The sequence below is a fragment of the Lonchura striata genome, chromosome 2, assembly GCF_046129695.1.
Source record: "Lonchura striata isolate bLonStr1 chromosome 2, bLonStr1.mat, whole genome shotgun sequence".
NCBI lineage: Eukaryota > Metazoa > Chordata > Aves > Passeriformes > Estrildidae > Lonchura > Lonchura striata.
In genome coordinates, this window is record NC_134604.1 from 96,215,624 (window position 1) to 96,287,712 (window position 72,089).

At 35.9% G+C, this 72,089-nt stretch overlaps 1 protein-coding gene across 2 annotated transcripts; it reads right to left on the reverse strand.

Annotated features, from left to right (window-relative positions):
- Positions 1 to 13,560: 13,560 nt before the first annotated feature.
- PNPLA4 (patatin like domain 4, phospholipase and triacylglycerol lipase) lies at positions 13,561 to 33,238 on the reverse strand. 2 transcript variants are annotated; one of them, XM_021540947.2, is made up of 9 exons: positions 33,041 to 33,238; positions 31,737 to 32,023; positions 30,896 to 31,022; positions 25,233 to 25,417; positions 21,292 to 21,386; positions 20,988 to 21,123; positions 17,649 to 17,714; positions 16,284 to 16,436; positions 13,561 to 14,400 (listed from the first exon to the last, which is right to left on the reverse strand). In XM_021540947.2, the coding sequence occupies exons 2-9, from the start codon at positions 31,893 to 31,895 to the stop codon at positions 14,269 to 14,271; spliced, it is 1,053 nt and encodes a 350-aa protein (XP_021396622.1). In that variant the 5' UTR covers positions 31,896 to 32,023; positions 33,041 to 33,238; the 3' UTR covers positions 13,561 to 14,268. The 2 variants fall into 2 exon arrangements, with proteins under 2 accessions (XP_021396622.1, XP_021396625.1); XM_021540950.2 differs by lacking the exons at positions 31,737 to 32,023; positions 33,041 to 33,238 and having other exon boundaries at positions 25,328 to 25,417; positions 30,896 to 30,920.
- Positions 33,239 to 72,089: the final 38,851 nt, after the last annotated feature.

The window sequence follows — 72,089 nt, forward strand, 5'->3', positions numbered from 1 at the left end:
TGGGGAACAAAACTGATGCACATGTAATACTTTTGCACTTGCTAACTGAAGCAGCAAAGACAAAAATAAGTTACCTTGTGTGCAGGTATGATATATGTTAAAGACATACTGGTACAGCCAGCAAAATTAACAAGCTTTTTTATAGAAACCACATGTCCAAAGTCTCATATTTATATTATATATTCAGGATTTTATAAAACTAATTATGTCTCTATATATTATGATAAATGGAAAGAAGAAAATAACTGAAAAATATGGGCTGAAAATCATAGACTTAATAGCCAAGCCATTTTTTTGAATGACATAGCAAAATAAAGAGATATATTTCACTGCATTACCGAGACTGCAAACTACCAGAAAAAGAAGTTTGATTCTTGCACCTATATTTTTAGCCATTTGTCAGCTGGGAGATTTGGTACTTTTGGTGATAGTATAATACAAAGCCTGTTATTTAAAGTCTGTGAAGTTTTAAACTAAAATAAGTAATTAAGTAAATAGATTAAGAAGTTAACTAGTTAGTAAGAAATTAAGGGGGAGCCCTGGATGGTAGCTTCTACTAACATTGCATTTCAGAACCAGCACATTTATAAGAAGGCTAATGCAACTTACTCAAAGTGAAAATACATTAATAAAACTGACTGAGAAAATGTCAAGCAGATAAATTGCAATTAATTCTAACTCTAAAATATATAGAAATGTTCAGTCTACATCAAGGTATTTTAGGTATTCAGTTAGGACTTTTGGTTTACCTTTTAAATTCTCCACACAACATTCTGTATTTTGCATTCATTTGGGTAGTTATGCTAAGTGTGGATAAAGAAGGAGAAACTGCGCACCAAATTCAAGCAAAATAAAGTCAGAACCAAAGTAGCATTGACTCTCCCTAAATATTTTCCTTCAATAGTATGAAATATAATTATTCAACCCAAAATATAAATATATGCATCTAAATACAAATCTATAGATATAAATAAACATAGATAATATACGTGTCAAAATGAAAATGTTTTGTAATATCTAATTTCTGAAACTTTTTCAAATGTCTCCATCTTTTTTCAGGCCAGGCACTATCACTATTTTTTTCAGTGAGGCCCTGTGCTTACATGCTCTGGCATTGTAAGCAGCATGCAGGCCCTGGGGTACATGCCCAGAGCTTCCTGGGGAGCAGCTCCTTTCCTGCATTATCCTGTTTTATTCTCACTCCTGAACTGAGGTCATCTGCAGGACCGAGGCTGGCCTTCAGCTACACAGAAAGCGAGAGGTGACAAAACAGTGAAATCATCCCACAAAACTAAATATGGAGGTAATACATCCTCCAGACCTAGAGGCGGGTAACAATAACCCAGCCGGGGTTTTATTGTCCCTGGGAGTGCCCATTCAGTTTTGTTGATGGTTTTGAAACAAGTCAGGATTACCACACTAAACCTGAGCACAGGGTAAGGTCCAGCAGTGAGCGGGAAAGTTGTTGATTCGTGGCTTTGATCTCTGTGGAGACACAAAAAGTCACACACACTGATTCACTTTGACATTAAAATAAAGCAGTAATATCTCTCTCTGGTTTCTTTAGTTCCTCCACAATCAGAATTTACCCTGAAGTGCCTTACTGAGCAAACAGCAGCCTCACAGGAAACCCCCATTATGCAAATTATGCAGCAGAGGTACAAATCTTTGAGGGCATCTGTGTCTGAAACTGTTCTTGCTAAAAAGGAGAAACAGAAGATTAATTTGCTATGGTGTTTGCCACAAAATATTACAGCTTATAACTGATAACTGAACATCTTCAATAAAAAAGATAAAAGAGCTAATAGATAAAGTAGAGAAGATATTATATAGGTGTTAAGAAAAATAACAATTCCCTTATAATAGTATTTTGCCACATGGCACAATGAAAACCTTTGTGATATTACTCATTATGATGAAGTATCCACAAAACCAATGCTGCCACTTAGGAAAAGAGCCATTCTTCTTCCCGGCTTTTTAAAAGAGCCTGTCCTGCCAACCATAAAAACAATTAACTTAGTGGAAAGATCAAAGGAAGGCTGCCTCATTTAAGGCCCATGAATATTGTGGTTTCTTTGGTTAGCTGTGTGTTATTTTTGAGGTTTCCCAGACCGGTCTATTTGCTTTCTGTTTACATTTGTTGCCACTGGGAACCATGTACCTCTCATATCACAACTGCTATCAGTAATAAAACAACAAACCTGGGGGCAGGCTGTCAACTAAATAAGACAGGACTCAGAAAATTCTGGGGCAGTTGTGGTGATGATCAAGAATACAAGAACTATTAATATAAAATTAACAAATAATCCTTGATGTTATTTATAACTAACGACAATAACATTACACCAAAAAAGGTGACGGACAGAGGATAAAGAGGTGAACTGAAATTATGGGAAGTGCACATTTCTTCAAAAGGCAACTTTCTGGAATTTTTTGCCACCTTCTGAGTAGCTCTGGCAAGTCACCCTCATAACATTCCTTGCACGGAAAAGGAGAAGCTTAAGAAGAAGAATTCTTAAGACATGCCAAATTCTGACCAATTGACCCTGCTGTTCTTTGAAAGCCAAATTCTAAAAGCCGGATAAATCTTTAATGAAAAATAAGACTCCATACCTGACTGTATTTGAAAAATTTGTTAATGCTTTTCCAGTTTTATTATTGCAGAGAAAGATGGAAAACATAAAAATACACTTCAAAACATTAAACCTACCCGTATTACACTGCAGACACATGACACAAACATTTAAAACTCTATTTGCTACCTCTTTCTTCAGCAGTGGGTTCTGGAAATTTCAACATTTCTCATCACCCTCCATCATGTAAAACATACTTTACATTCCCCTCACTTTCCTTCTAATTCTCCTTTCCTAACATTTTTCTTTCTTCTTTTCTCTACCTCTGCCTCCTCTCCCTCTCACCCTCATCTTCTCCTACTTCCTTTGCCTTTACCTCCATAGACAAATACACAAAGACAAGATCAGAAAAGTAAAGTTGGAATTTATCACATAGATAATCTTTTGCACTTTAATTAAACTACTTTTGCAGCATACATGCATCTGCAATGAAGTCTAAAATTAAAGAATCTCAGGCAAAAAACATCTTTTAACATTACAGAATACAATCACGTGGCAGGAAAAATGTTCAAGATTTTGTCATTCAGAAGTCACTAAATCCATCTGTATTCACAATGCCTCTGAACCATTTTTTTTAATATAAAAATCACAGTGCCTCCTTGACACTTTGACATACCTCCCATCAAATTATGCTGGGGCTTATACTACTTGACTAGAAATCAATAGTCTCATCCTGAGACTACCTGTAGTGGTTATCATTCTGCTGAAAGAGATTTTTAGATGTATACTTAAAGAAAACTACTATGAATAGTATCTGCAAATAGACTTCTAAATGCATAAACCAAACAGAAAGATAGTTTGGTGAATCACTTGTTATTTATCATATATTTTCATTAAAAGACCCTTCCACACTGAACAAACAACAGAGCTAAATAAGCTTTATTTTATGTCAACAAGCCTGTACTAATGCTGACAGGTGCTGATCTGAGCTCTGGTTATTAGGATGTGGCGGCTGGGTCAGATAACATCTGCCATCATTTAGGGATGTCCCCTGAGAGTGACCTTACTGATGTGTCACGAGGGCCAATTGCTGCTGTTTAAACAACACTTAAAAGTTCAGCAAATGGAGGCAGAACATGAATGAACAAATCCTTCAGCTACTGCACCTGCTGCAGAAAACTTGGCTATTAACGTGGCTGTCTCTATAAAGTAAAAGTTCCTAAAATTCCTCACATTTGTCATGTGAGAAGTATATTTAATTCAAGTTTCAAATACAAAAATTTAACTGTTTCATTTACCACTACAGTAACAAATTAAAGTACCATGACTGTAAAATAACAACTTTTAAGGATTTCCTGTAAAAGTACAACCTTTTCTCTTACATTCAGTGCTCTGTCTTAAAACATGGACATCTACTTTTTTACTATTTCCTCTTTATTGCTATAAGTAAATGGACATTTACTAAATAGAGTTCCTGCAGCACTCAGCAATGTTGTTTCAGGAGCTTAAACATTACAATTTAACTGTAATGTTAACAGATTTTAACTTCCCACATATAATATGCTATAATTGCTAATTTAAGAGTCTCCTCCCAGCCCACAAAAATAAAACCACCAAAACCCAAACAAAACAGTACAATAACTAAAAAAAAAAAAAAAAAGAAGAAGCCTACATAAAACCAAAACCAACAAACAAAAAACCCTCAGAAATTTTACAGTAGCTAAAAGACTCAGTGACAGTGTTGGGGCTGCTGGAGAACTGGCTTTTGTGCAAAGCCAGACTTAGCCTGCTTCTACCTGAATACCTTTACAACTTTGTTCAAGTAGAGGTTACCTATAATCTTCAGATGTCTTTGTAACACTAAAATGACAACATACCAAGAACATGAAAATGTTTCTCTCTGACATTGTATAATTAAATGAGAGGATGCAGTTGCTGGTCTGACACTCCTTAGGAATCAACAGAATGAAAATAGAAAAATAAAAATCACCCCTCCCACTTTACAAAAGGCAAATAGAGACTCAAAAGTTTAAATGGTTCAGTAAATATTATGTACTTAGTGCTTGTACTTGTACTTAGACATTTGCTTATGAGGAAATATTTGTATATACCCTCCACAGCTAATTATCAACATTTCTACAATACTAAACTTATTAAATGAACAAGAAAAAAGTTAGACGTTTCAGTAAGTATAAGCCTCTAGATCTAATTCAATATACATGGTAAATAAAACAAATTAAACAATGCAATGTGCTTATCACAATCTAAATATGGTATAGGTGACAGAACTGTCTCAAAATGTGAAATTGCATGTCATTAATGCTAGGTTTGTTTATGTTTTCAAAAATAAGTATAATTTAAAAGCTAATGATGTAAGAGACCACAATAAAAGAACTATGTGTGATTCCATTATTTTTCTCACGTTTGATTGCTCAGACGGGACATAATGATCATATAAAAAGTACAAAATGCAATTGAAACAGAGGGGAAAGATGAGGGAAACATAAATTATAGGTTGTCTACATTCATCTTTTCCAATCTCCTCAATCATCCTTCACATGATTGCCTTCCTTTCTATTGAATAGATAACTCTATTATTAAATGCTATTGAAGAGAATGTCAATAATGCTCAAACTTCCTTTTCAAAAGCAGGATTTGAAAACAGAAGAATCTTTGCCTTATCTTCTGAAGCATACAGAATAAAACCAGATGCTGACAGTGATTTTCTACTTGTGGAAAATGTATGTGTGCTCCTCATAGAACAGAGAGGTATCATAACAGACCTATAAAAACTTCATCATTACTTCTTAATTCCAGATTCACCTGCTGTGACTGCCCTCAAAGATACAAAAATTGTATCAACTGTGATTCTGAAACTATTAACCTGCTCTAAAAGTAGGCAATATCACGTAACACACTTTTGGATATTCAGATTTCTGGTGGATGGAAACCTCACCAGACTAGCAGTAGAAAGCATTCATTTTCCTCTGGATTTTTGCTAGTCTTAAAAAAACAAATAAACAAAACAATCAAAGGAAAGAAACCCCAACTAACAAAAATGCCCTACAGTAAGAGTGCAAATGAAAATGACAAGTTTTAGCTCTCCAGTCACTATCAGTGGTTTAACACACAGCATTTTCACTGTTTCAGTTGGACAGTGTAACACATAAAAGAACTGCAGTTCAATCTCATGTGTGTATAAGAATTTGAATTACCACTCTTGCAATCCCATCTGTTTCTCTGAAAGCTGCTGGCTTCTCCACAGGGATAGAAAGCAGTCATTTAGTTGTCTCACTGTTAACACCTGTGATTGTTGCTGGCTGAGAACCAATATGCTGGGATGCTGAAAAAGCCATATTAACTTTAAGGTCCTTACTCTTAGATGATCATTAATTTCTGGATGAAGGTAAAAGGTGGCAGAATTGTAACCTAGATAAAGTTATTAAAGTAAGAGACAAAGCCAGGCTGGGGATTGGATCTAGTTGATCTCTAAGGTCCCTTCCAACCCTAACCATTCTATGATTCTATAATATAAGCCTCTGTATATCACCCTGCCAATATGAAAAATATTGTTAGGAATCAGAGTCTTTATTCTCATATAGTAAAGCAATCCTCATCAGGTGATTTAATTTGTGCATCTGTGAAGAACATTAATGACTTTTACATGAATCATTCTATCTGGGAGCTGCACATAAGTGCATTTGGGTTTTTGCATTTATCTTTAGGATGATCTCTTCCTCTTTTTTAAAATTTAACATTTCCTTCCTCTATCTCCCTCTTTGGGTTCTTTATTTCCATGCATGAAATATACTTTTTGTAGAGATAGAAGCCCATGGCTTGATATACAAGGGGTAGAATATCCAAATACTAGAATAATGTGAGGGGACTTTGAAGGGCACAAACACAGGACTTTCCAAGAGTGGTTGTCTTGTTATATATTCATCCATCTACACTGACATAAGCCCTAGAAAAACTATCAGTACTTCAAGGAACAGAGTCATATTTCAGACTTATATCCTGCACCTCAAGTATTTTTTGAAGTTAATGGCAATTAAAAAAAAATATTAAAACTTTTTGGGAATGCTAGGCAATGAAATTGCTTTCTATTGAAAGGGGCAAATGATCATATTCTGTCAAAGGATTGCTCCAAAGAGAGTGAATATGTCTCAAGGTGAAATCGATAAACAGAAAAGATCTCATAGTATTCTTATTCTTCCTGCCAACAGATGAAGAATATGTACATTAGGCTTGATAAGTGTTTATTTTTGATATGAGAAAGCACCTGTTGACTTGGCAGTGAGCTACTTCTGAAAAGGCTTTGTCTTTTCTGTTTCAAAGTTTCAAAAGACAGTTCTGATAAAAATTTCTTTTATATCTCATATAAGGACTGACTTATACCTCACTTGGTCTTTTCTCTGACCAGAGGGACCATGAAGTGTATGAGTATCTGCTCCAGTTTTCACTGTGGTGGCAGCATTCATGAGACTGTGAGACTGTTGTAAGGACTGTCACAGTAAAGTTTCTGCAATTTGAAAGGGTAAATTGAACTTCCATATCCAAGGACCTCCATTTTAAATGCAGACAAGACCCAAGGGAAAAAAGATGGAGAAAAAACAACAAAGGAAGAGTGTTTTGACTCTATAATAGCTTGATTTGTACTGTGTTCTGATGCTTTGTGAAATGCAAAATTTCACCTTGGTATGCTGAGGTGAGACTGTAGCTTTTATTTCTTAAACAAATGCTGTAAAACATCAGGAAAAAACATGTCCATCACAGATTTTTTGAGACAGTTCAGAGCTGACCACACACACTGAGAATACTCTTAACCCATATCAAGAACTGAGTCTCTAAATGCAATCTTAGAGATTCATATATGATTAGTGAAACTATGGAATTATGAGCTTCAGATGTCTCCAGGATCAGAATGTTGAACTACTATGCCAGTTTCGATAAAAATATTTTGATTCATGCATCCTAGTAGAATTTAGCACCACTAGCCAGGTTGAGTGGTTTTTTAGATTTAACAACTCTTTTGGATCTGTCTGTGCTGGATTCAAGAAAACAATCCCAAGAAGAGTGTCATCTTGATATATTGTAGATTCCTATGAGCTGGTCAGCTGAAGTGTCTCATAGATTCCCTTACACGCAGTGGCAGCATCTCCATTGACTGTGGTGGCTGTTCAAATACACTGTACACACACACAGAGCAAAATGAAGGAGTTTTAGTCTAAGCTTGGTCCGTGCCTACTCAGACAATATGGAAGGATATGGAAGTGTGCTTCATCTAGAGGGAAAAGCATGTAGACATGTCCACAGAGAGAAATGAACTGGTGACAGGTTCTACAAGGTATCATATTCCTTATCTCCAACTATTCTGATTAAACCAGCAGCTAAGATTCCACCCAGTAATGTAACGGTCAGTTTTCTTACTTGCATAACATTTATTTTTAAAATTCAATCAAGGTATTTTCTTCCAAAAGAAAATCAAGGTATTTTATTCCAACCCCCCCTACCATAGGCAGGGACACCTTTCACTAGACCAGTCTGCTCAGAGCTCTATCCAATTCAGCCATAAACACTTCTAGGGATGGAGCACCTTATGAAGGGAACATTGCATAAATTTGGTTTGCAGATTTCAAATTAATAAGGGCATTTTTAGTTTACAGTGGTTAGTAAAGAGATGTATACACATGATAAATAGTCTAGTGTTGATGGTATACCCTCTCTTGGCTATAAAAATTAGAAACTGCTAAATAATTAAAATAAGCTTGTAAATTTGGTCAAGTAAGACTACATGCTCTTCATCTGTGTTTTCATCCATTTCCTCTCACAGTTGGAATGTAGGTAACCATTAGAGTATTTGCTTTTCCCTTATGAATTTCATTTATACTCCTGTATTTTCCTGTTTTTCCATTGAAAAGGATTGTGTAGTGACTTCAATTTCTTACTAGGACAGCAAGTGTGTTGTTATGGAGACACCCAGCAAGAGCTTACATCTTTGTCTTTAACTGGGGAACCTGCAGGTTTGCTCTGAAGTTTTCAAGAACAGTCCCTGGTCATAAAGCAGCTTTGGAGTTAGGTAGGTTCTCTGTCTGTGTTATTGCTGCAGCTCTCTCTCACCTTGTACATCTGAGCAGAGAAAACACAGAGAAATCCTGAGGCCACACACACTCAGGAGTAACAAACCACATCCTCAGTTGTCAGACAGTGCTGGATCCACGTCTGTGTCATTTTTGCCTCATCTTTCTCAAATGTCTCCAGCCTCACCAGAGCAGAGGTCTGCTGTTTTTCACCGTTAGGAAGATTTTACTGTGTTTTTGCCTGCTTTGTTGGACTCTACAATGAATAAACAATAAACTGAATGCAAGTTATGCTATTTGTTTAACATATGCTAAGGAGATGCCTATTTTAAGTTGTTCTATATTGTAAAGTAGCTGTTTTGGAGTAGTTGTCAAACTATAAGGCAGTTTTATTTCATAAAGCCACATTATTCACCTCCACTTTTAAAGGCTTCATAAAATGTTTGATTACTTCTCACAGACAAATACCTCCAAATGAGGATTGGTAAAGGATATTATGTCTGAGACTGACTCATTCCTCACATCTTATTATCCTTTTTCACTGCATCAGTTGGAAATTAGTACAGCATTTATTTTCTCATCTCTTGGTGATACTGTTATCAAAATAAATTATGCATGTGTTTTTCATTTAGCCACTACATAACCATGCCATTCCTCCAGACTGCAACCACAAAGCAGAGGCAGACACTCAGTTACATTCTCAACGATCACATAAGTCTTAGCATAGGAGAATAATGCTGATAATGGAGGGGTCTATTCATTACATACATCCATGTTTTTATCCAGTCCTGTGAAAGGACAATAATCAGGTGGAATTAAGCCTTTTTAGTTTGTATTGACATTTTTTATGAGTCTATATCTAAATCTGCTTTCAGCAGAAAATTAAAACTATACTTTTCAGGTAATCACACTCAGATTTCTAAATTTCCTGGAATTACAGTTGAAGCCGGAATAAGAAACCACACAAGGACTGACATGATATGTTAGAATGTCTTTAATATCATCATACATCCAATTCTTATTTTCAGCATTGTGAGATGGTCCTGAGATAGATCTATGCACTGATCCCCTGATCCTTAGGTATCTCAAAGTTATGCATTTATTTTAAAGATTTTTAATGTCATTGCTCATTTCCTAACATGTTGGAAGTTTCAAATCTTAAAATCTTGTCTGTCAGATGTTTAATGCACAGGGAAAATATAAAATATTTAAAGATTAATATCACTTCAGTGCTTGAGAGTAAAAGTAGTTTTTATTCAAGGGCATTTTAATAGTTTCTTTTCTATGCCATAAAAGAGGTTTTTGATATTTCATCTTATTTAAACTCTTCTGTATTACAAATCTGTCACCATGTTTTCTCAGCCACAAGTTTCACTTGCATAGCAATGTACAAAAGTAATCTGATTTCTCTTCCTGAAAGTGCTTATGTCACATGCTTATCACTCCTATGGGGCACATTTCTTCTCAAATATCTTTAATGAATAGAAAAAAAGTTAAGCACAAGTTTGTCTGTAAGTATGAACACAGATCCTGGTGAGCCAAACCTCAAGGCTGTGGCAGAATTTCAGCTCATTATTAATTTTCTCTGGTATTTTAGAAAGGTAATACCTACTTTCTGCCTTGTATACCAATAACAAAGAAACTTCAAGCAATTAAAATAGAAAATTTTAATTGTTTACGTAGTCACAACTGTAGGCAAGCCTTTCTGTTTTCTGAATATTCAGCCAATAAAACAATATTTATTTACAGTCTGCAATTTTACTCAGTAGTATAGTTCAATACTATTGCAATTACATATTATTAAGACCATGTTAAACTTTATCAACCAAATTAATTGAATCAAGCTACTAAGATAAACACTGAGAATATAAAATAGCTTCTTTGCTATATCATTATTAAATTAATTCTCAAGAAAAACAAAACAAAAAAAAACCCCACCCTGCTTGTTCTGATACTGTCTAGCTGTTTAAATGCACATGTGAATCCCAGACTAGCATCATTAATTTATTAATGCTTGTCTTTGATCAGTTTTCTCTTCTTTCCTATTCAAGTCAGTATCTTAAAGGACTTTCATCACTGTTTTTCAAAACATTATAGATAAAAGTAGAGTGTTATCTGAGGATTTACTGTCTAATAACAGGAAATTTGCTGGTTTGCACTTCCTTTTGTTTCTCTGTTTAACCTGATTAGTTTAAGATATGATGAATAAAAGGCATATCCAATTAGATATTTTTATATTCAAATGTTGGTAAAAATATTTGTTTATCTGCTGATAACAAAATTAGGTAACAAAATTAGATTTTTTTCCCCCTGGGATGTACCTTTGAATGAATGTAAATTGAAAGAATGTAATTCTTTAAGACATAAGTGCAAATTATTGTTAAGAGTATACGATCAGTGATAGAAGATCGGTTTAAGAAAACACGTCTGAAAGTTACCACTGAAGAGACATCCTTAAATAGCATCTACTGGAAAGCTAGAGGGTTTTATTGTAGCCTTAATTTTATTTAAGGAATGTGCAATATTCCCGTACCACATAAGAAAGCTGTCACTCTGAAAAGATACATTCCAAATAGAAAACCGGTTGACAGGGAATTCTCAATAGGACTCTGTGGAGGAATATTCTTGAATATATAAACAAGATGGAGGGAAAAAAATATAAATTAGATTTTTAACCCTGAATAAAGGGTTTTTTATTGAATCCAGCTTTAAATCACAACAGTTGCAAGAAATTTTGGTGGTTTTTTTCTTTTTTACAAATAGTATCAGAAAGTTATCCTATATGATGTATAAGTATCACCTTAACAAAAAGGGGGATTGGGTACTAAAGGGCTATAGAGGAGATGCAAAGCCATTTTAGTGCTGAGAAGCTGAGGACAAAGTTCAGAATACAAATTAAGGCACATCCATTTGTGGTGACAGTGACTCACTGCAGCAGCTGACCATTCAGTGCGTTGACTCTATATCTCTCAAAGCCTTCAGATGAAAACTGGATATTCCCATGGAAGTTATCTCTTAGCTAAACCCAGACATTTAAATCTGTCGGCAGTGAGGCTGGCTAACAAGTTTTAATTAAGCTGAGGAGGAACATTTTTTGGATGAAATTTAGTAGCCTATATATAGAAGATACTACAAGAGGATTAACTAACCAGGTGGGCTCCTGTAAATCCAGCAGGTGTATATTAGGAGGTAAAATACATTGCCCTCTTTCCCATTGTATAGTTTTTGGCAGCTAATGTTCCCATGTCCTGGGCTGCAGGATGATAATTAGACATTCAGCATCATTTCAGCTAAGAGAAATAATGTTTTCTCTGAATCATTCCTGTAGCACATTTGACTTCTCTAATTGGATCAACACTAGATAAATTAAAGTCATTATGTGGTGTTTAAGGTGTAAATGTAACACTGAGGAAAAGCATCAGAAACTAGGTGTCTATTGCAAACTTTGTTGTGTTACATCATAGGCACTGCTCCCAACCTTAGAGGATTCTAGCTTTTTTTTTTTTTTTTTTTTTTTTTGAGATGGGCATTTTTTTTTAGAAAATTGCTATATGAAAACAATCCTATTCCTAGTCATCTGAAGAAAGTTCTCAGAATGGAAAAAATTATCCCAGTGGAATTAAATCTGAAACTATTTTAGAAGTTTATATGTTGCAATGTCTAAGATGTCTGACATAGGGAAATAGTTACAGTGAACGAAACCACAAGAACCTCTCCTTAAAAACAAGATTAAAGACATGTTTTTAGCAGAGTTTGAATTTACTTTTCAGGTACTTTCTGAAAGCTGTGTTATCAGTAGTTTTGGGTAAGGTTTTAAAATCTCTGCATTAGCAATCCCAAGAAAATGATGCAATTTGCTATATTAATTATGACAATTTAATTCACTCACTTTGCTGATAAGTAGGGATTTTTTATCTTTATATTAGCCCAGCATTCACCAAACCCTAACTGATTGAGGAAGGGAATACTAATTTAATAATCAAGGATGAAAATGTCATTTGCTCAGTTTTACTCTCTAAATTCTTCAAAATGCTGTTTTATGGAGGAAAGCAAAAACATAGGGGGGAAAAAGTATTGAAATATTAAAGATTAACTAGAAATTAAAAGTGCATCTGAAAAAAAATTATATTATATCTTAATTAAAAAGTAGAAAATGTGGATTTTCATAGCATTATCTACTACTGCAATTCATGTTGGAAGCTATCCTCTGTACAAGTGGGAATACAAGGGGGCGAGGCACAGGTTACAAAGGTAACTTCTTTCAGTTTTACATGCAAAAATGCTATCCTTAGGTCTGGAAGTCATGCAAGCTATCCTGTATATCACTACTGTATACAGAACCTCACGCATTTAGAAACAAATGCTGTTGCAAAATGAATGTAAAGTGCTTCACATCAGCCTTTTGTATTTCTTTCATTATCAATAACAGTAATAAAATAGGTCAATCCCTGTACATGATTCCTAACTACATATTAATATAAATCTGGTAGATACTTGCTGAATAGGCTTCCAAAAAGCTATAAAAGACTTTTCTTAGCCACAGGCTTTTCAATTTTTCAAAATTCTAAAATTTCGTACATGCTTTTAGAAATGTTTTTAGAAATTCTAAAATTTCATACATGCTTGATTTAACCTCCAATTTTAACTTTTTTTTTTTAACTTATTAATAAATCAACTTAAGTCCCACAATTAAAAAAGCAAACACTCTTTGCTTTTACATAAACAGTTGCGGATTGGAAATCCTGAATTTAAGGTAGTCAATACCACATGAATGTTAAAATAATAAGGTACGTGATTCTGAGTTCATTACCCACTGACTTTCATCAACTATTCCCCAGCAGACTAATAGTAGATAATCAGACCATTACAGCATTCCAAGACACTTGTAAATAAACTCTTGACAGAAGTTTCAAGAAAATATATTTATTCAGTTTTGGCAGAGGAAGAGAAAACATAATAAATATGACAAATTTTACACCCTTCTTTATAAGTTATTTTTATATCACATTTCTACTAAAAAATTCAGGTAGTATTTAAAATTTTAAAATAAGACACTCACTGAAGAAAGAACTTTTAACATGAAAAAAATACATTAGAGTGCAAATGTTTTATCTTATTGTGTCTAGTACTTAATTTTCAAGTCCTTTAGAACAGTGCAAGTTACGTTTTAGTTCAGTAACACTGTGAGTGTCCAATTAATATGTAGAACTAATACACAGAATTCTGTTACGTGAATAATACAGATGGTATTTTTTCATTATATAACATCAATTCTCCTCTCAACACTGAAAAAGACCTTTCCAAATTCCTGTAATTATGACACTTTTTACAAGCTTTTTACAAATCACACACTCAAGTCCCCAGCTGCAGCAAAATGAATCTAAGTGGAACCTCTTCAAAACAAGACATCCACCAAGCACGTCCAGTTCCTGTTCTAACATGTTTATACAGCTCCGTGGAGTGCAACTGATACTTTCTCAGCAGAAGCACACACAAGTCCATTGGGATGTTTATTTTCAGGAACAGGAACTGGAGCAGCAATCCCTGAGATTCTCTAGGATGCCTGTAGGTGTGTTTTGACATCCCTTATGTTTTGCTAATTTTCTATGAGCTGTCTACTCAAACCAGTTTTCTTTCAATAAAAATCGTACAGCATCGTCAAAGCCATTTTGGTACAACGATTCCATTTTCTCCTGGTCTGGTGGGAACAAAGCTTGATTAAGCCTTACTAGGTTGGCCAGAGACAGCTGCAACAGAGCAAGAAGCTGTAAATTAGTTTATTAATGCAACTCATCTAGATGTGATTGTTCTGTCATCTGTTTCATGGAGCATATGTAAAGCAAAAAGACTGGCATGGCTGTGTCTCCATCAGGAATTAACCACGTCCAGGGTCACTGCTGAGTGCCAGGACAAACTGGCACCAACAGTCCACACGCACGGAGTTAAACTCACAGCATCCAAGGCAGGCTGTCTGCCTGTAAAACTGTCCAAAGTTTCTGAAACACTTTAGCTTTGGAAATACTCCCAAAACTGTCTTGCAGAGTGGTAGCTGGCACATGTTAAACTTGTGCAAGGAAATATTTTGACAACTTACTAGTGCAAACAACCACATTCTTGGGAACATTCCCAGGAAATGTTTAACATATCAGTATAAACGTAGCTTCTACTACCAACAAATTAAAAACTACTCAGCATCTTAAGTGGTCACTCTGATCATGTAAAAGGATTTTTTAGCTTTATTCTTGAATAGAAATTTTATTAAATTGCTTACAACAAACTAAAAACATAATTATATTTAATAAAGTCCTGAACAATTTCTTTTAATTAATACTGAGCCACATTATAATAAACAATTTTACAAAACACGATCAGAATCATCTTCATTATTTGAAGTAAGCAATTATTCTAATTCTGACACTAGGAGATGGAGAGACAGAAAACTATTCAGATTCGCATATAGATAAATGAAGATGTACAACTCTTCAATTTATGTTCAATTTATGCAGATTAAAATATTGCCAAAATAAAATTATTCTTAGTCATCATTTTTACAGCCCTAAAAGCAGAGGTGCTTCAATCTTAAATAGTTTTAAATGTTGCCTGGGATTCTGCACAAGTCTTCACATGACCCCAAAAGTAATGTAATTGTTCAATTAATTTTCTGTCTCTAAACTAAAGTAATCACCAGCTCATTTTTCATCCTCTAGATACAAAACACAACCAAGAAATACACAATGATTACATATATTTCCAAGATACATGAAATCAATAATTTCATATTTTATGAACTTTACCAAGTACTACCATGCTTAATATCGCTCTGTGAAATATTATAAAGATTCAAAAACTGGCCCAATTGAGAAAGGCATTACATAACAGTAATTTTAGTAAATTTACGGAAACATTAAAAACTGCCTAGAAAGAAAGTTCTAAACTAATTATTATTGTTAATCTTTCTTTCTAATGGAATATTGTGGACCACTAGGTCTATCATTATTCAATATTTTCTTTCAGCATGTTGAAGAAAGCTAAACTGTTGTTAAAGTTTATGAGACAATGGTTGAAAAGACAGAAATGGAAATGATGAAAAGGAGGCAATAAAAATCAGTCTCATATTTCAAGATACCAAAATGTTTCTGCAACTTATAACAAAGCCTCTGGAAAAGCGCTGTAGTCACAAATGTTCACAAGTTCTCTTGTGTAATCCAGTGACAAGTATATACCATTTTAAATATACAAGTTAAACTTGTATTTTAAATTCAGTTAGAACAATTGATTTCAGTAAGTATGAGGAAATGCTCTGCAGCTGTCCTCTCTGAGGTTATCCACTTTATTTTTTTCTATAAACTTCTTGCATAGTCAAAGATACCTGATGCTTAAAGTGAACCTAGTATTATTTACACTGACCAGCCTGATATAATTTTCCCAATTTTGTACTCGATCAGTGCTTTTCAAGCTTTCTTCTTTCTTCTACATTCTCCTTTCCCTATGTTTAAGAAATGGTTTAACCTCCATTTGAAAAACAGAAAATGCCAAAAGCTGATATATGAGCACAAAATAGACACTTAAATATGAACATAACTGCAGAAGTACTTTTTAGTGTTTTTAAGTTAATAAACAAGCAACTTACCATCATATCTTGCTTTGCTAATTTAATATACAGGTCCACACGCCCTTTATCTTGTGGACAGATATCTAATCGACCACTGAAAGGGGAAATTGTCACCGTTCTTCCAACAGGCAAGATAGGAAGGCCATTGGTAAGCCCACCATCAACCCACTTCTACAGGAAAACAGAAATATTTTCAAAGTAACACCAGTACAGTATGATCACAATGCAATACTTTACCCTTATTGACCCTGCCTCCTTCACTCTCAAGAAAACTTACAAGTTTCCCGCTAAGAATACAATGAAAAACTTCAGTATGTGTCAAATATCAAAGAACTGCCAATGTAAACACAGAGATTTGAATCAATGAGCATTTAACATAATGTACAAATTTGCATTTAAAAATAGTGCTTATAAGACGTTTTAATTAATTAAAAAATCAAATGCTGCATATGTAATTTTTCTCAATGCATACATGTAAAGACAAGACTGTTAATGCTACACATAATGTATCAGATATTCACTAGATAATGTATGCTCCTCTAGAACATTATTCTGATTGACAATAGGAGCTCTACAGTCTGTATGTGCAGGTATTCTGACTGCAGAAGCTAAATCACAAATGACTCTCCTGTTATTTTTCTTCCAGAGCCTCATTTCTTCTTACACTACACAAGACAGCAGTAGCTGAAAAGTGGAAGGTAAAGGTGGGAAGGAGCTGAACAACTATGACATAAGAGGGAGCAGAACTAAACCTGCTGCAGGACTTGAGCATAGTGAAGAATGAGATCTAGGTGCCAAATTCCATTCCAATACAAACAGGACAACTGTGATATTTCTTGCTAATGTATTTATACTTTCCCATTTCTTTCTGTGTTACAGGCATAGCCTAAAATTCAACACAGGTCTGCTGGCTAAATGGATTCACTAACAACATACATGAGGTCTGTTGACCAGATGCATCACACTGATCAGCTGATATGTATTGCTGTATCTATAATTCTAAAGCTGACAAGCTTTCTGATATAATAACTACCTAGCCAGCACCAAATACATAAGATTTTGTGTGGCTTTTTGGCAGGGGGTCTGTAAAAGTTATAAAGGTTCTAGAGGCATCATCTGCATGACTGGGGAACGGAAGTATCATGTATTTCTCATAAGGAAGAAATGGCCATTTTTATGCTTTTAAAATTATTCTTAAAGTGTTAATATATTTATGTAAGACAAAAAAGTTGTAGGAGGTAGATTGAGTAAAGGTAATTGTAAAAAGGTTTTCTTATAAGAAATACAAAATATAGAACTGAAGTTGCTTTTCCTTAAGATGAAATAGTTACACCATAAATGAAAAACATACAAAAAGAAAGTTCGTTGTTAATGAAAAATTACCTGTCCTTTAAATTCCACTGGCTTAATTCCTGCATACACTGGTATAAAACTACTTGCTAGCAGGACCTAGAGAGAGGAAAGCAGAAAGAATAGAGAAAAAAAATCAAAAAAGGCAACAAAGTAATTTAGAACCAATACATATTTCCATACATATCTACCAGTCATATTACCAGTACTAGTTTTACATAAATCCACTGTCATCTCTAAATGTCTTCTTGGTTTGCTATGTCAAAATGTGATTAAAATTATTCAAAAGGGTTTGGTTATTTATGACTTGACAGTGACAACACTCAAAACAAAATATCAAAAATTAACTCAATGATTAACATGATTCAAGAGTATGAACTTAGTTTTGCACATTGTGAAGTAAATCTATGGTTTCCAAGAAATTAAATATGCCTATAATGAAAAAAAGCAATTTATTGTCCAAGAAGAAGCTGACCAATGAAAAAAAGCAATTTATTGTCCAAGAAGAAGCTGACCAAGTCACTCTGTTAGCATATTAATATAGTGTTTACTTTTCTAATAATCAGATTTTCAAAGTTTCAAAAATACCATGAACATCCTGAAAATTCACATATACATACCTTTACCAATGTTTGTATTTGTACATTCAAGTATTAACAAACTACTATTTCCCCTACTATAAGGCTTCATTGCTTGTCTATAGCCATTCTTTATTTTTATTTTAATTTTTTTTAGACCAGGACACATCTGTCATGTACAACTGTTCACACACATATACCTTTCTATCCATTCATAGCAACACCTGTGAGAGAGACAGTGTGGGTATCTCTATACCCGTGTATCCATGCTTATACATATATAAGCAACCAGCATACAGCATTTCCAGGAGAAAAGCTAAATGCATACACAAAGTGCAGTATGTCAGAATTTTTCATACAGCTGAATAGGGTGGATATGCACACGCTTGTGTGGTGCATGGACAACCAATCTGGGGAACAGAAGCAGGCCACAAACTGCTGCATACACTGTGTGAAAGATGAACAGGTGCAGAAAAAAATCATAATTCATAGAGACTATGAAAACAGAGAAAAATGACTGAGTGTTTTTGGCTGGAATTACATTTACTTTAAAAAAAAACTTAAGCTATTTTAGTATTAAGCCCTTCTGTTTCCCCAACAAGTTTTAATGAAGACTGTATATGAAGTCTTCAACTTCCACTTTGAGAACTGTTTTCCTGCTTATTTCTCTTCCTAGTGATGTAGAGGTTTGTCTGAGCTCAGATAAAAAGGCTCTCTGTTTTCTAAAGTGAAACTGCAGCTATTTCTCTACCAAACAGGCCTTTCACTCACAAAAGCCTAAAATACTATTCCCAAGTTCCCAACATCAACTTCTTCTCCAGCCCTGCACCTTTTCTGCTCTCTTCCTCAACTCCATCTCATTGACTTTGGTCCTTATAAACTAAGAGAAATGAAGAAAAAAGATTTAGTGAATGGAATCAAACCCAGATGACTCCTGCAAAGTTTGAGTTCTTTTCAAGAGGACTGAAGAAAGCAGTTGCTCTTATAAAATCACTGAGATCTCCTGAGTGAGGAGAGGCAGGACAAGTTTGATAAACAAACACTTTCAATATTTCCTACCACTAACAGACCAGTTTGAACTTCTAGGCACTACCTTACTTTCCCAAATTAAATATAGCAGTGTTCTGTGTCTTGCTCCCTCACAAACATACAAATCGTGCCTCTCTCTTCCCTCACCTCCAGTCTGAGAACTTCAGGTCTACAAATGCTGATACAAGATGATTGTCTTCACACATGGCAAGACTAGTTGAAAAAGGGGAGATTATTACCTGCCTTTCCAAGTCCACAGGGAATAGCAAAAAAGATAAAAGCTTAACATTGTAGCAACACACATCCAGTTCAGCCATTATGATGAACTTTGGAACTGTAAGGCTTGGTTGTTAAGCACTGAAGTTGAAAGATTTCTGGCATGGGGTACAGACATTATGCTGTTCATAAAATAATCTGCCCAGCAGAACCTTTATCCATACCTTGGATGTAGGTCATGCCTAGGCATGATACAATAACATAACAAGCTCTACCCTCCCTGCTCCTGTGGCAGCCACCAGCACTCAGAGAGCTGTACTCATCATACAGGTAGAGCTGAAGGCATGCACAAAACCAGCTATTAGGAGCACAACTGAAAGATCAGACAATATGAATATATCCCAGTGAGAAGTTGTGTAATTTTATTACTATTATTCCAAACCAATTGACTGCTACCATAGAGAACGAAAGAACAGAACAGCAATGGCTAATCAATTCAAAAACTATTGAAATACTAGTAAAATGTACATATTTCCAAGGTCATCCTGATGCTTCTCACTGTCTCCAGGTTAGAAGAGTTCACTGCAAAAACACATAAATAAAAATCTCCACGCTTGCTACCACTGCATACTACAGATAGAAATAACAGTGCATAACTTGAGATAAATTCTTCACATAGTTATATTTGCATGACAAAGTCCTGTAAAATTTGAGGACTGTCCATGTAGAATATAATAGGGTCAAAATTTTTGAAAATGTACTTTAAAGACAAACTCCCAATACACACTTTGATGTTTTCTTAACAAGTGTCATTTTTTAAAGTGGTAACTATAAAGAATTTGCTCTAAGTATCCACAAGGATAGAGAAAGATGGAGTTCCTTCTTACACTATTTCCTCCTTTATTCTGATATATCTTAAAATGTCTTCCACTAAGATACAATCTATTACTAGAAAGAACACCTGCTTCACATGCATCTGAATTGCTCCTACCATCTCTTATCAGCTTATGCATACAATCCTGATCTAAATTTAAAATGTGGCATTCAGATGAAGAGAAGGACAGTGAAAGATATACTTTTCCAGCTACAGTTAAAACGCAGCTTATATACAGTATTTAGCATTACACTGTAACTAGTATCCACAAGCACTCATAGGAATTGTTCAATTTTTTTTTTTAAACTTCATTTACTTTATTTTGTGATGCAAAAATGATATCAGTGAAGTAAGAGATGCAAACATTTTTACAACATTTTGAGATTCTCTACTGTGTTCTCTTATACTGCAACAATTAGTTTGCCTACAAGGTAGAACTTGAATAACCAGTGAAGGAAACGCACACAAACGCCTCATAAATTTTAGCAAAATTTGTGAAGCTATAGGATCAAATTTTGCTTTAAACTTTGTTTATATTACAGCTATAGCACCACTGGGAGTAGACATGGTTACCTGAATAAACCAGTGATTTTACTGTACAATTAATAATATACTCTTAAGCCTTGAAGGAACCCCAGAGTTTTTATTTACAACTGACATATTGAACATGATTACCTTAATGAGGTCCTCCCTGGAGGCAAAATTTGAAACCAAGTGATTTTCCCCACTCTTGGAGTTAGTGACTGACACATAGAGCCGGTTCTCAGCTATCTCATGAACATCAGAAGGAAGAATAGACTCTATGCCCTCCCTAGAGGAAAGAAAATGCTCAGCATTACTCACCACTATTATTTAAAAACCTTGCAAATGCATTAGGGGTGAGCACCCCATAGCACAGCAAAAATATGCACCCTCTCCATTTGCATTTGGAGAGCTTTCTAATGCAAAAATGATCTTACAGAAGCATTAAGATAGGTACCTAAGTGTTTTCATAAAATCATAACCAGGTGTTACAGCACCAAAGTTCAATCTTCTGACTTCCTCTGCAAATCCATACGCAAAGTGCTTACATTTCTGGAAATGAAAAGCATTAACCATTAAGGATGTTTAAGTAATGAGAAGCATGCTCAACTGCAGTACCTAAAATATATTAAAGGCTAAAACTTTAATATAAGATTTATTAGATCAAACTGAAGGATTTTCCCATATGTGCTTGGTTTGTAACAAGACATGCATAACAAAATGTTGATACTTTCCTAAGGATTAATTTGTAAGAAAAAAAAAAAAAATCCCTAATGAGAAAAAAAAACCAAACTCTTAGGATACCACTCCAACAACCAAGCAAAGTTAAAGGTTATTTATTTTTCTATATACTATCACTGCTAAATAATCAGTTCCCCAGATCATGAAATTACAAGAACAATCATTAAGTTCAAAATCTAAAGCCACCTCTTATTTTAAGGTCTACTTCAGAACTTAAACCAGACACAAGTACCTTAAGATGCTTATAAGCAGTAAGAAAAATAAAAATTACAACAATTTCTTCTCACTAAAGCAAAAAAACAAGCTACTGGCAAACACAAATAATTAATAAAATTATATGGAAATATTTAATTAATGGAAAACTCTGATGGGTGACATAGGAAGAAAATACACATCAGAAAAGCAGGTAACAGATTCCTGCACAGAGAATCTTTTACACAAGCTGAAATGCCCAGCATTAATGACTGCAAAAAAATAGCTTGAAGTGTGAGTCACAAGAACTCGAAAGGGACAGTAAAGGAATTGGTATAATTTATTTTTCAGCCATAACATTCTGAAACAATAAATTATGATCCGAAGTCCTTAAGACTCGCTATTCAATATTTGTAATCCCTTTTCTTCCTTTCATACAGGCTTTTCTAATGATTTTAGGGACTTCAGAAAAAAGCTAAATTCAATCTTATGCAACCTTCTGAAGTTGGTACTTTATAAATTCACCCACATTACCTGAATAAAAGATAGTTTGGGTTTCCTGGATTATTAGGTCTGTGCATAAAGAACAAATAGGTTGCTAGTAACAGAATCAGTGACTGAGTGACTGAGTAAAGGAAAGGAAAAAAAAAAATGAGAGACATGAATGTATCCCACTGATGTGGGGAACAGAATCCATGGAAAGGAAACTAAGGAAGGAGGTAGGGTGAAGATTAACATATCAGAGCCAGCTAACTGAAGGAGTAAAACTTCCTCACATCACACATATGACAAAACACTCATCTAAGCAAAAGACAGAAATGTAGTTCTTGCACCCAACTTTATATGACCTTTGAATAAATGTATCAAAAAGTTCACTAAAAGATTCATACCTCTTAAAGAAATAATTATTTGTGCTACTTAGTTTCACATTGGTTAGATTTGCACCTTTACCCCACGAGATACCTGACACTGCCAGCTCGAAGCAAATTAAAATACATAAGGCACATTCAGACACTTCTATAAATGCAGAAGAAATTCACAAAACCCTACATAGAAGCACCTAAGGACGACTTTCTCTGTATGTAGATGATTAAAGTTATGTGGAACTAAGAGTACCAAGCTAGGGAAATGACAGAAAACTACTTTCCATATTACAAATACTAAGAATGGACTGTACCTAGACTCTCAATTTCTGTTCTCAAAAGGGACTTCTTACAGCTATGAATTGTTTTAGGATCTGAGTGCTAGAGGCTTTAAACAATACATCTACATTTTAAATAATGACTGAGGCCATGTTTAGAAATTGTAACTGCTTCTGTTGAGTTAAGCAAACTTGATATCAAATATGATCAAGGTAATTTTAAAATAAATAGTTATTTACCTATAACTAAATAAGCCTACTTAGAATTCTCAAGTCCCACACCTTTACAAACAGTGACAAAAATCCAATATATGACAGAAAAACATTTGGAAACTGTCTTAGAACAGCAACAGTCAAAACAATAAATCTTCAATGTTACTTTCTCTCCAAGATAAAGACAGGTTGCATTACAGCTTTGAGAGTAGGAGATGCAGAAAATCCTAATTATGGCCTACCTAATATTGCCATCTCTGGGGGAAGGGGTGTGGGGTAGGGGGCAGAAGAAGAAAAAAAAAAAATTGACTGATTAGGAGATACATTTGTGGATATAAAATATTTCAAACTAGAAACATAGTAAATATAATAATATAATTATTCTGATATGAAAAGTTAATTCTATTCAGTACAGAACACTGCCTTTACCTAAATTCCATGAGAAATAGAATTATTCCCACTGACAAAAGAACTCCCAATTTTCGATTTAAACACTGTAACAGAATAACTAAAAAGTACACAAAAAATGAAAGGACTAGAAAGTTTGTGAAGCTTTCTTTAGCTTGTAATAATATGACAAATACAACAGACTCAATGTAATATAGACCTAGCTTCCACAAACAAAAACTAAAAACTGTTCTAATAGTTTTACTTAGAAAGATCTTTGTAAGGTGGACCAAGCTGAGAACAAGGGCTCATACCCAGGGTCTGCAATAAGCAGAAAAATTTCCCTGGGCTAACAAAGGGCTGCCATGCTCACCACAGAGGAAATTAAAGTCAGAGGTACACATTATACCAGGCAAACGTGAAACTGAACTACCAGTCAGAGGTGACAGAAGGAGAGTAATGCCTGCACAGAATACAATGAGGTTCTCTCCACAACAGAGTGGAACTTGCTTAATACCAAGTCATATAAAGAATGCTTGCACGGGAGTGGGATGGGAGAAAGAAGCCAGGGAGAAACCAACTGCTGAAAGCAACAGAAGTATAGTTAATGCTGCAAGCTGAGCTCATATCTCAGAAGAAACAAACAAACAGAAAAATCAGTAGCAAAGTGGGATTTGGCTGGGACTATTTAAATTTCATTAAATGAAATTAAATGAGCAAGGCCTAGAGGAATTATCAAATGCCCACTTGGAACAAAACCTAAGTGTAACTTAGATGAAAAATCTAACAGCCACAATATTATCCACAATAATTTTCCCACAATAATTAAAAATGGTAAAGAAATACTAACATTTTTGGCAGTGCCTGGTACTCTACATTTATTAAGGTGAAGTCACTACAGACAGTTCAGAAGGGCAAAGCAGCCTTAACCTATGGGGAAAACCAAGCAAACAGACACAAAAAAAAAAAATCCCCTAATGCTCTCCAAGCAAATAGACACAAAAAACCCCCTAATGCTCTCCATGGAATCTGTAACATTTTAATCACTGAACAGAACCTTGGTGTCTTTGCAAGACACTATATGCATTGCGAAAAGAGAGTGACATCTTTGGAGATGAAACAACCCAGACATATCTCAGAACAGAATGCTGTAAGGGTTAATCCTACTGGCTGCTCTTAAGGCATGGGCTGCACTGAGTCTAAAGGAGATGCAAAAGCTTTTAATGCTGCTGAGTGGAGCAGAGGCAGAAAGAAAAGATCTGAGCAGGTGGGAGCTGTTTATGAAGACACACTCCATCTACCATTTTCACCTCCTTTCAGAAAAGGTTAGAAGGGTAGTGCTATGCACTTGCTTAACAAAGCCTATCTCTAACCAACAGAACAATGATTCACTTAGCAATGTACCATCATTTAGTACGCATTTTGGTATATTAAAGTACACCTATTGTCTACAAATTAAGATTCACACACATGAGATTTTTATTTACAAATCTTAAAATGTAAGGTTCATATGAAATATTTTTATCATTAACATTTTTGCTCATGAGTTACAGATATGGTTAATGAAAACATGATACAAGAGTCCTGTTGCTAGCAAGTAACAAGAAAAAAAAAAAAACAAAACAAGACACAAAACAGTTTAATAAACTCAATGGAAGATGATTATATTAAAAAATGTCCCTTGAAAATTATCATAGCCTATACCTACGAGTTTTTGAAATTACCTCTATATTTTCTGGCACTGCTAACAAGACAGCGGCAGCCAGAGATCCCGCAGAAGCTCCCGCAAAAGCTTTCACATCTCTCAGTAACTTCTTACCATGCTTGTGAAAAGCAGCTGCTGCCCCCAAGTGGTAAATGCCCAGAAAGCCACAAGCTGCAAAGGACAGGTTGATGTGTCTCATTTGGGCTGTGGAAATAGCATGTCTCAGTCAGTCTTTTGCAATTTGTCTTACAGTACACATTTATCTTTTTTTGCATAACACACTCTAACTATATAAGAAATGCAAGTTATTTGAGAACAGTAAAAACTTTTGATTACTAAATACATCAAACAATCAGCAGCTAGTTTAGTATCTCCAAAACTGAAAACAACTCTAAAATAATCCTTAGTACAAATTCCTTTTTAAATAAATCAAAAAATATATATTTTATATATAACATAACTAAATATTTTTATCTGATTTGTCAAAGAGTAGCTACACAAAAGTGATGAAAGAATACTTTGGAAAAACATTGGTAGCCACCTTTATCAAAAAATCAAATTGATTATAAAACTGCTGGTTAGTGTATCATCATGTAGTGACAGGACTAGGAAAATGGATTCAAACTGAGAGAAAGTTAAGATTGGATATTAGGAATGAATTCTTTACTGTGAGGGTGGTGAGGCACTGGAACAGGCTGCCCAGAGATGCTGTGGATCTCTGGCAGTGTTCAGGGCCAGGCTGGATGGAGCTCTGAGCAGCCTGGAATCGTAGGAGGTGTGCCTGCCCATGGCAGGGGAGCTGGAACGAGATGATCTTTACGGTTCCTCACAGCCCAGGGCATTCTGTGGTCCTCTGATCATACTCCCCCTTACACAAGCAGAGCCTTGAATCCATTATAATTCTCTAAGAGAGGACTTTTTTCTGTCATCTTTGAAACTTGTTTGCTTACTAGAATTATTAATAGACAAATTTTTAAAGTAATTTCTAGTTAATTACTAAGAAAAATGAAATGCATATTTTTGCTACTATTAAAATAACAAGGAATAATAAAAAAAAACAAAATGTAGGAAAACACACACACACACTCCAAAGGTGTCTAGGGTAGAAATTTAAAATTAACAAAAAACTCCACAAATGGAAAGCATAAATTCAGATTATTAGAGGTAGTTAATTAAATACCCAAAACAGAATACTGTGCAATTTATTAGCTTTTCTGTTTCTGCAAGTAACTTCATCATGAAAGCAAGTTATTCTGCAGATTGTATTTTACAGATGTAAGAGATATTGTACACATAATCTTAGTATTGAATTAAAAATAACCCCCTACTGTACTTGGGTTCATGTCAGTATGAATGGGAATATAAGACAGAAACTGTTTTATCAGTCCTGATGAAGAGAGGCAAACACATACAGCACCATATTTTTGTTAAAGATACCTCTTCATCTCTGAAATGGGAAGGTCAGGAAAGATGAGGATAAGAAACAGCTTTCAAAACCATTAGATAAGAAGACATGCTAAACCCAACTGCTTTACCCACAGCATGATTAAAATCAGACCTTATGATCTGACCAGGTTTGCTATTTTACTGAGAGAGCATCTCATAGTGCCAGGAAATATTTGGTGCACCAGTCAGTCTGCTAAAACACATAGTTTATCAACTGGAAATGTTTCCATACCTACTTGTAAGTAGGAATATTTGCAACAAATCTAATACACTTGTCCTGATAGCAAGCACTAGAGGTTGGCTCTTGCTGTGCCAATAGGAAAGACATTTAGAAAGAAGAAAGTCATAAATTGATTTACTATTTTTGCAGAAAAGATCTTTTAATTTAATGAAAAGTCCCATGTACTTAATAGAAGGTAAAAAAGATTACTCAAAATGCTACTGGAAAACAACAAACAACTCTACTTTGGTTGGTTTTTTTAATAGAGTGGAAGAAAACTATAACAGTCTTTGAAGTATGATGCCATGATACACTTCCTTGCAGGATAGTTAAACTCTTGGGAGTTTATCCAGATGCTGCAGCTGTCTCCATACCTTCTGCAAATTAGGAGCAAAGATGCATTTACATCACAGGCCGCTTTGACAAAAAGGTGAAGCTGGTTAAAGGAACTGCATTCTTACATAAGTATGGAAGAATCAACTCCCAGTTCTGTGTGAAATAGATCTCAAAATCAAGACACTACTAATATGAAGCATTCTATGAAATAAAGATTATGTTTACATAGCTGACTGGTCAAAAAGTATGCAAAGTACAAGTTCACAAATCCAAAGAATTACATCTAAGGAACATATGAAATGTAACTAAGAAATGCAAGTGTAAGATAATAAGGCTATATAAATCAAAATAAGTATATGGATGCTTATGTACATGTAAACACACCTTTGAAACTTCTACAAGGCTCTTACTCCAAAAAGTATCTCTCTGTAGGAAAGTAATTAAATGTTCACAAATAAAAAAAAAAACAAGAGAACTACAAAGAGTATCTAAAGTGTGGTTACAGTAAAAAAATAGATGAAAAGGTTTATTTTTTAAAAAAAGAAAAATTCCCTACAAATGTGGGAGAAAATATCACACAATTTTATAAAGAAGTTCCTGGTGCATTTTCTTTAAAGCAAGAATAGAAAAGGAGGTTATGTGAACTGAGGAAACTATTTGAATCTCAGATTAAAAACTAGTGAACGTGTCTCACTAAAGTCAGATATCCATACCTCCTCTTACACACGTTCATGAGGAAATTGTAGTCTCTTAGACAAGCTTTAGTCCTATCTAATTACCAGCTACTGGGAGTAACCACTATTCTCTTTTCAGTGCCTGGATATACGACATTCACTCTTTCATGTGAGTTAACGTCTTAACACTTAGATCCCACACTTTTCTGACTCCTTCATTCCCCTACCCAAGAGACAGAAAGAGAGATTATTGAATGAGTATTCACATAATTTACTCGACTGACAAAAGGATTCAGTGAGAGAAGAACAGACAAGAAGAAAAAACAGCACTAAGATTTCAAATCAAGGAATACTGTTCAAGAATGCTGCTAGTCTCATACTCTGTGAAAAGTAGACTAATTTCAAGTCCAAAAAGATTAAATTAATACAAAGGTAAAAATAAGGTAATTTTTTTACTTTTAGTGAACAGAAGTACTTGACCCACTGGATTTGTATGGCTTACAATACAATACACTGTTTTACAGATTCCCCAAGAGAACCTCAAAGAGTAGCAATAGCATAGATGTGTTACCCAGACACAACATTTTTATTAATTAGTACTGATTCCCAGGTATACATTAAGTATTTGTCATATACACAAAAAAAAAATTAAAATTACTCATTACAAATGTTAATTGGCAGATGACATTCATGCTCAAATGATCCACTGGTTACATCTAGTTTCATGACTGAGAAATGGGCTATGCATATATTTCCATCAAACCTTTTAACTGGGTAAACAATGAGTAGGCAAAATCACTGAATCATTCAAGTGACTTCTTGCGCAACATTCTTATGCTTAAAACATGGTCAGTTATCATATCAAATTTGGTTGCTCAGGGCTTTACCCAGTTGTTAACTTGAAAATCTTACAATGTTCAGCTCCTAAGTGATACCAAGCATTTGTCTGTTGCTGGGTGAAATAATCAGGTCTTCTTTCATTTTTCAGAATATTAAAATCAGTAGAGTATTGCAAATTCCCAGCATTACAGAGAAGAAACAGAACATTAACATCTTCAATCCTCCATCCACCTGCAGGAAAGTGGGTGGAACTGAGGGCTCTTCAACAAATCTGTAAAAGAGCACTTAACCTAAAAGGATGCAGATGAGGAAAATGAAACAGATAAGTAAGAATCATGGTTCTATAGGAAACTACTGCTTCAGTTAAGATACAGTTAAGCTATGTTGTTTAACCCTGCAAATGTATCTCATAATAAGAGGAAAAGGTAGGAAAGCATTTTTTAGATGAATGTTTTGTAAAATCAGAAAGGAAAGTAATAGGAAACCAGACACTTTTAAAAAAGAATTTGTGCAAATATGTCATGGCATCACTCAATTTGCAAGTTATAATAGTGTATTTCAGTCAAAGCATGATTCAAAAATGTCTTTTGCTTTGATGATAGATCACTGCCTTTTTGATCAAAAAAGTATAGTATGATTATAAAAACTTCAAAGAGGAAATGGAAAGAAATTTCATTAAGTATACATTGTGACTATTCCTTGACAATTTCTTATAAAGTAACAGAAATAGGGTATAGTCACATCTGGACACAAACCACTTCCTTCAGCTGCAGGAGCAGAGAGCAGAAATTTTGCTATCTTAGAAACAGTATGAAACACCTGTTTCACAAGACTTCAAAACAAATATTCTTAGAGAGTTTAACATAAATTGTGACTTTTAAGAATATTAACATCTATTAACACCAAGTTGTCATGTTGGCATGTCTTAAGAAAACATTTCAATGAACCTTGAAGATGCACAAGTACATTTCAGCTGGACACTGTATGATGTATGTATGACATAAACAGGACAGAACAAACACTTCTGCCACTGCTTTTAAAAAAATGTTGTCATCTTACATGATTGGCAAAATTCAAAGCACAAACATTTCAACTGGCCAAGGGGATAGAAATGCTTCTGTTGTCTACAAGTGAAAAAACAGAAGTGTAAGAAAATACATGTACAAAAAGAACACTGGGGCTGTTCAGTTTCATTGTTTTGCAGATAATGCAGGAGCATTCAGGAATAGAAATAAACCTAAGAGCTCCCTTTAAAAAATTACCACATTTTCAGAAAAAAAGCAACCCACTGGTGATTAAAAATATGAGGGGTGGGGGCATTTCTGTTTACTGAGCAGTATCTCATCCATTTTGTAATGCAAACCTTCAAGAGAATGTATTTAAGAAGACAAGGCTGTGCAGAAAATTTATTATACAGTACCACACAGCTTTCTGAGGACAGATACTGTATTCCTGATTGTTATGCACATGAAATAGCACAACAGTTTCTCACAGGGCTGTCTCCTGAACAATGTAATTATATAAACATTGTACCATCCCAGTGTCTTAACCTGTCATAACTACCTCCCTGTCATCCCCCTTATAAACAAAAGCTGAAAATGCCCAAAGCAACTGAGTACAAACACCTTTACAAAAAAAATCTAAATATATATAGAATGCAAATGACCAAGCACCCTGAAGCACAGGAGGGGAAAATGGGTGATGCATAACAGCACATCTGAGGATAACTTACTAGCAAAGAGTGACAAAACAAGCAAAATCACAGAAAAAAACTGTTTTGCTAGGCAGCACTGCTAAAATAAAGGTCATAAAGGTAACTACTGATTTACCTGAAACAAAAATCACCACTGACACAGAAATGGTTGGTTTTTCACATTTCTAATGGGAAAAAAGTGCACTAGCATAACAATTCACGGCCTTCAGTGAATATAAGTGTTTGATGAAGTTGAAGGAAAAAAATAGTAAGTACTTAATCTAACCAGCCATTAAGAACCTTAAGAAAGTCACGAGTCTTTGAAAAATATAACATTTTCATATAATCCCCTTAAAATTAAAAAGAGAACTGCATCACATGATAGAAAACTTTCAAATTAAGATTCTAGACCTTGATCCTTAAGAGGTCAACAGAGGGGCAGGGAAGGCTGACTTCTTCAGAAGGTTCAATACCTTGTAATGAATGTTGTCTTCCATCACAAACTTCACTGGGACTTTTTCCAACAGCTATTTTGGTTCCCTCTGCACTAGTAGCCATTTTTCTATCAACTACTGATTGTTTATCATTTATCTTGGAAACCTACAATCAGAGAGTCAGACATATTAAGATTAAAAAGAAAAACAATGGCAATATGACATTATTTGACAGTAAGGGTTGAGTCATCTAGATGAATTTTGCAATTGCTTAGCCAACACGAAACGAGTTCAAACCTCAATGTTCCACAACTTATGCCTGCAGCAGTTTATATTTTAAAGATGAATTTAACTAGATATTGAAAAACACTGTCATTTGGATATACCAGTATCGAAAATGAGCTTTATTTTGTGTCCTTTACCGCTATTTTTACTTTTATCTACAGATTTTTTATAATCAAACTCTTCTTTGTAATCAAAATCTTCCCTTAACCATACATTTCCTCCCTACTCTCTGTTGCACAACATTGCATCTCTAAGTCATTTTTCAGAGAATTCTGGTCCTATTCCTCACTCAATGACTGTCACTCTAACTAATCAGCCTGTCAGTTACCCTGCACTACTGTTCAGAGTACAGTTGGGAGAAAATTAATGTTTCTGCCCAACTTACAACTATCAGACTCAAAAATTCACTCTGAAACACTGGTACTCTAGCACTTATTTCTGCCTGCCCCTTTACCTTGATAAACTGAAGGCATGTTCAATTCATAATTAATGCTGCAAAATCAAAAGCTTAGCTCTGTAGAGTCTAAAATAAATTATTTTATCACTGTATTTATGTACACCACTTATATCTTTAGAGAATCACAAAAATACTTACCTGAAATTTAATTCTGTTATGTGGCACTCTTAAAGTGCAATAGCTTGGAATTCCAATCCAGAATTGCCAAGTTTTGGGAAGCCTGCAACTACACAATTGGCCTTCTTTCATCTGGAGCAACAGTATTTGAGTGCTACAAAGCTTTCTGGAAGTCCACATTTTAGTAAAAGTGATCTTTGGATCCAGATGATGTGGTAATCAAATAGATACTCGAAGAAGCTCATTTACCGTGAAGTTACAAACAAAGTCATAAAAACACTCGGCAGGAACTCTCTTTTAAGCATAACCTGTTTAAAAGACATTATGGAAAAGAAAGAAGTAGGTGAAAGGTTCACATCAAGGCCTCGATAAGCATAACCTGTTTAAAAGACATTATGGAAAAGAAAGAAGTAGGTGAAAGGTTCACATCAAGGCCTCGATATTGTAACAGGGCCTCCTCACACCCATCCAACCCCAAAGCACAGAGGCATTAACAGCTGATTTCCTTCACAGAAACAGTTTTGTTCAGTAGCTCCTCTCCCTCTCACCAGCCCCCATCTGGTACCTTGTTGCTCACCACCGACTATAAAGTCAAATGTTCATTTCACAGACAGGAAGAACTGAAATTGTTAATAGCAGAGCACCCCAAGCGAACAAACTCTCCCTTATCAACATGAACACACTGCTGTTCTACCTCAGCTGAAAACTGTGGATGCAGTGATCCAGCAACTTCAGAACTTGTTCACTAAACAAAGCGCCGATGTCAAGACCCCAGTAAGACACACTCCAGCATGCTGGCTGGTACAGGGCAAGCCTCATCATCTTCTCTGTCACTAGGATAGCACAGGGGTTACTCACACACACAGTGCAAGCCTGGTTTCCACCTTGACCATAAAGAAACATGTATGGAATTGTGCTTGTTCAGAAGAAAAGCAGGTTCCTGTCTGACCACCACTGCAAACAAACACCACCACTGCAAACAAACACCACCACTGCAAACAAACACCACCACTGCAAACAAACACCACCACTGTAACCCTGTGCCGGCGAGGTCTCAGTGAACAGCACCAACTTCCAACTTAATCCCAAACAGTAAGTGAGTGACTTAAAGGTGTTGTTTCACGTCGTGCGCCATGAGATCAGGCCTCTGGTGTATCTAGATTTTTCCTACCTCCATTTCTGTTCAGCAAAAAACCAAAACAAACAAGCGAAACAGCGAGACAAGTTTTTTTTTTAGAGCTAGCAAACACACAACGTGAAGTGACAACCGCGGGGCGCACAGCGCCCAAGTGCAGCCACTGCGCCTTCTAACCTTGGGCACTTACAGCAAGCGGGCGATTCCTGTGCGGGACACGGCCCTCCCGAGGCCAGCCACCCCAACCCCGTCCCGACCCCCGCTGCCCGCCCGCGGACCGGGGGCTAATGCGGCGGCACGGTGCCCGGCTCGGCCCCAGCTCCCGGCAGCGGCGCCGCGGATCGCGCCCCGCACCGGGAGGTCACGGCGGGCCCTGCCCGGCCTCGCCCCCGCGCCTGCGCAGCGCGGGCCCGGCAGCGCGGGGAGGAGCGGCGGCGCCGGGGCCGCGCCGGGGCCGGGGAGACGGCGCGGCCGGGGAGACGGCACCGCCCCGCCTTCGGCACCGCCCCGCCTTCGGCACGGCCGGGGAGACGGCACCGTCCCGCCTTCGGCACCGCCCCGCCGTCGGCACCGCCCCGCCTTCGGCACCGCCCCTCCTTCGGCACCCGGCGGGCGGCGCTGGGCGTGCGGCGGGCCCGGCCCTGGCCCCGCCCTGGCCCCGCCGGGGGCTGTGGCTGCTGCCGTGTGGGCGGGTGTCCGCACCCTCTGCACCGCCCTTGTGCAGAGCAGCGCGCCGGGTGACCGCGTCCTGTTGCTGACGAGGTGGCCTCAGGGCAATAAAGATTATAAAGATTAATTTATTTTTTTTTCTCAGTGTTTCCGTTTTACGAAGGTGAGCCCACTCACCTTCTGTCAGGCCAGAGCCACAGCAAGCAAACACCCAGATTGAAGATGCGGATGGATCCTGCGGCCAGCAGTGGAGGAAGAATGCATGCTGAGGGAGGGCAAAGATGCCTGTGGAACAGACGTGTGAACTCTCCCTGGAGTGCGGCTGACTGGGGTTCAAACTAAAATTGTGAATAAACGCTATGTTAGATTTCACACAGATTTGTCTCCTTCACCTGCAGCATCCATTATCCGTGCTTTTTCTAGTATCTGGGAGATGCTGGGATGGATTTGGGATAAAATGAGGTGCAGCTGTGTTGGTGGGACCTTGGCACCTTCTACAGGTCTCTTCCCAGTTTAGCCAGCCTTTTAACTGCTAAAGAGCAATAGTTACAAAGCAGAGCCCTCCGACTGTCTTACAGCAAAGATACACCCTCCTGTGGAGTTACTGCCTGTTGATTTCACCATCCTGCACTCTTTCCTCGTGTTTACAGGATGAGATTTTAGATGAGAATGCTAGATGAGACCTAGTGGTGAAAAAAAACAACCTCTTGCCTTAATTATAGCTGGAGTTCTAATTTTTAGAGGTCAATACTATCATTAAGACAACATTTGCATCTAAATTAATACTTGGTTGACAGCTGTGGCAAGTCACAAACATGTCAGGAGGACCCTTCTTATTCTTTTAGACGTGGACTCAAGTACATTAGTTAGCTTCTTAGTCCTTCTGTTCTGTGTCTGATATATTTATGAATTGGAAAATATATGCTGTAGATGAAGCTTTCTGAGTTGGTGACAAACCTTAAATTGAGGTAAGTTACACAGCAAGTAATTGTGAAGGACAACAAATGAGATGGTGTCTCACATATAGCAGCTGGTACTCAAAGTCACATACTTGTTGGGGTTGGAAGGAACCTGTGGAGATCATTCAGTCCAATCCCCTTGCCAAGGCAGATTCACCTGAAAGAAGTGACACAGGAACAAATTGAGGTGGGTTTTTCAGAGAGCAAGACTCCAGAACCATCCTGGGCAATCTGTTCCACTGCTTTGTCGCCCTCAACGTAAATAAGTTCTTTCTCAAGTTGAGGTGGTCATAAAAGAGAAATATTCATCTATTCATGGCTTTGGCTTTCAGACTTCTTAAGGACATTGAGGTGTCGGAGCATGTCCAGAGAAGGGCAGTGAAGCTGGTGAAGGATCTGGAGTGTATGTCCTATGAAGAGTGGCTGAGAGCTGGGGTTGTTTAGCCTGGAGAAGAGAAGGATCAGGGGAGACCTTATCACTCTGCACAACTGTCTGAAATGAGGCTGTAGCTGGGTGGGAGTCAGCCTCTTCTCCATGACAACCAGTGACAGGATGAGAGGAAATAGCCTTAAGCCATGCCAGGGAAGATTCAGGTTGGACATCAGGAAGAATTTATTCATGGAAGGGGTTGTTAAGCATTGAAATAGGTGGCCTAGGGAAGTGGTGGAGTGAATGTTCCAGAGGATGTTTAAAGAAATTCTGGGTGTGGCACTCAGTGACATGGTCTGGTTGTCACACTGTGATGTTTGGTCAGAGGTTGGTCTTGATGATCTCAGAGGTCTTTTCCAGCTTCATTGATTCTGTGATTCTTTAGCTCCCTAACCCAAACAATCTCATGGCTAGACATAATCAGACTCTTATCCTTCAAGTGTCAAAGATTATTTAATCTGCTGTGTTTAGATAAATTTATCCATATTCAACCTTTTTATACTATGACATGCATCTTTCATTCTTTGCTCCTTTAGTAGTTGTTCTTTGGAATTCTCTAACATTTTCTTAAGAATAAAGTGCACAAAAGAAATCTTAGATGAGTTACATAAATGTTTAAATGGCTTTACAACATGGTGTTTGTCAGAACAGGTATTTTGGAGTACCCATATATTTAAGGAAGAAGGCATTTAAAAGTGTATGTAAAATCATTTTCTGAAACAGACTAAGCTAAAGGAGCAAAAGGAGTTTTCAGGAGCAGCACTTTAACTTAGTTATATATTTGGTTAGCACAATTAAGCTGGTTAGCTTAGTCTACCACTAACTAGTGCAGTAGTTAGACTACTGTACTGTGTCTCTGCCAGTAAGACTGAATTCTTACTTCAGAAATTTGAGGCCCAGATGGAAAATGAAGAGACATATAAAGAAAATCATTGAGAATAAAACTTAACTTAAAGGTTTTCTTTTATCACTGACAATGATGCTGTGTGTATAATTCAGAAGTAGACATGTAAAAATATATCTCTTCAATAAGCTCTGCAGAATAATTTTTAATGGAGAGGATGCAAGATTCATGGACAGGTTTCATTAAAGGGTTTAATGCAGTTTTTTACAACATTAGTTTAAATTGGCCTTTATCCAAATGCTGATTGATAGATTGAAATGTTTGAGGAAATATGATGATTTATGGCATTATATTAAGATTTATGACAGAAATGTATAGTGGTGCATCACAAAGAAAAGGTGAGATTTTTTTTTAGGATATGCATAAAAATAGCGCTGAGCAAGTGATACTCAAAGCTACGGGTTTAACTGGTGAGCACTGAAAATGAATTCTTTTCTTTATCACCTTTATCATCTTCATCCCAGTGCCAAAATAGAGTGTGAGTCCTTCTGTCCAGAAGTCCATGCAGATTCCTGTGCCTGAGGATACCAGGTCCATTGCAGAACATATGCAACCGTGGCTCAGAATTCTGAGGAAAATGCTAAGTTGCAGGAGGAAAAAAAATACCTATCAGAAGGTCTGAAGAGGAGATTAATATGAGATGAGAAAGCTGAAATTTCAGACAGGGTAAGACAAGGGAAAGCACTGTCAGAGGGAGGCATGGCTGTGGCTGTGCTCCAGGGAGCTGTAGGAGCTGCCCTTTCTCCTTCCTGACTTTTGCCTGCCTGGCTGGAGACTCTGCATGTGTCTAATAAAAGGTGGTGAGCACATTAATGCCTAACCTAATAGTGATAATTTGGGTATGATAACCAATAAATAATTTTTAACTTTGAGCATGTTCTGTTCACAGAATCACTTTATGCTTGGCTAAAGTGTCCAAACAGGAACACAAAGAAGAATGACTACAGGACACAAAAGATGACAGTTAAAGCATTTGTGGCAATTTTACTCCCAAAACTTCAGTTCAAAAGAAAATACATGCTCCCAGATTAAAAAAAAAAAAAAAAAAAAAAAAAAAAGATGGTTTTGGAAGGAGACTGGTGATGCTTGGTCCAGCCAAGAAGTCAAGAAAAGTTTTCAAAAAACAACCGAACAAATGAAACCACAAAACAGAGGCTCAATAATGCCAAGGGATTCATTGAGGAAAAATAATCAATTAAAAAGTTCAAGGAATCATTATAAATTTGCAAATATTTGGCAGATTTTTTCATATGTTGAAAATTTTCTTTAGAATTTTCTTAGTAATCTTGTGAACTATTGAATATAACATGCGAATATTTAATAAAATTGGGAATAATCACAGCAGGGATAGTGTGTTTGTACTTTTGGTCTTTTTCAGCTTTTTTTCTATTTTTGCTTGCTTTTGTCACAGCTGAAGCCACATATATAGTTGAGAATGAATATTTGTTTCAGGCAATCTAGAATTGCTCTTTGTTCTTTAATAGCCTCCAAATAAAGGCGGGGGGGGGGGGGGGGTTTGCATCCCAAAGGTATGTGTGTTATTTGATACTGAATTATTTTCCACAAACGTTCATATAGCTCATTAAAGGGCCAGCAATGTTTTTTAACTTGTTTCTTCTCATATAACCAGACTGTTTGATATTTTCCCACTCACTTTTTGACATCTTGGGTGGGATTTGTCAAAGGAATGCAAGCGTGGGATACAGTCTAGACAAGGCTATTTGAGCTAGTCATTCTAAGCTGCATCAATGGTCAGCAAAGAGAAAAAGATGCTTTTGGAAAGGAATTCATTTCAGCACAGAGTACACTTTTGAAATATGTTAGATGCATCATTCTCTAAAACTGCTTATTTTTCTTTATTGACATTGAGAAAAGTCTGAGAAGACCACCTCAGAGGTAAATGATTGAAGTTTTGCAAAAGGAGCCTCTGTCCTGGCAACAGTGTAGACTCTTTTGGCTGCCAAATGCTGAGTCTGCCATTACTAGAAATTCTGAGGTGAGATGAATTACTGTCTGGAAGCCAGAGACCAGAACCTGAAACCATCCATTAAATAGAAAACTCAGTCAGAAAATGGACACTATAGAAGGGGAATGGCTCAGTTCTTTTAAATCACTTCATCTGCTCACAATTTGTCTCCTTTCATTTCCTAACACTTCATTTAAAGTGTCTACTTTTGCATTTCATCTTTTTCCTCTTGTCACAGCCTTTGTGGATGCCTGTGTTCAGATTCACAGCTGCCATGCCCATGAAGAGGTTGCCCAAAAAATGTGGATGCTCCACCCTGGAAGTGTTCACCACCAGTTTGGATGGGGCCCTGAGCCACCTGGTCTAGTGGAAGCTGTTCCTGCCTAGGGCAGGAAGGTTGGAACTAGATTGTTTTTAAGGTTTTTTGCAACCTAAACTGGGCTATGATTCTATGATTTTGTTGCTCTGTAGATCCTCTTGGAGCTGTTTTTTGTTTCTTCTATTAAATGCAAGCTACTCGGGGTCAGCACAGGAATGAGAAGATGTGTGTTTGTAAACAGTGAGAGGACTTAATTATCAGTATTAATGTCTAGGCTATCATTAGTTTCCAAGTTCCAGTGTGATATGCAAGTAGTTAAGATTTTTTTGCATCTTTCAGAGTCTGAAATACTTCAGCTTTAGGAGATTGATAAGTTGCCACATTTTTGTCTGATTCCATGTGAAATTATCTTCTTTTTTTCCCACAGTCCTGTACTAACTTTGCAAAAATATTTTTTATATGGCTTAGTAAAGATTTCAAAATCTTTATACTAATAATATCTTCCCTGTATTGCATAATCTGTTGTATATTCAGTTACCAGGAGTTAATAATGTTAATGCAGTATTTTTTTAATCATCTTGTCATCTCTTTTGAGCTGTTATCTCATCTTTCCATTGTTTTATCTTGCCTTCTTTATATTTTAGATGTTAAAAGTATTGAAAGTATGTATAGTAGCAATGATAATTAACTGTGCTTACATCATATCTGTATATAAGTATATCCCATGCATAGACTACATTTAGCATGAGATGTTTTTAGTGCTTTTTGTAACAACATTTGTCTTTTGGTGACTCATTAAGCAAATTGTCACTCAGTTTATTTTTTGTAATATGCCTTCTATCAATTTATCAGGCATTGTTAAGCTTATGAGAACATAACACCAGTAAAGAAAATTAATCTAAATAAATTAATGGTGTGAGTATGGAGTGAATTAGTTAGGCCCCATTAATTCTTTATACCTACTGATTCAGAATCAAAAAGATCATAGCTGAGTTTGTAGACATAAAAAATATTTGGATATTAAAATAGAGGTCTCAAGACATATTAAAATATTTTCATCTTTGTTTTTTATTTCTATGTATAAAAAGATAAAAAGAACAGATAAGACTTTGATTCCTGTACTTAGATGGGAATTTGATCTTTGAAGAATTTTTTTAAATAGTAATTGAGGTAAAAGGCAGATTCCTGAGTGAGGACATAAATGATTGCTTCATCTTTTTGTGGGGAGATTTTTAATCTTCCTATGACCTATTATTTCCCCTCCGTGTAGGGAAGCTCCTCTTCAGCTTTGTGTTTCCATTTGTCTGTGTGTGATGAATCCACACAGCCTCATAGGGCTCACAAATGGTATTTAGCAAATGATGGGATGTGTCCTCTCTTTCACCACGTAACTCACCTCAAGCGCACATAATCTCTTTTTACTATCTGCAGATACTATTAATTACACCATCATTGACATTTACCTGAAACATCTTTTCTGCCTGAAACAGCATGAGACTGAGAGAAGAAAGGTATTTGTTGATTTTCTATGACAAAATATTCTTTTTTATCTAAAAATAACCTGTTCACAGGAAATTGTGGCAAGTTCAGTGCAAGATGAGAAAAATTACTGAGCAGAGCAATAGAGAAGGGCTTTGAGCAACTGAATAAAAATTTCTATTGGCAGGAGGCAAGAGAAGACAAAATCTTCTCATTCATATTTTGATCTGTTTTGACATGTATGGTGTTGGTTAATTTTTTAAAATATCAGATTTGTCTCTTCTGTGGCTCCACTACTGCTTCAGCTCTATATTTTACTTCATATTTTATGCTTTTATATTTTGACCTTACTGGCTAGTATTATCTCCATCACTGTGAAATGTATAAGGGACATTATTGTATTGATAATTGGCAGCATAATTAAAAGCTATTGAACAACATCTGCATAAGGCAAAAACTTGTTAATTGAAACTTTTTTACAAAAAGTCAGATTTGATTTGTACTCTATGATAGAGGGAAGCCATAAATATTATGAGTTTGCATGACCCTTCCTTTCTTAAGAATCTACCACCAGTCTCATAGAATAACTGCAGATTTATAGTAATTATCTGGTTAAATTACTTGAAGTTCTAGTAATAGACACATGCATAAATACAATACAGTTATACAAAAAGAGTTTAACTTCCCAACCATGACTCCAAGATAATAACCATTACCAGACTCAAAGAAATTTGATGAGGGAAAAAAATGTGAAATATCACCAGTTTAATAATGTTTACTTTAAACTACCTAATGACTCAAAATTGGCAAATTGGATCTGAATCTGCCACTCTGAGATATTCTTTCTAATCAAGACTGCTGTAGTCATATTTTCTGACAGATTTCACTAAATTTTCCTGAAAGGTAAAGGTGAACTAAGTGATTATTTTGATAATTCTGTCTACAGGGGATCAAGATTTATAGGCAGGGATTTTGAGAAAATATTATCCAGTTTTCTGCCTGACTGAGTATAGCCTGAAACAAGTGGTAAGCTTCCTGCTGGGGAATATAGGCATGATGAAGGTATGACAGTTCAAATCAGAAGGGTATGAAAAGGATAAAAAAACATTCTGCAACATAAATTAATTTGTTTTGATATTGTTTTATAAATATTTCCAGGATGTGAATTTTAGACATAAAAATTCTTGTTTAGTCATATTATTTTTGATCTCACTTATGTGAGTTTGAAATGTGAATTCAATTCAGTAGACATTTAAATAGCTTAGCACCAACAGAAACTGTCGAAAGATACCTATCCTGAAATTGCTAAGTGATGAAAAGCTCATCTGAGTTGAAATCTGTTCCAGATGGGGAAGAGCTGGGTTTAGAATTAAGACCATTATCTAAATATGAAGTCACTCTATACTACCAGAAATGCCATCCTGAGAATTTTTTCTAAGGAACTCTTCATTTAAATGGTTTATCTCCTGTAGGTAAAAAGGAATTGTTTGAGAAATTCTGGTGTCTTTGCATGTCACTGCTGTCTGACTATAATTTCTTGCTGTGTATCCTCAGAAGCCTTTGCACCAGCTTCAGAGGTAATGCATAAGGGACATCACAGTTTTCCACTGTAGTGTGGGGAAAGGGTCAAGACTTCCTGAATCCAGGTTACTGTGGCAGCAGGCAGCTGGGGCTGCCATTGAATGACAAGTCTGTGACGCTGCTTGCTTGGAATCCTAAACAGGAGCAATGAGGTCTGCCCATGAGCTGGGACTTCTCACTCCTCAGCCCAGACCCTTCTCATACCAGGGCAGGGCTTGTCCCTTCTGTAAAGCCTCAGGGAGACTGCAGAGGTTTGGGATCTATAGAATAACTATAGAATGCAGGAATTCTTACAGGTGAAATCAAACTAAAAATGTTTCTTTCCTAAAAAGCACACTTTAAAATATCATAGTACTTTCAGTACACTTTACTCTCTTATAACAGTTTTAAATGCTATAGATAGCTCCTGATGACTTTTGGCATCAATGTGTTCTAAGTGCATGATTTCTGAATATGACTTATTATTAGGACAATTTGTTCTTACTGGCAGTCATCCTTTTAAATATTTTTTTCACATTTGATAGTGATACAATTTCCAACTTTTTGCCTGTAGTATTTAACCTGGATGAGACCTTCATGGATAGAGGTAGTGATACCTCTGATTAAATCAGTGTATACCCTGACTGATGTTTTCATAGGAGTTAGACTATCTAAAAGGAAGAGCATTCTCCAGTTGGAATTTATTTACAATTTCATAGTTGTCTTCATCTGTAGGTCTGACACACTGGTTTGAGAAGTTTTGGTTATGACAGTGCCATGTTCAGATTATACGTATGCTTCTGGAAGTTTCTGAAGCACAGGTTTACTGAAACACTGTGAATTCATCGTGTGGCTGTACAGGCTTTGCACTACAAAAAGGTTAAGCTTGTTCAGCAAAAATCTTGCATCTATCTGGGGCAGAAACCTTCTTTTTTTGTATTACCTTTTTTACTTAATTAGTTCTTTTTTCTTTGAGCTTTTTTTTTTTTTTTCCTACAAATGGATTTTGCTTATCATAATTTAGAGTCTGATTTGTTGCATTTTAAATTAAGATTAACAGACTGTATTTTGACAGTTTCTGGATATTTATGCTTTCCAATATGGTGAATCCAGGAGAAAATAATTTTTCTAATCTTGAGTTGTACATAATGAAGAAATTCACATATTTTTGACTAATTGAGGGTTATCCTCAAATGGGATAACCCTCAATCATTTTATTCTGCTTCTGGAATAGCTCAAACTGTGTGCTAGTGTTTTTGGGATAAATTTGATTGCAGTTTTGAATATCTCCATTGTATTTAACTTTTTTGTAAAATTAATCCTGGCCTGCCTAATTTCTAATGTGTAGAATGGAAGAACATTTATGACACTATAAATTTTAAAGACAAAAGAGAACAAAACTTTGAAGTGAAACAGAACTGAGATTATGTTGTAACATTTAATAAGTATCTGTCAAAAAAAAATTCTCCCTTAATAAGAAGGTCAACTTAGGGCAGAAATAACATCAGTTATTTAATTTTTGATGTCAGAAGTTGATCTGGGTATGATACAGTGCAAGACTGCACTAAAAGGAAGGAAAGCTGGTTTACTTGAACATATGAGCTCAGGGCTACATCACTAGGTATTCTGAAAGGGTATAACTGAGTATAACCTTTACCAAAGTCTCAGTTTTCTCTGCTTTTCTACTTTGAATAAAAAATGTGTGTAATTATAAATTAAAGCCAAGGAAAAGTTAACATAGTACTAGGTTTCTAATGTTTAAGAAATTAACAAACTCCAAAGGCCAATGCTCTCGTATCATACTAGAGCAGGAATTGTTCTTATGCCAGTTGTTATCTTGTAGCTGCTCAGTCTCAATATTCTGTACTTATAAAGCTAGAGTGAAACATTTTCTGAAGTGTTTGATTAATTTCTGGCAATTGCAGTCAGAAAGTATTTAGACTAATTTCACTCAGACATGCTGCATTTTTTGCTAGTTTTTTTTAAAGAAACATAGTTAAGCATCTTTCCTATTTCAGCTTATGAAATGAAACAGCTTTGAGCTGTTTGTAAGCAACAAATCAACACATATGACTTATCAGAATTAAATTTTTTCAACTGTGCCCTATCTGTTGTCTATATGTTGTAATTACTTCTTGTAGTTTCTATTTAACATACTTGCAGAGTTTAACAGGTAGTAAATATGACATCTAGCTAATACAATCAAATATTACCTGCCAACAACTGTGAGAGCTCCCTGCTTTCTCTGACACGCTTCCCTAGTCTGAAAAATTACCACAAACCCTTCAAATTACCTAGTTTTAACAGTGCACTTGGGACAGACCAGCAGTCACTCTGATCATACCACCATCGCTGCTGCTGAGGGGCACCAGGCCCACACCTGGGTGTCAGAGTTTCATGTGTCCTCAGTCTTCCTGCTTGTCTGAAACCTGTCAAAGAGGCATGAGCATCCCCTATTTGTCAAATTATCTTTTGCAGGATAATGATAATCACGTAGGCAGTGGGTTTTTCTTTTTCCTTTATTGTCCTGTTTTCTACATTATGAGTTGGTTTTCTTGTTTTGGGTTTGGTTTGGTTTGCTTGTTGTTTTTCTTTTTTTTTTTTTCTGTGATTCAAACAATATTTTCCAATTAGCAAGGGTTTGAATGAAAATGGGCTGTTCAGATGAGATGCTTCCTCAAAGGGCTAAAGAACATGCTGTGGAGAAACAGAGGATCTGTTATACCTGCAGGGGGCATTGCAATACAAAGAAAGGAGCAATGAAAGCTTCCAACCAAATTGTCCGATAACATTTTATAGCATTCGACCGTCAGATTTGGACTTTTTTGGTCTTTTTCTCTCAAAAAGTGTCAAGTTTTTTTGGAGATATTAATGAACTTTTTTTCCTAGTGGTTTTGAAAAAAGTGTTAAATTACATTTAGAAGGATATTTTTGGTGTTTTTGCACTCACTGATAATGATAAACAACATTGGGATAATGGCATTAAAATGGGACATAAAATGCCAGTATTTTTTTTCTGTAGTGTAGAAAAGGAGTTTGCAAATGATCTATTAATAACCTGTAAACATCTTCACTAGTTTAATGAGTCTAATTAGTCTGTAAATATTTTGAATCTCTCTAATTTTTTGGTACATTTATTATTATTTATTAATTATTTATTAAAGGAAATGAGTCATGGCATCTAAGCTGGCCAGAAATTCTAATATGAAATCTTATCTATTGTGTTATGCTCATATATTAGAGTGATGTTGTCTATCTTGTCATTCCTTATAGAACTCATTAATTATCTTTCATGAAGTCTTGTCTGTAGCAGATTTTTATAGTTTTATAATCTATGATGAGTGAAAGTAGGCTGATACATAACTTCTTCTTCACACATGATAGATGGACACATGGACATGAATGCTGGGAATTATGGAATCACTCCAAAGATAAAACATGTACATGTATTTCTGTGTACAGCAGAATATGAATTCAATCCTTTGTCAAAAGTACCTCAACCTTTATTTTCTTCTCAATTATGGAAAATCTTTCTCCTTAGAAGCAGGCAGAAGAGCTGTATCTGTTAGCAAAAAAAGGAAGGTGAGGGCTGTCACTGGGAGGAAAAAAATGATTAGTTAGTGATTACTAACCACTCATAAGGAAAAGACTAGCCAAACTCAAGTACAGTAGAATGACTGGTTTTGTAACTGCATGATTGGCAGTAGTTCTATGCAATTTCTGCTTATATTTCTCCTTTTCACTCCTAAAATGACTTTTTTCATGTTTCTTCCCTTCTCCCACTAGCAGTCGTGTTGTAATGAATTACAAGATTTAGTTGCAATGTGATTATGATAGAAAACTGTTATTTTTTCAAAATGGACTCAGTCATCTTTGCAAATTTCTTTGGATTCCTTTATACCCAGGAGAAATGGAAGGCCATTTTTTTTTTGTAAAATATTCATAGATTTGAGGCTTAGCTGAGAAGCCATCATTTTATTTCCAGGATTTATCAGCAAAGTGCTTATGAATGCTACTGATTTGTTGGCTGCTTCTTTGTAGGCTTAAAGCAAAGATTTGACACCATGTTACTGATATTCTGCATTTTTTGATAGATTCCCACATTGCACTAATCATTGTGTTCTTGCAGCAGATCCTTATCTATAGCTTTGTCAAAATTGAGTTCAAGGCCATTAGCATTCACTTACTGTATTTTTTCCTGCATAAGTTTTCAGAACTTTTGTTGCACTTTCTGTCACGCAGTAAAAAGAAAAGTGATCTGCTTTTTTATCCATTTTCTTATCTCTTTGATATTGTTCTAGGAAAAAGAAAAAGCAGCATTGGTGTTGAATTGCTCTTAGGTGTGGCAAACCATTTTAGTTTCATATAATCACCTCAAAAAGGAAAATACTTTATCCACACTAATAATGTGACATTATTTCAGATTATATTTCAGACGTGCATTTAATTTATACAAATTTCTTAACGGACCTAACTTCCACATTTTTCAGCCAGTTGTGGAATTTTCTTACAGATTTCTTCACTACAGATTTGTTCAGGCAAGACCATATTCTATGTGTAAGTACTTTACTTAGTCATCTGTATTACATTAATAGGAGTCTAGAATGAAAGCAGATGTATTTTCTTTATTCTTAACAGAGCAACGGGTAATTCTCATAGTTGTAATTCTCATAGTTGTAAATGCTATGATGATCAAAAATAGGTTTCTATGATTATTTTTAAGGTATCAGTTCCAAAATGAGAAAAAAAATGAAGTATCTCAATTTGGATCTCCAAATTAAAGCTCATAAAATAGTGACCAATATGAAAAAGATTAATTCTTAATTAGATTAAGATTTTCTTGCTTCATCTGGACATCACTTGTTATTGATGCAATAATGCTTGTGCTTGTGAGGGCGCAGATACTGCTAAGTTACTTCAGATGACAAAGAGAAGAGTCATCACCTTTTGACACATATTTGTTATAGTTTCCCTTTTGCTCTAGGAAGTGTTAAAGGTCAGGACCCTGGCATTCAGACCGAATCCCAAGAATTCATACCTGAAATTTTGACTTAAAATACATTTTCCACATTTACTGCAATTTGAAAACATTTGCAAGGGTTATGTGAATGAGATAAATAGTTCTTTCTTCATAGAGAAATTGCAAAATCAAAAACCATAGAATCGTATAGACTTGAGCATCTGCTTTCATACTTTGATATGAGACATATAGTCCTCCCTCTTAAAAACATAACTAGATATTTCATAAAATAAAAAAGAGATTTCTCTTGTTCCTGGAATATAGTCCCTTATTGGCCTTAAGAGCCTACTCTAGAAGGAGAACTAAATTATGATCATATTTCCAAAACACATTCTTAAAACTTACAAAATTGTAACAGCTTTATAGTATTTTTCTTCCATTCTAAGAATTTATGTACTATCAACTGGTGACAATTTTCATAAAGAAAGAGCTGACTTATGACAGGTATATTATGAATAAATTTGCCTGTCTTGATCTTATATTTTAAAACTTTAACTATTGTCTCAGATTGTGAAGGACAAACACAGAAGAATACAGTCAATTTTTGACTATTGAGTAGGAATAGGGTATTCAGAAAAACAGGATGATCAGCATTGGCTAACTTACATGAATGGTGTCACCTTTCTAGTCTAACTTTTGGGAAGACTTTCTCTTGAGAAAGGAGTTAATATTTATTGGTTACTAGAGACAGACATTTTGGCAATCCCAACTAATAAAAAATATTTCTTAAGCATAAAATTATAGAAAGCAAAATTACTTTCATTACTTTTGGTTGAAATGAAGAAAAAAATCCTTATTTCTGAATCTTACATTAGTTATAAAAATGTTATAAAAAATATCTTACCACAATTAATTTAGAGAAATGTTAGTTTCTTTGCATTGTCTAACTTTGTAAGAGACTTCTCAGGATAATGGTCTTTATTAATGTTGAGCACATATCACACATACATGAAAGAAGAGAAAGAAAGTTCCTGGCTATGACTGGTTAAACTTGGAAGGTCTATAAACAGTAGCAGCATTTCTTCTCTGAGATTATTGTCACAAAATAAAAAATACCATACAGTTCCACAAATCTTAAATTCTTATGGACATTTAGGCCTTTGCAGGCTTTGCTCTTGAACCAAGTGAAACTGTAAAAGATTTGAAATATATTAAGGACTTCAAGCAACAGTGACCTTTCAATTGGCTACCACATGACAAGAATTTTTTGTCATTTTAAAATTGTATACATATCCTTATCACTATTTCAGTGCAACATAAACAATGTTGATAAATAAAAGCTGCATCTGGCAGCTGATATTTAACATGAATGATGTTGAGGACATCTGCATTCACCTTAAGTCTCTTTCCAAAGTGCTATCTTAGATTATCAAGGCAATAGTGTGTGCAATAACTTTTGTCCTTAAGAAAGAAGTCATCTAACTGCCATCAGAGGACCCCATGGAGATTGAGGTGACTGTTCAGTCTCATCTGTTTTTAGTTACCTGAAACAGCCCTGAAATAGTCAATTCTGTTATCAAAAGGCATGCTCTCTCAGTTTCTTTTCCTAACAGGCTTTGTGGCAGCTGAGGGAGCTGAGGTTGGAAATAGGCAGTCTAGGTCCTTCATTATGAAAGCACCATCTCACAGTACCCAGTGAGGAAGCAGTGCTGGGAGTAGTATGGTTGCCATGACCAGCCCAGAGCACTGTGTCCATCGAGAAAGGTTGTGGTGACAAGGAGGGCTGACTTCATCTCTCTAAATCAAATTCTGCTCTGAATTTGGCAAATTAATCTTTAACTCCTGGTAATATTTTAAGTGCATCAGATATACTTGCTATATGAGCAAGTGATGAAGCAAATGATTATGGGGAGACTCAAAGGTATGTGCTTTATGAGAAAGTTTTGGTTTTGGATGTTTATCTCTTCTTGCAAAGATAACACTTGAGTTATTTAGTGATTTCCTCAGAGCTTATGGCTCCTTATACTACATGCATTTGCTCTGAAAAATGTTTCATATATATTGTGGAAATTGTGTTGTCTGTTTAAAAGAAGGACATTTCCATGATAAGCACATAGTAGATAGCTTATTTTTCAGGAGGTTGCATTTCCAGGCCACAGTGGTTGGTTGAGACTTTGTTGACATCCTGATGTTGCTGTAGAGGTAATCCAGTTGTAATACATGAACATGTAATACATGAGCCCTAGTTAGAGTGGAGTTGGTGGGCTCTAAGGGTGGACTTCAGTGTGCAGGAACCCCCCAAATTCTCATGCCCTCGTGACCTCCAGCCACTCATGCACCACGGCTGTTCTTGGGAACCTTTCACAGATTTAGCAGCCGTACTCTTCAGGTTGGTAACTTTTTTCTCATGACCCATCGACCTTTGGGTCTTCATGCGTTATGAGTATCCATGGGAACTTGATATACTGTTATCCTCACACAACACTTGGCCTAGAAGGTTTCTCTGAGTACTGTTGAACAGTACAATGTGTTCAGCACTGAAGATTGACTTACCTTTCAAAGTAGAATGATGTGACAATGATAAGATTGATTTCATCATGTCTAATAAATCGATAAGACGAACTTGAGGCAATCCTTATCCTAGAAATCGGGTGTTCTTTTAAGCAACATTAAATCTTCATTTATCTCCCAAGAAAGGAAAAAAAATTAGTTTTCACTTTGCAAGAAAGAGGACTCATCAGCATATTATCAAAAGATGAAAAGAAGAAAATAATTTGCTCCCTCTCCAGTTGTTCAACCATCTTAGTGAATATTATAACATGGGAAATAAGCCATACTACACTTTCAATTAACATTTTTGGAGAGATAGGTCTTAGGGATGCTTAAGTTTTAAAGAAATAACAAAACATTTTTTACACAAATTTTGAGAGTAATTCCATTTCTACTGTCTTAGGTGAAGCCTTTTAAGAGCTGCTTTTCATTAAGCATTTATACTATCTGCAAATTGTTATAGGTTTTGGTAATCCTCTCCGTTTCATTGCTTATTTTCACTCCTGCAGCATTAATTATAGACCAAAATATCCATATAATGTAAATATGGTAAGGCAAAAATTACTTGTTTGGGGTTATTGACCATGATATGTAGATCTGAGCTTTACTGTTTCTTCCTTCCACTTGCAATAAAGGTTTTGCATGTTAACAATGGTGTTTCTATACCCTGATTATTATGGAATATATAAATTTAATCTGCCCTTTACGGCCATGTGCAGTTGCATGCAACCTAATGCTCTTACCAGCAAATAAGATTTTCCCACATTCTGTTGCTTTAGCAATGTTAGATTTATGTTTACAAGACAAAAGTTCTGCGTGTTTGATTAGGCAAGAGCATTAAAGATTGTATTCTTCACTGCTATATCCTGCAATATTGCAACATCTGTTGCCACTGGCTTATCAGTGTAGGAAAATATGTATGGTTTTGAGAAACTTACTATTTTTCAGAGAGAAAGTCCAAAAATGAAGAACACTTTCTATTTGAGAATATGGGTAGTTTTATAGTGTTTTAATTGCCATTAGCTAAAGGAACTCAGAATCTCAGAATCTAAAAAAACTTATTGTGTGAAATATTAATTGTAGAAAAAGCATCTGGTACATCTTTTTATTATGAAGATATTTTTTTGGTTTCCTACCACTGCAATGTTGCATATGGAATCTTTCATCCAGCTTCTGATCTTGAATGTTCATTGTGGTAAAGGTAGGCAGCAGGTGTCCTTTAAGGTTGTCAGTGTCCACAGAAAACTGAGGTCCAATCTCTTCTGAAGAATAAAGGGGATAGAAAACACAAATGCTTGTAAATGTTTTTCTAGATTGTTCTGTTCTGATCCTGTATTCAGTTTCTCTGAGCAGCAAAAATTATTTAGGTGCTAGTGTCTACAGATCTGTTCCATCATGTGCAATGAACGTTTTCTACCACTTTTCATTGTTAGCAGGAACATGTAAGAGGAAGATTTGGGAGGATTGGTGTGAACATGAAGACAAATGAAAGGAGAGCTATAGAGATCTAAAACCTAAAGCCAGTAGGTGTAAATCCCCCAACTTCAGTGCAATTATGATGAATGACACCAATGCAGATATTTCTATTTTGAATTTTAGGCTGTACAAAGTTAAAGTGGTTGAAAAATTCCAGGTCCTGCATATTTTTCTGGTTATCATGTAATTTTGTTTTCTTCTTGGATTTTCTTTTATATTTTCCTCATATAAATGACAGGTTTTTTTCAATGTTCAGGACAGTAAAGTTGCCTAAGAAACTTTGAAAGATAGTTTTAATAACTATTTGATGTCTCTGTCAACAACCCTAGTATATTGCTAATAGGAAGCCATTACATGGCTGAGATGTTCCACTTTAAATACTTGTTTGCTACTTTCTGATATACCCAAATCAACATTAAATTAATTTTTTTTTGTTTGTCATTTAAATACTTTAAAAAAATTAGATGTTGTTGCTCTAAATTATTATTGAGGAAAAATTCATTGAATGGAGAAAAAAATATTCAGTAAAAAATATTTGAACTCCTTTAATCTATAATCATACTCTAACTCCTGGTGTGTTGAAAACTGTTTAAACCAATAAAATACAAGTTTCTTAAGTAACTGTTTCAATTGTGTGTTAACAGTCAATGGCTGCCAGGTAGGAAAACTGTGAAAGTGATCAGACACTGTCCCAGGCCTAATAAAGCTTCAAAGGCTAACCACATTATTGAAATGATGAGGTGTTTAGACTTTAAAGCCTCACTCACAGCCTTCATCAGTCTCTGTATTAGATTTCTAATGGACCTTTCTGTAAAAAAGGACTGAGAAAGCCAGGTCTGAAAAAGATTATTAAGAGTGAAGTAGGTAAAGGAGCGATAAAAATATAAATGATTTAATCAAAATTATGTGAACTACAGATTAATTTTGATATGAAATAGGATTATTTATACCAAAGAAAAGAAGAAGAAAACTATAGGAACATTTGAAAATAAAATATTGTTTTGTAAGTTCTAAGGAAATCAATAATTTCATTAATGGTTTCTACTCTGGCAGCTCTTAACATAAAACAAGCTCATCAGAAGCTTTGCCAGATAACCTCTGGCTCTTCTCAGAGATTTTTTAAAAACATGTATAAATTATACTTCATGTGCAACTCTGACAGTTAAACACAAAGAGTAAAAATCTATAGCTACTGCTTCTTCAATTGATAGACTTTTTCACTAACAATTTGGTAAATTGTGAAATTGCAGTTATTTTCATGTTGAAGTTGTTCAGTTTCCTTTAACTGCTTCTCACAAAAGGCTTTGCACAAAAGGAAAGTTCAAACAAGATTTTAAAAAATCAAGAGGCTGTTTTTGTGTTAGTTCAGAAATATTATGTTTCCAGTTCTCAATTTTTTTTCTCAGTTATCATTCCACACATTGTTGGGTTTGAAAGTAATTTACTGAGTAATCACTACTGTGTTAAAAGGGTGGGGATCACATACCTGAGATAATTTTAGACTATACCCCCTTTATTATTAATCATAACAAAGGAAGCAAATAATTCAGGATAGGCTAAGAACTCATCAGATTCAATTTAGCTTCACTCAATGTTTCAATCATTTTAATTGTTGAAAAAGCAGAGGGAAATAGCAAATACTGGTCTGCAGGATCAGTTCACATCTAAGGTGTAATTCTGCTTGCCATTTGGTGGGAGTCAATAAAGCTCTTTGCTGTCAGGATTGCTAAGACACAGAGAGCCTGGAATAAAAATAAAAGGAGTTACTAAGTCTCTTTGAAAAGTCTTATGAGTAGTTTGATTGAAAATCAGGACTAAAAGGTCCTTCTGAGTAGAGGTTCTGGCTCAGAGAATGTGGTGGAGAAGGGCCTGACTGAGAAGTGGTTCTGGCAAAGAGGGACATGGCATGGGCCATCATCTGCTTGTATATTCTGGACTTAGAAAATGGAAGAGGAATAGGCAAGAGACAGAAAAAAGATGCGTACTCTACAATATGCTATAGGCATGATAATGCAAGAAAATCTGTCTATTCAAAGTTATTATCACACATATTCTTTGACAAATTCAACCCACTTTCTTCCCAGGTTGCCTCAGCAATTTTGCTGTGAATCTAGTTTCACTATAACATTTGACCACATCCTCCATTTCAGTTCTTCACAATGATTGTCTCTTATATTGATTATCTCACAATCAGTTAGCCACACACATTTCTTGACTGATCTGGTAGCAGGAATATACTCACTCACACTCAAGAGAATAAGGTGTTAATATATCTAGTATAAAATACAGCTCAAGAGCCATAAGCAGCAATAAGTCTATTTGGCTCCTTTTCTACACTTTTCCCCTCAGAGCTCAAGATCAAACCAAGTCCTAAACTGTAAAAATTGTAGTTACAAATTGTAATGTATCCTCACTATTCCAAAGATGGGTCTGAATGCTGGAATCTGGGCTTAATTACAGTGGAGCCAGGAACCTTAAAGACTTTGAACACATTGTACTGTGTAACTCTCCATCTTATAGACACTCCCCCTCCTGCCCCACAAATGATCCTCAAACACTTACTTGAAATAAAACTTGATATGGTTAAGACATAACACAGGGATATGTTATAGAAAGATGTCTTACTCCACTGATTTCTTGATCGTCACACTCCTGAAACTTACTTGTGGCTGCACCAAACCACTGAACACCTCCCAGGAGTTCTGCACTAAGTATGTTTCTCTTGTCATTTATGTCAAATGTCATAGATGTACGTGTATACATATGAAGGAAAATATTTAATCCAACCTTGATAAACTCTTCTGAGCTGTGTTCTGGGTCTCTAAGAAACTTGTTAAGTTACAGTTTTCCTCAGCCCAGAAGAAATAAAGCACAACAAAAGCTGTTTAACACAGGTAGATCACTCAATCTGGTTTAAAATGTTAAGTATCAATCATTAATCAGCCAGTTTAAACATGGCATATTATTCTTTTCAAGGTTAAATGTTGTGAGGAAGTTAACCAAGACTTATTAAATTATTTATTTTTACTTTCTCACTTTAGGTCTTGCACATGTTATTTCAAAATCCATTGGGTGTGAGAGGAATTTAAACCTAATTATGGCTTATTTAGTTTGTTTACAGAGCTAACAATTTTCACTTCTGTGTCTTTACATTACCTGTGTAAGAAATTAGCCTTCTCTGAAATTAAAATAGTAAAAATAACCAAGTTTAAAACAAATAGCAAAATTGTTACTTGCAGTATGTTACAACCTAAATGCTGAGTAAAAACTATACTCTCTCATGTACATTTTTCTGGAAACAAATTACTTTATTTTCCAAAGCTAAATTTTACTGTCATCCACACAACCAGTAAGCTTCATATGTGTAACATACATATAGTAAGCATCAGGATATTTTTATTATGAATTTTTCTCTCAAATGTGTATACAAGGAGCAACAAGGAAGTAAGCTTACAAGTGTGTAGTTAGACTTTGTTGTGTAAGAGATGAAGATGCTGTTTTGGTTTTTTTTACAAATAATATACAATTTCTACTTTTTATTAGCTGTCTCTTTATTAATCACTCTATACAAATACCTGAAAGGAGATTGTAGCCAGGTGGGGACTGATCTCCTCTCCCAGGCAACCAGCAGCAGAACAAGAGTACAGAGTCTTAAGCTGCACCAGGGAGGTTTTGGTTGGATGTTAGGAAGAAATTCTTCACAAAGAAGGTGATTAGACACTTGAATGGGCTTCCCAGGGAGGTGGTGGAGTGACCATCCCTGAGAGTGTTTAAGGAAATTGTGGATGTGTCACTTGGTGCCATGGTCTAGCTGACACATGGTGGTGTTTGGTCATAGTTTGAACTCCATGATCTCAAAGGTCTTTTCCAACCTTTTGGATTCTGTGATTCTGTCCTATAATTTCAAAATGAACTTGCATGACTGACAGTTCCACCACACTCTGCAACCAGGAACTGTAAAGAACAGAAGTGAAGGGAAATTTTTACTTTTGGAAGACTTCTGTTAATTCACCCATTGGGGTTAAAAATTAAGAGTTTGTAAAAATGTCAGAGCTTTGAACTGTATGGACATCTATTTTTTTATAGCTTTTCAAATTTCCTTGCTGATTTAAAAGACTTTTTTCTCTTAAGGCAAACAGTAGAGATACCTTAGTTTCAGCAAGACTGTTTGAGAAGACTCAGTCTGTCACCAACCCACTGAAAAGAAAGTAGGTTTTGAATAAAGGCATTCTTATGTGTCCTTTTTATCTTCAGCCAGGAAACTTTTAAGTCACATGACAGTATTAATCTTTTCACCAATGTAGCCTCCCAAGGTTGCTAGTCTAACCAATAAATTAAACAGGCTGAAACCTAGTCTCTGGCAGCAAGGCCAGCTGGCGTGCAATGGTCTGTACCCATACAATTAAACTTTGTTAGCCTCCAAAAGAGAGTGGTGGCAGGCAAAATAATTTTTTGGAACCACCCCTTGCATGCGCTTATCCCTGAACCTGGCACATAAGTTCTTTGAGAGTGTAATATTTGTTTAATTTAAAAGTCTGGCAAGTCTTTTCTATCAATAAATGGCCAAGTTAGAGGACTCAAATCTGAGCTCTTGCTTTAATTACTTTGCTAGTACAGACATAACCGCAAAGATTGAGCATAATGTTTCCTTTAAAGCTGACTTACAAAATAATGAGTTCTGAAAAGCAATCACTTCAGTCAGAAAAAGCAGAGGTTGATGCTAGAATAGGGAGGAGTCAAACTGCTGTGTTGGTTTTAGCTGGGGGGAAGTTGTGTATAGGTGTTTTTAAACACTTACCTCTTTGAAAAAAAGACTTTAAATTTTTCCTCTGAATCAGTGGGCTGTTCGTATGTGTCATGTAGTTTAGCCAAGCACTATGAAAATTTGCAAATGATACTCATATTTTTAAATAATCCATATTTAGATCCCATTTTGCAGCGTCTTGGTTTTCTAATAATTTTGGTAAAAAATCTACTTGAAAAATATAATAAAACTCAGCACTACATAATAAAATTAACCTAACAAATTATTCTGTAATCCATGTAAAGGCCTTTTAAATTCCTTTCCCCAAAAGAGAGCTGGAAGCTGGGTGGAGTCTATTTGGATCAAATGCATAATTGCTTGGAACATATGAAATTTTTCCCAAAGTATGACTTTCTGAGAAAATGTTATGCCTTAAAGAAGTATGTCATCAGACTACATGTTTTTATTAGTTGGTTTTTTCTGTTTGTTTTAATATTTGGAATATCAGAGTTATCTGATATCAGAGATATCTAATATCTGAAAACTGAATCCCTGACTGAACTGTTTCAATCCCTGACTGAACTGTTAAAAAGAAGGCTTCTTGCTGGTCTTTATAAGGATCCATTTTTGTCTAAGAGGTCTGTTTAAATTTCTCAAGTGCTGCTAATGTAGCAGAACTGCTAATGATCACACTTCAGTTTTTCTTTCAACTTCAAGAAGGAGCACAGAATACAGATGAGTCAAAATCATGGTGTGCAGATACAATAAGCTCGGAATGGTAAGGAAAGTGTATCTTTGCTTTTCATAGAGGTGACCCAAAACACAATTATACTTCTAATTTGCAGAGAAGAGGAGAGGGGAGAATTTCCTGGGTAGCACTTCCCTGAGGAAGATTCACACTTAGGCTGATAGAAGGTCCCACCAGCTCTGAGTACCCTTCCATTCAAAAGCTTTCCATCCCAATGGAGTGCCCAAGATTATTAGGGGTAAATATGTAATTAAAGAGATGTTTTCTTATTTTTGCTTTCCAGTGATAGCTTAGGTTTTGGTTTTTAGAGGCAAAAAACCTTTACTAAACCATGGACCAGAATTCCAGCAATCTCTCCAGACAAGAAAAATATTAAAGCCAAAGTTATTCTGCAGTTGGTGCTCATTGGGCTGGATTTGTGTGGGATCCTCATCTAGCTGTTTCCTGTTTAGTGACAAGCTTTCTCAGTCTGGAAGTACCTTTTCCTACATTTTCCTTTGCACAAAGATGCCTATCAAGCTTGATTGCTAAGTTTAGGTATAGATTACAGGACATAAGATGTAATCATCACTGTAAAGATTTGAGTTATTTTGATAGATTTTTAAATATATATCTTCAGCAGTATAGTAGCTTTAATACTTTTCAATTTTTTTTACCAGTCTAATCTTTGATTTTTTGGATATAAATTTAACTTTGTTTCTTTGGTTAGGAAACCAGCAGCAGTTTTTCTTTTTTCAAATATGAAATTATAAGATTTTTTTTGTTTTCTATTCTGGGAGAGAGAATTTGTAGCTTTATTCTTTTTAATATCCTTTAAAAATGTAACAAATTTTTTTATCACAGCAGCAACGACAAAAAAGGATGACTACAGCTTTCATGCATCATATATCAACCTGAAAATTTCTGTGAACTAAAGCTAAATATTAATTTCATCTCTTACATAGAATAATTTACATAAATACAAATCTCAATTAATACTTTTTTTCATTTGGAAGAAAGAACTTATGAATCTCTGATTGATTTATTTTTGAAATCCTATAGCAAGTACTTAGCAAGAGCCTTGTATAATAGTCTGGAATCTAGATTCCCACAAGTTTTAATGCCTATTTATGTAACTGTGTGCAAAAGCCTAAAGTGGTGGAAACTATAATTTGTATGGCCTATAAATTATAAACATTATAAATCATGACATTTGATAATGTGCTGCATGACAATCTACAGTGAATTATTGTGTGTTTGTACTTCACATTTTGTTTTCCCTGCCACCCTGTTACCACTTGCCTTGGGATTTCAGACCTCTTGTCTTACAGCTCTGCTGTAAATATTTGACCTCTCATTTGTCTGTTTTCTCCTGCTGAGCCTTTTCCTCTTCTCATAAAAGTCAGCTGGGGAGACGACAGGCCATTGAGCTATGGCCTGCCACGGGCAGCTGCCAAAGCTGCGCTGCGCAGCACTGCCCCTCTGCCGGTCACATCCTGACAGAGGATGCCGCCAGTGCAGCAGGCTCCAGACAGAGGGAGATTTCTCCAGCATTACTAAAAAGGACAAGGGTTGTTTTGCAGCCAGCTTGTATTGGGGAAGGACTAGTGAAATGAGGCAGAGGGTGTAGCACATTGTGTGCCTGGCCTTAAAGGCTCAGTGTAAAATCTGCTCCTGACACTAGCTTTCAAAATTTGTTTTCCCCAGATGAAAAATGTACAATACTTCCAGCCTTTTACGTATATTAAGAATTTTTCATTTCCCCCACATTCAACTCTGTTACACTGCAGGATGTTTTGACCTTTAGAAATAAGATTATCAAAACAGTAGGCCAATAGCCTAGAGGACTTCTGCAATCCATATGGGTATTTATTCTGCTTTGGTTAATGAAATAGTTGGAAAAATAATGAAAGTGAATGTTCAGATAGTTTCTTACCAGCTTGAGACATCACATCAATTTCTGGAAGAATATAAACTGAAGTGACTAACAGAAAAATACACTACTGTACAGACAGGGGCATTTTCATTATTACAGAATATAGGTTAAATCACAGATCTGGTAGCTCTTACAGAATATAGGTTAGATCACAGATCTGGTAGATCTAACACAATAAAAAATTTCAAAGTATTACACATAAGGAAAAATCACCAGGCAAAAAAAGCAAAAAAAAAAAAAAAAAAAACCAAACAAACAAACAAAAAAACCCCACCAAAATATTCCCCTCAAAAAAAAAAAAAAAATTCGATATAGCCTTTAACACCATAGTTTTCTTTAAATTCATCTTTAAGTGGCCAAGATTGATTTAGCCCTAATGCTTCTCTCTGACCTTTGCATAGCCTGGATAGAACAAGGCACATTTGATAGATGCTAGCAAGAGCTCTGCTCTTACAATCCCTTAGAGAACATCCTGTCAGAGATGGTCCCCTAGTTGGGATTAACTGTTTGTATGTAATACCATGGTTTACAGGTCAGTTCCAGAGCCAACTTTTTTTATCTAATGTTTTTTTATCTAATGTTTTTTATCTGATGTTCTCATTTGCTCTTTCCTGATTGTCTTTAACTCCCAAAACCAGAGAAAGCTTCTTATTTTTCCCATTACAATAACTTCTCAACAATGTTCTTACCATGCTTTCTTTGCATTCCTCAGTAATTAATGAGGATCTATATTTTCTTTTGTTTCCCTGTCTCCTTCTCTTCAAAAAGACTTGCTTTCTCCAGTCAACACATTGGCTTGGAGAACATGACAAAATGATTGTTCTCACTGGTCATTGGATGTGTGGCTTTTTATCATAAATTCTTATTAGTTGCCTGGACCAGCCACTGGTTACTTCTGGAAGAAGCCATTTGGGCTTTTTGCTCTTAGTTTTTAGCAGACAGTTATTCTTTACCACAACCATGCAGGAGGAACTTCTGATGTGCCTGGGTGAGATGGAGAATATCATCAGCCGAACCAATCAGCTGAGTGACCCTCACTTCACTTACCTGGAAAGAGCAAGGTAAGTGTTGGTGTATCAGGCAGACATACCATGATTTATTGCAACTCTACTAAGGTGAGCTTCCAGGCACTCTAACACAGGTACATACTAAAATTCTAGGTGTCAGTAACCTGTAGCCACTTCTGGAATTGCATTTGATTGTATTTCCTCCATCAGTATAGGATTTTAAAATAATTGTTTCTAACTTCATGGCTGTTTGCATCTCAATTAGAAGATATTATTAAATGGATATACATCTATATATATATATTTATTTTGTTTTTAATCTTGAAACCTTACTCTGGGATTGAACTGGAACCAGGGATCAGGAAAGATAGAAAAATTAGTTTTTTTTGGTTTTGCAGAAAATAGCCATTTCACAGACATTCTTCAAAGTTCACAGAAAAGAGAGAAGAAAATTCCATATGTGGGAGGATAATTTTACTGAAAGCACTGTTCAGTACTAAAATGTCAAAAGGACTTTAAAGGCACAGCCCTTGTTCTACCATGGAAGAAAAAAACAACTCAAATCTTCACGGAGCATCTGGCCAGAGTGGAAAACATTAATGGGGACTGAATTTATGAACAGATAGATTACTGCTTGGAGATAATCACAAGTTACAAGTATTCTTACAATTTCAGCAGTTTCCATTAAAGTTTTAGCCTTTCCCCCAAAGAGAGTTGCTCCTGGACATCCTGAAAATGTGAAGCTAAATTTAATTTTTTTTTTTTTAAGTCACTAAATGTTCAGACAGATCTTCATAAAAACTGCCTGCGAGTGCCCTCTACCCTAGTGTTAGGACAAAAGTGGAGTTTAACTGCCTAGGTCTGGTGCCACAGGGCTGAACACGGGACACGGTGACACCTTGGCTGCACTCACTGCCCAAACTGGCTGTGCTGGATGGACAGGAGGAGCAGGGCTGTGACTGAGCACCAGCCCTCAGTCTGAGCTGGAACAACCTGGTGGTAAATGCTAAAGAAGCCTAAGGCTTGTTATTTACATGGTGTGCAAATTGCTTGAAAGACTCAAAGATCACCTTGGGAACATTTGAGTTAGTAACCCAGGCTTCCTCAGCACATGTTACAGCTGGGAGAAGAGACTGCAATTTTTTCCCAGCAGATTTTTCCCAGATCTGTTACATAAGTCTGATACTGCCATTGCCAAGTGTGTGAAGTAACATTTTGCTTTAAACTCTCAGAGCTGCAGAAAATTAGCTGGAACACAGCTAAAAACTGCAACAAACTGATTTTTCATTTTGGCTTTTTATGTGCCAACCACAGCAGATGGAAAAAGGGGTAGCTAATGGGTTTCATGTCTAAAACACAGCTTGCTCAGCCCACTGGTTGGTGGCCAACCTACTAAAATTGCTTCTGGTCAGTAGAAACTAAAAAACATAAAGTGATGCGGAACATAGAGTTGCTGCAGTGGGTTGCTTACTGTGCAGAGCTGCCCTCCCAGGCTTGGTGGCCCCATTTTCAGGATGGAGCACCTGTTAACATCATCTCTAAAGACAAAATGTACACTGACTTCCTACAGAATAAGCACCCTATTCAGGCTGCAGGCTTACTGCACTGTGTGTGCTTCATTATTATTATTCATATTTTAATTGTTATTATTTTACAGCGCCCAAGAGGAATGTAGGGGTTTTGTCATCTGTTAAAGACACAATTAGAAGAACTAAGCTCAAAGGAGCAGCAGAGACAGATGGTACATTGGCAGTTAAATTTATAAAACTCTTCTCTTAAGTCTTGCCAGTGAGAGAAATAGCTTTTCTGCTTCTTCTGTTTTTTTCTTCTTTTTGTTTTTTGCTTTAAGGCAAACAGTTTCTTTCAAGATGAGTGTGCTGTAGTTGAGTGGGTAGAGAGTTACATGATTTGGTGTCTCAAGAGTTTTGACATTCAGAAAAATGAAGAAACTAAAATTATTTTGGCTGAGTTAAAAATCATTTGTTCATATGTTCTTGCCACAGAGAAAGCTCTGCTAGTTTCTAAGCCAAATAATCTGTGCCATGTGTCCAGCTTCTCTCTTCTGTCTGTCACGTTTCTAGTTAACCTTGTTAACTGGCTTAGTGCAAAAACACTGGTATCATGTAACAGGGGCAGTGACCTGCCAGATGACCTATGCAGATCACATTAAGAATATCAGTTTCAGGGTTGATTGGGGGTGTGAATAGGACCACTACTGCTAATAAAAACTAGAGTTTTTTACAATCACACCCTTCCAGCAAAGCAGTAGCCTTCAGAGGAACTGGGAACTGAAGTGAATTGCAGATGAGAATGCAAGTGCTCACATACCAGAGGGGGGAAAAAGTTTACTGAAAGGGCAAATAGTAAGGATGTCAGAGAGCTAGGATTACTTGTTTAAATGGCATTCTGGGTTAGGAAGCAGCTGGTCTTAAATAAGCAAATAATGTTTAGAAATGAGTATTGTGCTCTGTAAATATGGTAATATACAGGAGTTAAAGGATTTAACAACCAAAAAGATATTGCAGAGTTCTCTAGTTTTCTGCTGGTAAAACATGCAACCTGTGAACATATAAATAATATTACAATACAGTTCACAAGTACTATGTGAATGAAAACTGTCCCCAGAAGTATCTTTTTGGCATAGTATAGTTTGAATGCACTTTTGCTCCTGGCAGTGAACCAAATTCGGCAAGTTTATGTTTTAGAAGGTTTTGAAACAGCCCAGTTTTCTAGGTGGAGAATTTGAAGGCTCTGCTAAACTGCATACTGAGGTACCTTTTCTTAAGGACACATGATTTAGCTACACTAGTTTGGTGACCTTTTTTCTCTAGTGCCTCAACAGGACAGTTTATCCTGCACACTTTTACTCAAGCACTGCATGGATGGGTGAAAACAGAGCCTCTCTCCTCATTCTGTCTGTGCACTGTGGAGAAGGGCCAGGCATGCTAGTGAGAATCTTTTCTTACTAACCTCCAATGAATTCTATAGACCTGGTGGAAACACATGTGGTTTAGATATTTTGGAAGCAGGGAATAAAGGAAAAAAGTAAAGATTTATTTTTCTTCCATACCTTTCAGACACTTTATAGAACAAATGGAAGTTTGCATTTATTCCAAAATGTAAAGGGTCATAGCTTGTTTCAGAGAAAAAATTCTGTTTTGCCTTTCCCAGCCAACTAGTTGCTCCAGGCAATGGGAAGTATTTCTGCTATACCACACAGGAAGAACTGGTACCAGTGAAATGATTAGTTGGTAAATCCCTACAAAATAATCCCCAATTTTATCACTACGTTACTCTCTTTCTTCAAAGGGGTCAAAAGCACAATTAAGAAGTATAACTAAACAGTTCCCAGTTGGCTTATGTAGAAACATGATTAGGAACCCAGGTTATTGTAGGGCCATCACTCTTATTGTCCCTTTTAAGATTCTTCATCATCTGAAATACATCTTTGGCATACATTTTCTCCCTATCATATCTGTGCAAAAGCCCCCATCAAGATCCCTCTCAGTTAGTTGTACCCTTGTTACAGTTTAGTTTAAATAGCTTGTGTCCTGCCCTGCAGTTTATATCTCTGCCAAGTTACTCTCAGTCCTTTCTTTCCTGGAAGGCCTTTTCTTTTTTTTAATGTCTTAAATATAATAAAAATAGTTATTTAGGCATTGTGTTAATAATGCATGATAGAATTAAAAAAAAAAAAACAAACAAAAAACAACAACAAAAAAAACCACAAAGAAAACAAAAACAAAATACAAAACCAGCTACAACTAAAAAAAAGGAGCAAAAAATATCCACAAATTCTGTTGACATTAGTATGCACAGTTTGATTCTGGCTTGTGCCAGGCAGAGATCTTCATTAGAGCTGCCTCCCTGACTGGATGGTCTCCAGACAGTTCTCTTAGCATTACATTTTATGGGACCCCATATGCTGTAAATCTCTGGAGCCTGAGCACAGTGGTAGCACTGCTTCCAGCTATGCACTCTGAAACGTGTTCTCCCCAAGTGCTTAGCTCACATATGACACCCTTCTGTGAAGTCAGGACCCTACAGCTCAGTGCCAAGGCACAAAAATCCATGTGGGCTGCCCTGATGTGGAATGGAAAACTATGTACCCCAGCATCAAAAGTCACATCCAAACACTGTAATTTCATAATATGTCAATTTTATAGCATCATATCAGCTGGAGACCACAAATGGTGCATAGAAAGATTTCCCAAATTACCACAGCTTGTAGGGAAGCTTTAGACAGCTTGATTACAATAAATGATTGTAGGCTAGATCAAGCATCAAGATTTAGAACCCTGCCCTAAATATTAAAAAAAAAAAAAAAAGAAACAAACCCCCAAATCCCAAAACTAACCCATAACACTTTAGAATTTTAGAAAACTTAATTTAAAGTGTGTTCAATCTACTGCACAGATATGAATTTTCCCAGTCTATAGAATAAGAGCATGAATGGAATTGCATTTATCCCATTTTGGTACAAGTTACATTCCCTCTGTTGCCAGTAAATAAAAGAATACTGAATAGCTAAATATGTTTGCTTCTTGAAAAGGATCATTAGAGATCTACAATCCTCCATGGGCCTGAAGCTTCTACTCAGAGGCACTGTAGACAAGAGCTTCCCTTATTGTACAGAAAATAGAAGAAAACAGAGGTTTTCTCCTTCCAGAAGGAGAAATCTCTGTTCATTGTAATATGAGGAAACGCAAAGGTCCAGCTGGGGATAATCTGGGTATGTAATGTAAGATCAGTGAGGAAAGGTGTGTTCAAAGGTGTGTTCATCCTGTTGGAAGGAAACCTAAAGCAGAAGTTGCTGTGGGAGGGTTTAGAAGCCACTGGAGTGGAAGGAGGGAGCATGAGAAGACATCCAGGCTTGGCCCTGATGCATCGTTTCCCTACACAACTTTGCTTCCTGTGTACTGGGGAGGAGTTTGTAGATATCTTCATCCTTGCCAGTGTTATCAGGCACATTTTTAATGCCTGCATTTATGCTGAGAAACAAATTAGCACCAGATAAATACTCCCAGCTCAGAAGCTGATAGGTGAAGACAAGCTTGTGTTCATTTTGTTGACAGCTAGTCTCCTCTATACTGAGTTGTCTTGCAACTAATTTTTAATTTCCTTCTGGGATTTCCCTCTAGTCAGACTATTTTTTGAAGTTGTGTTTTTTGTTTTGCTTCATTTTATTTTCCCTAAGTTAAAGTTTCTGGTGTAACATAAGAATACATAGCAGTGATATACTTAAACCATGAAATTGAGAGGTGGTGCTGTGCAACATAGGTGAGTCTGGAGGAAATCCCTGCTGCTCCATTCAGAGTCAAACTCTGTTTCTTTATTTTGCTTCTTCCTTGGTGGCTTTTGGGATCAGTACCCATAGTGAAGGATTTCCAGAACAATAAATAGAAATGGTCGTTGGGAAGGCTAAGCAGAGCACCCCATATGAGGAAGGGTCTAAGGACCAGCAGGGTGGAAGATCGGAGCTCCCATGTCCTGGCTGAATACCTGGTTTGGCAGAATAAATGTGTCCATTGGAACTGTTGGCCTGCATAACAAACACAGAGAGACCTGAAGTGAGGCAAAGGCTTTCAGAGTTTATTGTCAGTTCCACAATTGATATAAAAATGTTTATATGACTTTGGACTAAAATAAAAAGTGCTTCAGAGATTACCTTCTTGTTAAACATTTTACTACAAAAAGATTGTTTTTAGGATGTTGAGACTGTTGAGACTTATCCAATTTCAGATGTATATATTTAACCTATTCTATAATTTTGTATAATAAATGAAGAAAATACAGCCTTGTCTTTCTTGAACTCTAGAAGCAAAAGGTTTTTGTGGTCTAAGATAACACCATTAAAATACTATAGTTTAAATGAATGTTAATTTAAAACTAAAAAGTCGTTAAATTCCTTTCATAATTTACAATATTCCTCCAGAGATATTTCTGATAAGGTTGTTGATTTCTACATAATATTTAAATGACAACCACCACTTATTATTTACAAGAAGTACTACATACAAAAAGATAAAATAAAAATAAAAAATATCTGAAAAGTACCCTGCCTGGATTAAAGAGGAATGTTTTTTGTTTTGTTTTTTTTTTTTTAATAAAATATAATTCATTACAGAGGCTTATAATGCGCTAGCAGCTAGTTCAAAGGATCATGTACATTTTTTTAGCACTTTCATGTAAACAACTTAAATATTTGTTCTTAGTGAACTGTATTTTTGTGGCAACGCATCAGAAATTTCATAAGGAAATGAAACATCATTATTTTTGGGTATTTATATATGTAAGTGTATCCACACTTAGAATGTTTGAGCTTTTTTATCAAATCAGCAAGAGGATGTCATGATCTTCAACATGTCAGAGATATGAATAATGGAAAAATACCCTGGAGGAGGAAAAGAAAACCTTACTGGTGCCGCATGTGGAGGAGAGTGTCTAATCTGACAGCTGAGGGCCCATGTGTGTGGGAGGGGTTGGGAATACCTTGATTGATACTTGAAACAGGAGACACCAGAGAATCCAGATGAGATCTACACAGTCACATGATGCCAGACTTCCTTAATTCTCATGAGGTTTATAAAGGCCACAGATTTACAGCAAGGAGGAAAATTTCATCATGGTTAATAGCAAATAAAAGCTGAACTGCTGATAGTGTCAGCTCTGTGCCTGAGTGCTCCAATAAATGTTTGACCTCGGTAAGACCAGAGAGATGAGTTCCCAGCTGTGAAGTGCATTGCAAATGTTACTTTAGTACAGACCTCAGTCTTAATTCATTCTAATTTGCAACTAAAATGTGTTTATAACACTGAATGATCACTTAATTGTGCTGGCTTGCACCCCTTTCTGGTCAAAATGTTCTGAGTTACCCAGGATTTACTTTTTTAAACCATCTAAATTAAACTGGCTTATTTTCCCCAGCCCTGGAGATCCCTAATGTGTTTCACTCAAAATAGGATTAGACATTTTAAACAACTCATTCCAAAAATCCGAGTTGGTTCCTCTGAACTGTGAAAAGGAGGATTATCAGCAAATTGCTGACTGAGTGTGTCTAACAGCTGGGGAACAGCTGGCAACTGGTGACCCTTGCAGTGGGAACAGCTGTTTGCAGAGCACACCTGGTGATGCCCTTGTTTCACTTTCCCTTCCATACTCAGGGAGAGGTGTGGAAACTCCTCATCTCCTTTGGGCACCTCGAGAACAAAGCTTCCAGGAGTCAATGGTAATAGAAGGTGATGGTGTGAATTAGTAAATTGGGTGTAGGCCTGTCTTTGGGTGGTATGCCATGCCCAGTCAATTTAGATAAGGTGGCTAACTTTTAGAATACTAAATTAGGGAAGATAAATATCACTCTTCAGATATATTAGTTCTGTTATTTTTACCTGTATATATGTGAAAATACCCATAAATATGTAATTATGGAAGATGTTTTCTCTGGACAACTTTGACTTTCAAAAAGCCCCAAAGATTTAATTCAGAAAGGAAGGCTGCATTTACATTGTCTTTCAGCTAACCCTGCAAGAATGAAGGAGGTAGTGAATTTAAAGGTAATACCTTGCTATTCTCTGACTTAGACAGATAGTGGAATCATATCATCTTGTAGTCTTTGAAATGGAAGTATTTGTTCCAGAGAAAATATTTATAATGATAAGAACACATTCTATTTCTTTAATCCCTATATCCTAAAATGACATTTTAAAATATACATGAGGAAATGTACAGTATGTCATTCCTATATTGCTATCTATATTTCTATGTGTGTACATACATTCCCTATAATTGGATCATATATTATAATTTTTAGAATAAAGTTACAAAAAGTCAATATGTAGAGGTTTGTAAAAGGACTTAATGGCTGAAAATTCATCATTGTGCTTGATAGGGAAATAACTGTAACAAAGAAAAGTTTTTCTACACAATAACAAAAGATGTTTTTAAGGGATTAGTTTTGTAGTATTTTCTGAATTTAAATAAGTAATTATGAAACAGAGTTTAATTTTTCTTTAACAGAGGCAAATTGATATTTTAGAAGTGAGTAAAATGAAAGATTTTGAGAAAATACTACTGTAGTATTGACAACAAGAATAGTTATTCAAACTTGGGATTAAATTAAGTGTAAATTTGAATGTGAAGAGAGAAATGTACTTGTCTTTCTATGCAACATTATGTCCTGGTCTATTGCTCAGTATGGAAGAATATTAAAATACAATGAGTATTCAAAGGATACTCGCAACATTATTTCAATTCAGATTAGGATAGGTTTTCCATTCATTAAAAAGGAAGATAAAAGATGACCTGTTTGCTGTTGGAGGACTTTTCAAGACTGGTGATAAAGATATGACAACATATTGTTGCTGAAAGTCAAAGTTACAAAACTTTAAACTTGGAAATGAGATTACATGTCTTAGCAGCACAGGAGTAGCAATGCAGCTAAACAACAAACATCCAGAGTGATGGCACTTGCCATTAGGGACTTTAGAATCAGATTTCATGTCATTTGAAAGGAATTTATTTAATAGCAATTTTTTTTTATGTTTTATGTAGTTGTGTTTGAAAGAGTATTTCTATGGCAGAAAGGGGAGGGAATAAAGTGAGGGTTCTTGGGATCGTTCTTTTGCTTTTAAAATCTGTGGGTTTCATCCGCTCCCTTTGTGACCACTCATATAGGACTCAACTTGTCAGGAGTCTACTTTATTTAAAGTTGGCAATTAAAGATAATCATTCCCTAAAGCTTAATAATGATTTGTTTCTCCACCTTTAGCTCCAGAGAAGTCTGCGTATACCTGTTGAAAATTTGAGGGTTTTTATCCCTCCTGCAAAATGAACTTCTAGCTGTTGTCAAAGATGAGACAATTAACATTGTAGTCCCATGTGTTGACAGGTTTCACAGAATTTTAATTTTCAGGCAGCTGACTAGTGTTAAATGATTACCGATCACTGGATTTAGGGTTATGGAGACTTTGTTTATATCATAAGTCTTGGTGAAGACATCTGGGTACATTTCACTGTACCTTACATGTCCACTGCCTGCCTCTTAGGATTTTGGTCCAACACTGATCTCATCTCTGCTGGTGTTGTGAGGCCTAGTCCATCAAGTAATAAAATGAATTTGAATTCCTTTGGATGTAATGCAAGTTTTCTGGATGAAGCAGAATGATTTGTGATGTTCAGTAGGTCTGACTATTAAATTAACAATTAAATCCCAGCAAATTAAAAACAAGCATAATAAATTATATAACAGCTGGCTACCCTAAATTCTTGTTCAAGCGGAAAACTTTAAAAGTCTAAATCTTTTCTCATAATTTCAAGTAATATTTCCTTACCACCTACTGCACCTTTTTATTTTTGTATGAGGCTTGTACAGATCTCCTGGAAAATTGTGTTTGTAATTTCAATTTTGTCACGTCTCTTTGGGAAGATTCTTTTTCTGGAAAGAAATTAATTTTAAAGGAAGAAAGTTCTTATGAATGTTTCATTTAAAAATTACCAGCATTATGGGGGTTTTGCCTCTGAATATCTGGGAAGTTCAGTAGATGGGTCATTAACTGGATCTGGGAGGGCAATATGTACAGCCCTCTCTAATCCCTTTGCTTGATTCTCTAAAGCAAGTGATAGTAACTCTGACTCTTCAGCTGTGACTTTGAAGAGGTTAATCTCTTCCCTGAAGAGATTTGACAAGAACTTAATGGGCTGACTGGATGGATTTATATAGGACTGTAGCATTCCTTTTCTTCAGTGTTTTTTCTTCTCTTAAAAATCACTGTCTTGATGTGCTGTCTGACACACAGGAGTAGACAGGTCTATTTTCAGGCAGTTGTTAGATCATATGATGAAAGATTTTGAAAAGAACAGTGATGGACTGTATGAAAGAGTCAAGCCACCCTCTTGAAAAACAATATTTATCCTTTTCTAATACCAGAGACCAGTATTAAAGGAAGAGGGGGAGCTGCAATTTGGCAGTACAATCTGCTGTATGCAATTACATGCAAAGGAAAAAGATCTCTCGAGAGGAAGAAACCAGGATCAGCTCCTCTACTGAACCCAGTGTCTATTATTGGTTTATTTTTGAAAGCATTCCTTCTGCTCTAACTGCAGTTAAGATTTTACCATAACACTCAAGGCCAAGCTGGCTGACCTGGTGCTGTTCTAGGAAGTATTATATTCTGACTGCATTTCTCTCCTGAGACAGATAATAACTTCACATCCTGAAGGTGCACCAAAATCTTTGTGCTCCTAGCCTTCTGTCAAGCTGCCTATGGCATAGGTGAGAATGTGAGGGGTTTAGCCTACTGAAGCACCCTCCGCAGGCTCCCAGAATTGTGGGTCTGTTTAATCCATCACGGGGGCACAAAGGCATCAGCCATTTAGCACAGACTGACTTCAAGGCTGGAAAAATGAGAGACTTAACCACACCATGGCTGTTCCTGTGTGGCCTCAGATGGCTACTTAAGCACAAATGGGGGAGGTTTATGTTCATTTTAGAGAAATCAGTGCTTCAGCAATTCTATATTTACATGCTGAATGGCCTCTGTGGTGAGTAAATTCATGTATGATTGAGACAAGGTTCACCAATGACCTAGTCCCTCTTGCCTAGTAAATCTATATGAACGTCAGTTACAAAATACATCAATCACAACATACAACCATATATGTCTCAACAGAAAAAAATTGAGGTGGGAAAGAGTGATTTTTTTTTTTTTGGAGGGGGGGGGGTGGTGAGGTATATAGCAGAGCCTTCTGTCTGGTGAAAACAATGCATTTAAAAGAGTGCAAAAAAGTTTTCAGCTTGAACTTTTGTTTGAATGCCAGACCACTGAGAAGAGAAATAAATGCCCACACTCAGTGATGAGGAAATATGAAGAAATGCACATTCTTACTCTCAGTGACTTCAGTAATTAGATCAGTTTTGAACACAGAATTGTCCTTTGATACAGAGAATAGCTGATGATAAATTATTTCTCAGTGTGGGTGAAATAGAGAATTTATTTAACTCAATAGAGAATTTATTTATTTAGATATTTATTCCATTACTAATCACATCAAGTGGTATTCTTTAATCTTAACCATATCTAAAGTAAAGATGAGTTCTACTATTAAATTCCAGGTTTGAAGTTTCATTCTGTGCAATTAATTAGCAATGTATTTTACTAGCATATAACTTTGTTTTAACTAATTGTTTTAAGCATTGTTTTAACTAATATTATTGGCTAGCAATAGGTACTTTTGCTTCTCAAAAAAAATGTATTTGCTGACTTTGATTTGCCCAGTAACTCTCAGTTCACTGCATGATGCTTCCAGTCTTTGTTATTAATTTTCCCTGAACATTTGTACGAACTTTTTTTTTTATTTCATAGTACTTAAAAACTGTAAAAGTCACATAAAAGTCCATTTAGCAATATAACTCATATATTCTCATGTTCTTTATCTATGGTGCATACTATTGCTACAGCCCCCACTGAGATGAATTTGTCCTTAGTTAGAATTACATTGGCTCACTCTGCCAGCTCTGGAAATACCCAGATTAAGGCCAAAGGATGATCAGTGTGATGTCTTTATAAAATCAAACTTTATATCCACATATGAAGCAACCAAAGAGACTTACAGCTGTGTATGTATGTGACAGGCTGCACCTGTGACTTGTCCCTAGTCTACTTCATGCCTTTTTTTAACCCCTCCTTTTGCATATGAATAACTGATGCTGGCAATACTTTGGTAAAAAAAAAAATACTGGTTATTTCCCAAGCATGTGGCTTATAACCATGATTAGTAACATGCAAAGCTTAACAATTTAATGATTTCATTGTTCCCTGTTCATTTCAGAACTGATCTTGTGTGTTCTAAAAAGCAATACCATGTCACCAGGAATTCATCTCAGAATGGCTGCCTGCCAATGCTGAAACAGACTAAAGATTTTTGAACACAGATGAATCTCAATCTGTCCCATACTGAAAGATGAGAATTAATAGCAGGCTTCCTTTCAAAAATCATATTGATACAATAATAGAACATAGAGAAGTATAACTATCTTTCACACAGATACTTTTCTTGCAGATGTTATTTATCTATCAACCTAATTAACCACTGCAAAGTAAATAAAACATGACAAACACTACCATCTTAATTTAACCAAGAGCTTGTCATAAAAATCCAGTAAGACATATAGAAATTTTCCAAAATTGTAATTTCTAATTAATCGAAACGTGTATAGACATGAAAAAGGTCAGACATAAAAGTTGGGCAGCTGATGTGGTTATATTCTTATAACTAGAAGTCAGAAGGCAGCATTTGCTTTGTAATGGTAACTGATTATCATTGCTCTCCCCCAATTCCTGACTAACTTAGAAATATCTTTCAATCAGAATCTTACTAGATTTTAATACTCAAGGACAGTAAGACTACTCAATGCTAATGCATTGTGTGATCCAAAATATTTCCATACCAGAAATAAGAAGGGCAAATTATTGGGGGGAAAAAAACCCCGTCAAACAAATGTCATAAAATTAAGCTCCAAAAAGAAGAAATCCAGTATGGTTTTTCAAAGACATCACTGGGACAGAAAGTTCAACACTTATATCTGTAAATGCATATATTGTAAACAGTGAAATCACTTATATTGTCAAATTAATTAGTTGATTGGATTCCCTTCAACTATTCGGAGCTCCCACTCTTGGCTTTAAGGAACCTTAGGCAGGAGAGGGAGCAAAGAAGTAGATACTGGGCAATTAATTCTTAAAGCAGGAGTAACTGCTCCTGCAGGAGAAATAACAGGTGGGGGTGATGGCCCATGGCTCTGTGTGCTGCAGACAAACTGATTTACACCTGCTGCATCTTTCCTTTCAGTGTGAGCAATGCCTGAGTTAAAAGGTGTGAGGTGCAGGATCTGGAGACAGGAAGGAAGGGCCAATTCTCACTGCAGTAAGAAGGTCCTAATGGCCCTACCTGGTTTCAGCAGGGGCCTCCTTGTTACCCTGCCTATGGCCCAGGAGTCCTATTTCAGCTCAGAAGCGTGTGTCCATGATCTCAAGTGTAAACCTAAAGAGCAGCATGATATCTCACCCAAGTAAGGAATGATCACACAGGGAAAGACCGGAAAAACAATGGATTTCCTTCATTTCTACAGGACCATGAGAATTCTATATACTTCTTGATGTTAGTACAGAAGTTGTCTGAGATACTTCTGCATAAAAAACACAAGATTAAAATATAAAGGATACTAAATATATTTTTGATCTTGGCTATAACATTAAATTCTTAAAATTCCAACTCAGTGTCTATCTTTTTTTCCATTTTAAGATAACCTTGACTGTCCATACAAATATTGTAAAAATCTATTCATTTTCATCTATATATATATTATTTTAGGCAGTCTTTTAAGAAGAACCATGACTAAAACAACAGTATTGTAAATTTTATCTGCATCTTTGCTTTGCCTTATATTAAAATATAATTTCAAATAATATAATTTAGGTGTATTTGGAAGAAACGGAAAACTCTCAGTGAGTTTAAACTGAATGAGTTTTTTATTTCAGCCACCAGGAGTCACATGT

Excerpts from the sequence above, each read along its gene's own strand:
- PNPLA4 (XM_021540947.2), bottom strand. The coding sequence starts at position 31,895 with ATGTGGACTTCCAGAAAGCTTTGTAGCACTCAAATACTGTTGCTCCAG. Across the intron at positions 21,124-21,291 it reads GATTTTATGAAAACACTTAG|GGAGGGCATAGAGTCTATTC; the intron begins GTACCTATCTTA and ends TCTTTCCTCTAG. Across the intron at positions 14,401-16,283 it reads TAGCAAAGCAAGATATGATG|CTGTCTCTGGCCAACCTAGT; the intron begins GTAAGTTGCTTG and ends GCTCTGTTGCAG.